Source organism: Papio anubis, chromosome 5, assembly GCF_008728515.1.
Source record: "Papio anubis isolate 15944 chromosome 5, Panubis1.0, whole genome shotgun sequence".
Taxonomy (NCBI): Eukaryota; Metazoa; Chordata; class Mammalia; order Primates; family Cercopithecidae; genus Papio; species Papio anubis.
In genome coordinates this window covers 67293159-67350993 of record NC_044980.1, presented here as the reverse complement: position 1 = coordinate 67350993, position 57835 = coordinate 67293159, and the positions used below count along the sequence as shown (strand labels likewise).

The window sequence follows — 57835 nt, the reverse complement described above, 5'->3', positions numbered from 1 at the left end:
CAGACAATGCATTCTTTCAACAGTGTGCGGTTCCATGGGAAGGGCTCTGCTGAAAGTGAAGTGGTGGGGTCCAGAGCTGCCCCTCTGGGAAGAAGGGGTGTGGGGGCAGGTGGGGACCAGATGCCTGGCCACAGCCGAGCTGGGGATGAGCACATGGAACAGCCACTTCTGGTTACACTTACTCATTTCTCTGTGCTGAAAGGTGTCATATAAATGCTAAGTAGAACAGAGAGATGAGGCCTATCTATTTGCATTTTGTCTAATGTGAGCAGATGCAGATAGAAAAGAGGCTTAGCCACGGCCGTTCACCTGCTCGCTAGGCCTTCCGTCCAGTTCATTTCAATGCCTCCCACGTCAGTTCCACTCCAGCGCTGCAGCAGACATGGCATGGGGTGCAAAAGGGGCACGTGCCCTCTGTCCTCAGTGGGTTCGCAAAACTTGTGAAAGAGACAGGTTTAACCACAGGAACCATCTGAGGACCATACAACCCAGCATATGGCTCCATGGTAAGTCATGGGGAACAGATGAAATGCTGGAGGAGGTCGTGGAAGAGAGGACCATGCGTGGATGGACAGGAAGACTTCTTAGGGGAAACAGACTGGACTTGTCCTGTGAAGCTGGCCAGCAGGTAGGGGGGCAAAGATGGTGAGCGTCGAGGGTCTACGCCCTATTCCAGACCCTCACATCTGCTATTCTGCTGACATACTCCCCTCCTCTCTTTCAATGGTTGGGACACCCTCATCAATTAGGACTTGGCTTAAAAGACTTCCATGAGGGCCTCCCTCAACTGTTCTAAGTAGGAGCACTCTGTACTGCATTATTCACTATCACAGTATTCTATTTTTTTCTTCCTCTGCTTAATACGATGCGTAATTAGATATTTGCTTGTTTCAGTCTTCCCCATTGCATTTCAGCCACCACCCAGCCATGTGTCTGCTTCATTCACTATTGTATTCATAGACATGCACAATGCCTGGAGCCTAAGCGGTGCTCAGTAAATACTTGTTGAATGAATGAGTGACCTTTGAGGAAAGCCTCATTTAGCAAATGTATTTGTTGGCCAGTTGAATCCAAGCTCTTGTTTTATATTCCAGAAAGAAAACCTGCAGATTCCATTGATCTGGCATGGAGCTGGATGTTTTTCAGGAAGAAGAGTTTTCATTAAAACACAACCATAACAAAGCAAGAAAAAAGAGCAATTGATGTAAGCATGCCAGTCAGGTCCACATGTCAAGAAACAGAATAAAAAGAAATAAAAATTGACAAACAATTGTAAATTATACCAAGGCCCTGCATAAATATGACTTGTTATTATGCATAATACAATACATGGCATTTTAGTCTTGGAACCTGTCCAGTGTGGTTTATTATTGGAAGAATTGGGTGAATCTTGTTAAAAAACAGCTTCACCTAAAATTTGATCCCTAGATATGAACCCAGGGGAAAATGTTAGAGGGAGTTTCCAAATATGGTTTTAAGTAAGGAGTTGTGGAGTTCTCATTTCATCCTCTTCAAAACTTCTTGTTTCGAATGGATGAGTAGATGGCATTGTTCTCCTTTTTAAAAACAATTTTTTTGCTTGGTGAAGACCAGAAGAATCATGCCAGCTCTAATGCAGGAGAGAAATATATTTTTAAAAATAAATATCCTTGGCTATACAGTTTATTGCCTTTCTATTCAAATTTAGTCTGAGCAATATATAATTTTAATTATAGAAATTAGATGCTAAATATCAGAAATATCCTTACATTTCTTGAGTTAACAAAAATGATCTTCCTTTACTTGTGTAAAATTTCATTTGGAAAAAGAGAACAGAGAGTAAAGAGATGGAGTGAAAAGATGTGCATTTGTAATGCTGGCTCTGTGCAATCAGTATCTTGATAACTATATTTTATACAAACTCTCCAGCAAAACCAGAGAGTCAAGATGTTTTAGGAATTACTCCTCCCCACTCCTCCACCCTCACATTCCACCACTGGGAGTCAAATTGTCTGTGGAAAAATACATCCGAATATTGAAAACGGCCTTCTGATTGAACTGTGGTGTATTCTTGAAGCTGCCATGCAGGAGTCTCATTTAGCAAATGCAAGAGTTTAAAAACCCCACAGATCAGGTACTTTATGATTTACAGAAGAGGAAAAATAACGCTGGTGGTTTGAGCTTTAAAGCACTTTGTCAGGACTGCCTATGATCTTCTTAATACTGACAAAGAATAATGACTCATATTTCTAACCATTATGGTTGGGTTGAGGTGAGGGTCAAAAGCTGGGCTGTATGAGATACTGGTTCCTAGCTGGTCCCCATCCTCCTCATCCCCACTGTTCTCTGGGCTGAGTCTATACTCAGGCAGAGGAAAGATAACTGCTATAGTCAAACTCAGGATTGCTGTGAGGGACTTCTTTCTTCTCTTCTTTTCTTTTCTCTTTTCTTTTCTCTTTTCTTTTCTTTCTTTCTTTCTTCTTATTCTTTCTTTCTATTTATTTATTTTTTTTTGAGATAAGCCCTCACTCTTTCACTCAGGCTGGAGCGCAGTGGTGTGATCATGGCTCACTGCAGCATTGACCTCCTGAGCTTCAGTGGTCCTCCCATTTCAGCCTCCCTAGTAGCTAGGACTACAGGTGCACATCACCACAACCAGCTAATTTTTTCTCTGTGTATTTTTTGTAGAGACAGGGTTTCTCCATGTTGCCCAGGCTGGTCTGGAACTCCTGGGCTCAGGTGATCCACCTGCCTTGATCTCCCAAAGTGCTGGGGTTATAGTGTGAGCCACCATGCCAGGCCAGGATCTATTTCTTTTGTACCCTGGTTTACTTCCGGGTGTTGCATGCAGGACACTGATCAACCCTCACATTCTCTGCCTACAGTGTATATAACTGTGTTCAAAGGGCCTTTTCCCAGAGCCAGACTCTAAACCTTGGATATATACAGATGCCCAAATGCTGTAAAGTACTATAGAGTACAGATCATTATATAGTATGAATATGATCATTTCCAAAAAGCAATGTGATTTTAAAACTTGCTTTATTGCCTAAGCTCTGGAATTGATTATTTTTCAATCTTTTTTGGATACCTGTGTTATCTTGGTCTATTTAAATTAATAAGAATGATGGTTATGAATAATGTGCTGTCATTAACATTTACTTGGATGTCAGAGAATGGATGTTGGCAGTGGGGATATTTGTGTGGATGCAGAGCCTGGGACTCATTCCTTCTTACTCACTACCTTTAGAACTTACTCGTCCTACTGCAGAGGATTGCACTCTAAAAGGGTAGATCTCTCAGTCTGGCAAGTGGAATCTCTGATGTGGAAATCAAAGAGACCGTATGCCTTCTAGCTTACCTTCCTGAAGAACTGTCAGACACTTAACAAATTTTTAGGCTTGTGTGCAGCATCAGGACAGCAGGAATTATATGAGTAGATAGAAGGCATTAGGCTCTAGCATGCATTATTTTTAAGCCAGAGAATTAAACTGAAAGAAAACCGAGAAGAGAAAAACACATTGATGAAATAGCATTGAAGATTGAGAAACAGATCAGTACACATGTTACTTGGACATGTATGTTAAAAGTGGTATAAAAATCAGTGGGGAAAAGATAACTTACTAAATTAATGGCGTTGGAACAATTTCCAGGGAGAAAAAAATTACTGGATTCGTTTCTCATACCACACACAGAAATAAACATAAGAAACAAAGTTATAAAAGAATGAGAAGAAAATACTGGATTTCTTCACTACTTCTAGAGTGAGAAAACTCTTTAAAATACCAATAAGTATATCCTATAAAGAAAAATATTTATCCATTTGAGTATATAAAGTGTAAAATTAAAACAGGAAGGATGAGGCAGGGAGAGAATTTATACCAGGTATTACAGGCAAAGGATTAATGTCCGAACTATATGAAGGAAGAGGGTGGGAGGAGGGTGAGGACAGGTAAACTACTTACTGGGTACTACGACGATTACCTGGGTGACAAAATTATCTGTATACCAAACCCCTGTGACACACAATGTACCCATGTAAGAAATCTGCAGATATACCCCCTGAACCTAAAAGTTGGGAAGAAAAGAAAAGAAAATATAAACATTCAAAAAAAGAGAGATAATACATAAAAAAGAAGCCACTTTAAAAATAAGCAAAGAGCAGAGAAAGACAATTCAAACAGGAATAAATCCAAATGGCAAATAAACACATTAAAAAACTTTCTATCGTATTGGTAATCAGCAAAATGCAAATAAAGACAAGGAGATACCCTTTTATAGCCAACAAACTGGCAAAATCAAAATGGTTAATGACATAAAATATTGGTGAGAAATGGGAGTTTACATTAGCTTATTAGTATGGTTCATGAATGTAGTCAACTCTCGAGAGCAATCAGCAGTTTTTGGTAAAATCTTTGATAGGTATAATGTATGACTCAGCATTTCTACCCCTACATCTCCTTGTTTGTAGAGGTGAAGAATTGGAAACAACCCAAGTGTCTAGTCAGTACAGAATAGGAGTGGTTTTCAAGATATTTAGCAATATAATAGGTACAGGCACCAACCAATCAGAGCATATGCTGTTCATAGAGTGGGGCAAGGTCCTGCCAGATCAGGGCAGAGTGTTTGGGGCAATATTTTAATAACAGGAATGGCTGTACTGGTGAGGATGCCTGAATTTTCCTGGGTTATTTAGAGTGGAAGTCAAGGGAAGGGATTCTGGATTCAGATCTTCTGGGGTTGAATTCTAGCTCTGTGGCTTAAGAGCTGTAAAACCCTGGGCTGATTCCTATTTCTCTCTTGCTTTACTTTCTGTCTTATATACAACAGGGATTATAACAACGTCTTCCTCATGGACTTGTTATGATGATTGAGATAATACACAAAAAGCTTTTAGATTACTTCCTGGCACATCATAAGCTCTCAATATATGTAGTAGGAAAATAGAAATGGATAAATAAAATGTACTGTATATTAATGGATAGAATATCCCACAGCAATTAGAATGAATGAACTGTATGCATTAACCTGGATAAAGTTCAAAAACAATGTTGATTGAAAAAGAAAGGCTTCAAAAAGATCAATTTATATTATTTATGAATGCATATGAGAAATTAAAAGAGAAACATGGACCAGGGAGATACCCATCAAATTCATGATATTGATTATTTCTTGAGAGGAAGAGGAATGTGATTGGCGAGGAATACAAAATGGATTTCAATCTTCTCAGTAATTTTTTTAATCTAAAAATAAAAAGTTCCAAAGCAAAATGACAAAAACATCAGCATTTGTTGAGTAATGGTTTGACATTTATAATATTCTCTGAACTTTTCTGTATCTTTCATCTCTAAGAAAAAAAGAAAGAAGGAAGGAAGGAAAGAAAGGGAAAGAAAAAGAGAAAGGAAGGAAGGAAGGAAAGAAAGAAGGAAGGAAGGAAGGAAGGAAAAAGAAAGGGAGAAAGAAAGGAAGGAAGATGTTGGGCTAGATATCAGGAGATCTGAGTGCTAGCACCAGTTTTGCCTCTAATTAGCCATGTGACTTTGAGCTAACCACTTAAATCTTTCTAGATTTCAACTTCCTCTACTGGAAAATCAAGTTAAGAATAATATTTACCTCAAGGGAGTGTTTTTGAGAATTCAGTGAGATTTGGGGCATAGTTCTGTAAATGCTAAAGCTCTACTCAAAGTTAGTTAAAATAAAATTGGGTTGGTGGATTAATAATTCCCGAGACTTCTGTAGCTCTGATGGCCTGTGGCTAGTGGAGGTATTTTGAGGAAGAAGCGGGGCTATGTATATAAAGTTCTTAGCTCAGGGACTGGCACCTCGCTTGGAGCAGAGACTGCTGGATGCCTACTCAGTATCGATTCTCTCCTTCCTCACTCATAGGTTCTGATTTTATTCTGGTTGGTGATGGGCCTAGAAACAGAGGCATATTTCCTAGCCTCCTGTAAGTAGGAGTTGTTTGTTGGGTTTCCAGAAATCTTCAAGAATCCTGCCTCAACTGGGAGAGCTACATGTTTTGCCTTTCCCTTTTTCCTGGTTCTCTCCTAAAAAGCAGAAATGGTGGCTGGCATTCCAACAGCTGTCTTGGACCATGAGGTGACCTTTGAGGATGAAAGCCATATGCTAAGTATGATGGCAAAGAAAGATAAAAAAATCACCTGGTCTTCAGTAACTGTGGAACTTCCATTACAGCCTGGGGCTGCCCACCTCAAGACCTCTTTTATGTGGGGAAAAATAAATTTGTATATCATTAAGTCACTTATGTGGGCTACTGTTATATGCAGAGGAACCTAATCCTAACTGATACATTTTTGTTATCCTGAAGATGCTTATTCTCTTCCTATGTGTTTTGACTAGGTAAATGGGTAAAAATGAAAATAATAGTAAGGACACCTGTTGCTCTGCCATGTAAGGATGTAAGGAAAGAAAGCCCTCAATTGCTCTCTCCCTTCCTCACTGACCTGTTTTGTTGCTATGAAGATTGTCAAGGACATGCCTCCAGAGGAGACAAACTCAAGGAAGGCTCTGCTGTGTAGCAGTCCCATGGCCCTGGGCTGTTCTTAGCTCTCATTATGCCACTCACATTGGTGAGTGGGGAGGAGCCCTTCCCCCAGTAGTCTGAGATGGCGAGCATTAAACTTGTTGCCCCTGGTCATACTCAAAGGCAAGATCACAAAAGAACACAAAATAGCTCTGCCTAAAAGTGGAGAGAAGAAAGAACATGATTCATGTTTGTCAAATCTTGCATTTATTATGTAGTCCAAAGCTTTCTGTGGTCTGATACTGAAAATTGCAATTTGTACTCTGTAGGAAAAATATTATACCAGTCATAAATAAGTACTAATCAATACTAACCAGTAAGCAAGACCTCATTCAAACTTTGGCCATGTGGAGAGCTAGAGGATCATTTTTTAATGTAGCAGAGAAAAGAGAGAGAGACACAAGATGTTCCCCATAAGCTTTAGTAGTAAAGAGGATATAAAAGGAATCCATCAGCCCCTTGGAGCCATGTGTGATAAGCAAGGTCCCAAATGAGAAATTCTCTGAAACTTAATGTGATAGTTCCAGCAATTTCACTCGAGATACAGATGTTAAGGAAGTGGGTTAAAAGGGGAATAAAAAAGAAGGAAAAAGAGACACAAAAATTCAGAGAAAGCAAAAGAGGGGAACATAAAGAAATGAAAGAAAAAAGCAAAGAAAAATAAAGAAAGGAAAGGGGAATGGACAAGGGAAAGAAAGAAAAAGAAAAAAGAAATGGAAAGAAAAATGAAAGAAAGAATGAACAAAGAAAGAAAAGAGAGAGGAAGGAAAGAAGGAAGAAAGAAAAGGAAGGAAGGAAGAAAGAAAGAGAACAAGCTTAGAAACCCTTCGATGAAGCTTTTTCTACCTCCTGAGTCAAATAAAAGCTCTTTCTTGGCAGTGAGTTTGTGTGCGAGGTGTGGTGACTTGAATTCAGGAAAGAGCCCGAGAGAAGTGTGCTTCTTCTACCGAGAGCAGTAGTACCCTTAGCATGTCTTCCTGCATTTATAGGCAGCCAGGGAACTCCAGGCCATTTTCCATGGTGCTCACCTTCAGGGGGTAACTCAAACCTCAGTCCTGGGCAGCCTCATCTGGGTTTTAATTCCGATACTACCATTTATGAGCAGCGGGCCATTGGGGAGGTCGCTTAACTTCTTGCAGTCTGCTTTTCCTTGTTTCCAAATCCTGGGATTATCACCCCTCCCTTGAAGAATTGTTGGGAAGAATGGAAGGGCCATTGTGCATGAAAATTATTGGCAGAGGGCTTGACCCAGAGGAGCACTTCCATAAATGAGACACCTGCCTCGTGCGTTTCTTCTCCCTCACTCTGGTCAGATGTTATCGGAGGTGCCCTGGGCTGCATTGGTGAGATTCTCCCTGGCTCTGGGGTCATGGGTGAGAATAACAGGCAAAAGAGTGCCAAGGGCAGGGCATGGCATGGGGAGCTCCACCCAGTGCCAGCAATAGGGGTGCAGATCTATAAAGAATTGCAAAACAATGACAAATCAACTAAAATGAGATCTGTTTTTTGGTTTTTTGTTTTTGTTTTCCTGAGACATTGTCTCACTCCCTTCACCCAGGCTGGAGTGCAGTGGTGCAATCTCAGATCGCTGTAGGCTTCACCTCCCAGGCTCAAGTGATCCTCCTACCTAAGCCTCCTGAGTAGCTGGGACTACAGGTATGCACTACCATGCACAGTATATTTTTGTATTTTCTGTAGAGATGTGGGCTCACTATGTTGCTCAGGCTGGTTTTGAACTCCTGGGCTCAAGCAATCCACCCACCTCAGCCTCCCAATGTGTTAGGATACAGGCTTGAGCCACCACGCCTGGCCTCTTGAAACACTGCATACAGCCCCTGAGATCTGTTTTTTACTAGCACCATGTATCCCCACTTCTAAATAATGTCATAATAAAAACTCTTCCCTGACAAAATTTTTAATGATCTAAATGTTAAACGATAGCTGTGGTTACTGTTGAGTTTTAGTACTCTATAGGCTTCAAATCAGCACATTGTAATTCTTTACCTTTTTTTTTTTTTTTTTGGAGTGCAGTGGCGCAATCTCGGCTCACTGCAACCTCCACTTCCCAGGTTTAAGTGATTCTCCTGCCTCAGCCTCCCGAGTAGCTGAGATTACAGGCACACGCCACCATGTCCGGCTATTTCTGTACTTTTAGTGGAGATGGGGTTTCATCGTGTTGGTCAGGATGGTCTTAATCTCCTGACCTCGTGATCCGCCTGCCTCGGTCTCCCAAAGTGCTGGGATTACAGGCGTGAACCACCGCACCTGGCCAAATTATTTACCTTTTAATAAATATGTCTTATATGGAAGTTAATCCAGAAACTTCCTGGTTATGTGAAAATAAGCGCTTATTTGAAGAGTCAGTTCATAATGGCTTGGAATTCTTTGAGCTCGCGTTGCCTGCCATTTGTTTCTTCCATGCTTATTGTGCTGAATATTCCTATAATAGATTTGAAAAAAAAAAAAAAAACAATGATTGCAAAAGACAAACAGAAGTTGAATTACCTCATTTCTGACACTGAAACATTTTGAGTGTTTATTTGTGTTTAAAATTTGAAACTGAAACACTGAAAATTGGTGCAGTATGAAATTTTTGTTAAGTGCAAATTTTAGTTCATACATAAAATATTTTACTGAATGTAAATCATAGCTTTAAAATGGAAATGCACTCTTATTTTAAAATTATAATTATTCCTTTTAAAACTAAATAATAGATCCAGTAAATAAAATATTACCACAATTGCATGATTTCACAGCTGCCTGACTTGTATTTTTTGTAGACATTTTGGTTTTATTAAAATTTACTTAGAAGTCGCCGGACAATTCTTTATATAAAATAATATATTATAAAGAAAGGATCAAAGCTCATGCTGTAAGGTGGATATAAAACCCTTGATTAAATAGTTGTGCCTTTCCCTTTTATGTATGTATAGTAAATTTTCGCTCCCTCCCTTCCTTTCTTCCTTTCTTTCTTGCAAGGCTGGCTATATGTACAAAAATATAATAAAGAAAAATTTTCACTGCCTTTCCTGGCCACATTATTTTTAAAATTTCCAATTATTGATAGAAATAACTTTGTTGAATAGAGGAGGAGGTATTAAGGATGATCTGCTGTGGGTGTGAAATGTGGGAGATAGGCCACTGACAATAGGTTTCCCTGTCCTGAGCACAGAACACCCAAAAAGGCATGTAGGTGCCAAAGCACGGGGCCTCCCAGTTGTTTAAAGAAAATACTTTTTCTCGGCTAAGGGCATTGATTTTCCACAGTCCTGTGAGCTCCAACCTTAAGGAAAATAGCAGCAGCAGTAGTCAAAACAAATAGCTTCTCCAGGCATCAGGCAGCTATTTCCATCCTTTCCTTTCCCAAATGGCCCAGACTTAGACTTCCTTCAGTCTGCTTCAGACGATCCAATAGTTGCACCTTAAAGTCAGCCCACTCTGCAAACTGTGGAGGAAGGAGCAGCCACGTTGTAATCTTTTCTCCGTAAAGTTCATTGATTTCTTCCTGTTGCAGTGCTTTTTTCCTAATGCCCTTTTGAGACTGAATTAAACTTTAATTCTAGCTGAAGAGGAAGTGCCGGGAGGGTTGGACAGCACTGCTGCACCATCAGTGCGACCATTGGGGAGTTAATTATGCTCTAACTCTTTTGTGGCTTGGAGCTCATTACTTCCCCTTCCCCTTAGCCCCCCTTCCCTTTAGAGCTGTTTAGTTATTTCCAGCTGAAGTTGCTCATCGCCTGGAAGAGTCTCCTAGGACTCAACTGCTTACCAAACAATAACTGGAGCTCTTTCTGTCCTGCTATAAATGCTCTACTTCACTGGAGATGTTTCTTTTCATGATAAAAGCCTGGCTTTGTATACAGTCAGGGCAGTGCCCTCCGTCTTGCTGGACTGGGCCAGGCCAGGTCAGTAGTAAAATGCATGATGCAGTGTCATGGGCAGACAGCAGCTAATCTATTTCCCCAGCATGTCATTAACACAGGTGAACACAATCCACATCAAACATGGTTTCTTTTTTAAAGGCCCTATTTATAGCCCATTAGTAGTTAGGGCGAGTGAGAACAAGGTTTTTGGTGGTAAGAATGCAATCCATCACAGTAATTAAATGGGTTTAAGTATGGTACTAACCTGGAGAGTGCAAAGAGTTCTAACTTGACATATTTACCCCCCAGAATGAACAAAGGCAAGGAAAGTTCCTGTCCACTGTCAGAACAGGAACCTCTGTCTTTCAGTGTGTTTCTGCTTTTAGGAACTCTCTCCATCTCTGTTTTCCTTCATGTTCTGTCTCTCTTTAAATCTCTTTCCCTGTATATCCCTGTCTGTCTTTGTTTTCCTAGCAGATTTCTTTTTTTTTTTTTTTTTTAACAAAACACTTCTTCACTTTAACGCTACAATATCGAATAGCATAAGTAAATCTTCCAGAAATTAAACCAAAAACCAAAACAAAACAGAAAAACCTTTACCATATTGCCCCTACTTTCAGCATTTTACCCTCTAGGCATCTTGCCAACTCCAGTCAGAGTAATGCACTTGGCTATGCAATTAGATTTTTCATCAAGATTTCAGAGTGGTCCTGGTACTGCCTCACATCTCCCTTGCTACCTGCTTTGGTTCAAGGGCAAAAATTCAAGCCACTTGGCTGGTTAGATCCCCCCCTTAGCCTCCATCCCTGCTGAGAATGTGAGCTTTCCCATAAAATGCTGATCTTTGGTGCTTACAAAATAAGCAGCCAAAAGCAAATCTCAAGCTCTGAGCGTGTAATTTTTACCTGTACACTGAAGCGTATCATGGACCCTAGAGCCAAGGTGCTGAGGCGCCAGGGATATCGAACTAATTTCACACAACCTCCAGAAGCAGCTGCCTGCGGAGGGCCCCGGCCGCTGTTTCATACACAGAGCAGCAGCGCACACTGGTTTAGGATGGGAAATGAAGAAGTGGCACCATATCTAGTTGCAGCCACAGGGGCCACCAAAGCAGGCAGGATGTAATTATCCTTGATGCATCTCTTTGCCTCCCAACTTCAAGAAGTTTGTAATTCCTCCTTACATAAAAAATTATATATGGTCATAATGCCAGCCATTGCTGGCTTCCAGAAACAGCTTTCAAATTTGCCTCTCTGGAAAAGGTGACCCAGGAGGGAGAATGCAAACACTAGCAACCACGTTTCTGAGGGCCTGGCTCCAGGCAGACAAGACAATGTGAGAATTTAGGGTCATCAAAAAAAAAAAAAAACACCAGGTCAATCTATTTTTCATAAACATATATTTTATGCTACAGTAGTCATGGTATACCAGAAGAAGATTATATATTTTTTTTACCCTTCTACTATAGCAGCAGGCTTTACGTTGATAAAGGGAAGTTATGTACCTAATAAATCACATTTAATGACTATAAACTACATTTTTTCTTTTGCCCCTTTAAAAATCATTAACTATAGCATACATACAGAAAAGTCTAGTATAACAAATAATGAACACCATTATTTCAAAGGATGCAACATCATCAGTACCCCAGGAACCCTCATCTTACTTTCCCCCAACAACCCCTCATCTCCCAGGGGAAAGCACTTTATTCTGACTTTTAAGGTGATCACAAATTTCTTTACATTTTGACCACCTCTATATCCCTAAGCATTATAGTTTAGTGTTGCCTGCTTTGGAACCTTAGATAAGGAAAATCATATACAAGATATTATTTTATATCTTTGCCTCTTTCACTCTATATTGTTTATGAGCTTCATTAATGTTAAGTGCATCTCTAGTTGGTTTGTTTTTATTGCCATTTAGCATCCCAGGGTATGAATATGCTACAGTTTACCCACTCCCACTGGGTATTTATTTACCCACTGGTATTAACATTTGGGTATGTTCCCTGGTGCCTGAATTTATCTAGGGTTTTTATGTAGGAATAGAATTGCTGGATCATAGAGATGTATATCTTCAACTTGACTAGTGTTCTGTGTGTGTCTGTTTGGCATCCACTCATCACAGGGCCAAGTATATTAACTGTTTTTTTTTTTTTCTTATTTTCTGTGTTCTTGATTCTGTGGCACTTGGAGGCATTGCAGATCCAGGCAGATGCTACCCCTCCCAGAGTTAGCCAATTCCTAGAGATTGCAAAGGGCTTGGCAGAAAGCATACTTTTCATATACAAGCCAAACCAATCCAGGATCTATAGTCCCAACCGCCCTCCTTATCTAACTCTCACACACCAAGCCAATACTTCTTCTGCCCTAAGTTATCCCAGGGCCAAGTTCCAGGCAACTTGAGACCACCCCTGTAACCCAAGGGCTGATAGAGGCTATTCAAACTAGCTCATCCTAAACTGTTTACTCCACCCCGCCTTCCCTTTTCAAGGAAACCCTGATAAAGGCCGTGCCCCCAGCTTTCCCCTACCTCCTGTCTTCTGCCTCCTGACCATACCCATGCTTCCCACGTGGCCCTGCATGGTGAGCGTGCCCCCTTCTCTTGGGAAATGAAGTAATAAATTCTACAGTGGCATCAGCTTCTCTGTGTTGTCACTCAGTCATACCTCTATAAATTAAGCCCTGGGTATAATTTCAGAACAACTAGAAAATGTCAAACTGCTTTTCAAAATGCTGGTGTCACTTTATACTCCCACCAACAGTGTATCAGCACCTTTCCAGAGATGCTCCTTGAATAAACAGGATATTTGATTGTTGTAATATCATAAAATCAGAATTTGAGTACATCTGGGTGAGCTTCCTGTTTCAGAGATCTGTGCTGAATGCATAGTGAGGTCATTGCTGCAAAGCCATGGTCTTAGCCTTAGTCCTGGCGGTGGGGCAGTCAGGAGGGCACCTGACGGCATGCTCATTGGGTCTTTAAGGAGAAACCTTAAGATTCACGGTGAGTGGTGAATGTTGATTCTTTTGCATTCTGATGTAATGCTTTATTTTTAAAGCACTGAGCTATTTTCTGAATCCGCATATGCTTTAGTTGTCTGCTCAATATCTAGTTCTCCTGTCTTTCTTACCAAGAGAACTCTGATTTGGTTTGGGAGACAATGTGCCCAGCCCTAGTGATGGATCACGCCTGGCCCAAGTCAGTCGAATAATTTCCTTTCAGCTTACCAGCCTGCCTCACCTTTGGGGGTGAGACTATCCCTTGATCATGTGACTTGGTTTTGGCTGATGAGATATGAGCAGAAGCCTGGGGAGGAGGCAGATGTAGCTGGAACCCCCTTATCATTTCTTCCTGTGCTGACTGTTGGAGTTATCTCCAGAGCTTTAGGAAACATCTTGAGGTGATAATTGAATAGAATTTTCGAGTCCTGATAATGGCAAACCACTGAATCAATATCAGCAGCCACTTTGGTCCAGACTTCTTATGTGAGAAAATAAACCCTTGCTTGTTTAAACTGGTTGTTCAGGTTTTTTTGTTGTGCAGCTACATGCACTCTTAACTAATACACTGAAGGAAGCCTAAGTGTCTTCGTGCAGAAATTTGTAATTTAAAGGGGAGTAGAGTGGGAAATGTTGCGTCTGAATGATGCAAACATGAACACATGGAGGATTGCCTTTGCCTTTTATTACGTACCCACTTCTTTAATTTTTCACATATTAATCTATGTATTTTTCTATCACACATCTGAGCATTTACTATGTGCTAGGCATTGACTTTGGTGCTGGGGATAAATAAGACAGTGTTGTTGTCCTCAAGGGCCTTGTACTTTATTAGGCAGACAGATACAGAAGTAGTAATATGAATACTGATAATGTCAGTGTGATAAGTGAATGACAGAGGAATGTCCAAAGTACATGGTTAGCACAGAAGAGGAGTGCATCACTTAGCCCAGAGTTGGCAGGGGTTGGGGAAGGGTGGCAGATAACCCAGGGAGGAAGTGAGTTATGGATAGTTGCTATTGTTTAATCTTGAAGTCTTGAAATGTCAAAGAGGATTTAAAAGTCACCTAGAAGGGAAAGGACATTCCAGGCAGAAGGAACAGGGTATGTAAGGGCACAGAGGTTTGGATCCATGTGATATGTTGGGGAACCACTGTCCAGTATTATTGGAGTGTGGCCCTTGAATCAGTGTAAATGTAGTTCCCAATATGAATGGGGCAGTAAGTGTCAAGTGCACATTTGTGATATAAGGTGACACACTTGAGTTGTCACTTTTACAGCAGGGGCCATGGAGTTCATCTGTAGTGGGACCAGGTCATGGGGTCCATTAGTCATGGGACCAAGATCAATCCTTGGCAGTCTTGTTTGCTAGGGATAATCTAATTTTTAAATGGCAAGTAAGTTTTGTCTTGTAGTCAGATCTGATTGGTAAGTAAGCACCCAGAATTCTATATTTTAAAGAATCAGAAGCTATATCTATTATGAGCTAGAAAGCCTTGATTGATGGTGTGGAGCCCATGGCCATGAATTTGCCACCCTTTTTCTAAATGCCTTGCTCTGCAGTAGTTCAGACCCTGTGGAGGAGCCCTCCAGAATCCAGCTCATGCTGTTTGCATATTGCTTGCTTTATTATGTGTGCAATGCTGCTCTAATCACCAGAGTTACCATTATAAACTGCATCAGCCATCTGCGTGCCTGGGAAGAACAGACACTAGGGTGAACACAATTTAAACTCTCTTGGCTTTCAAATGACAGGAAGATGAGGTACTGAATGTCAAGGTCTTATTTAAGGAATGATAAAACAACCCGCTTCATGTGCTATCATTAGAGCAACCACATTTGTTATAGATAAAAATGAAGAACAATTTATATTTTGAGTCTTTCTCTCTCTCTCTCAAGCTAAAATGATCTCAACATTCCGTCCTACAAGCTGTAATGGTACAATGTGTATTATATAGCAGGCTGGTTTGATTCGCAACTCTGAAAGAATCAGTTTCCTGGTGCTGAAAAATAAAAGCCCTCTGTATTCAAGCGAAACCCAGCCTCAGGTAGCTGGGTTCTGGAACACATCTATATTAAATCAAGGGACTGGAGAGAAACAGTTCTAGGTGCTAAATTAATATGATCAATTTATTTTTAGTGCACCTATGGAAGACAAAGGTGATTTTCTTGTTAAATGGCTACTCCCAGATCATGTGGGCAGACCCCAGTCACATAAATGTGCATGCTAAACCTAAAAGACCCTTGACCTAATGAAGACAAGAAAAGAGACACCCTCCAATGCCACAGGAACACAGGTAAGAGCAGCTCCTGGGTGTCTGTGGCAGAAAGAAAAACTATAGAGCATTTTAGCACTGAAGTGACAGCCAGGAGAAATCATTCTTTGTTGTGTGGACTTGCATGGGTTCGTTGTCATCCCTGAACCCAGTTTCCTCATCTGTAAAATGAGAAAAATACTCCACACCTTCATTAAATCGATCTGGTCAAATGAGATTGTGTGTGTGAAATGGTCATTAAATTATATAACACCATGTAAATATTAGGTAGCATAATTACTATTGTTACCTCATAAGGCTATTACAAGATTCAGAAGAGATAATGTAGGTGAAATCACTTGGAAAAGTACTATGGAAAAATCTGGAAAAGTACCAATGTAAAATGGTAGTTGAAGTAATAGTATCAGTAGTTTCAGTTATGAGAGGCTAGAGACAGTATGAGAAATACACGAGAGAGTACAAAGGCATTATGGAAATAAAAGGTTTAGAGCATTTGAAAAACAGGCAAGTGGTCATTTCAATAAAAACAGAAGACAAACCCTGGAATTTTCCAGAACAGAAGCATCCATGTTAGTGGAGTTGTGAACAGGTTAGGAGTCATTATTCAGACAGTAAGTCCATACGGCATTTTATACTTAATAGGCCTTTTCGATGATCAGAACGAGAGACTGACTCAGGTTACAGTGAAGAAATCGAGATTCATTGGTGGATACATGTAGGCAGAAATCTGTACCAGACCTCATGGTGGAATTGCAAAGAGCCAAGACTTATGGAGAATGGTATGTCCATCAGGAACTAGGAGGTTATACAGGATCAGAAGCAACTCTGGAGGCTGGCTTGTCTTGTGGTCCTACAGCAGCAGGAGTTTTCTAATTTTCTACTATTTATGCCACTGCACAACGAGTATCTCATTGCTCTTCTGCATGTCACTCAGTTTTAGCTGTCTAGGACTGCAGGCTTTCCCCTCGCTTTTGCCTTCCCAGGCTTCCTCTTGCCTGTGGCTTCTGCTGCTCTAGGTTTCTGCTGAAGGCCTCTGGGCTTCTGTTTCCTTCCTACTTTTCAATTCATGAATATCTGTATGATTCTCATTTAGACTCTTCTAGAGAGGGACTCTGAGTGCTTCCATTGATCCCCATTGTCTGTGCTGGGCTCGGCTTTTGTGTCAGGCCGACTCAGAGAGGAGCTGCTCTGAGGTCAGACTTCCACACCTAGATTGTGATGGTTAATACTGAGTGTCAACTTGATTGGACTGAAGGATACAAAGTATTGATCCTGGGTGTGTCTGTGGGAGTGTTGCCAAAGGAGATTAACATTGGAGTCAGTGGGCTGGGAAAGGCAGACCCATCCTTAATCTGGTATCTAATTGGCTGCCAGCAGGGCTAGAATACAAGCAGGCAGGAAAATATGAAAAGAGAGACTGGCCTAGCCTCCCAGCCTACATCTTTCTCCCATGCTGGATGCTTTCTGCCCTCAAACATCATGCTCCGGGTTCTTCAGTTTTGGAACTCAGACTGGCTCTCCTTGCTTCTCAGCCTGCAGATGGCCTGTTGTGGGACCTTGTGATCATGTGGGTTAATACTTAATAAATTCATATATATATATATTCCATTAATTCTGTCCTTCTAGAGAACCCTGACTAATACAGGGTTCAGACCAATCACCTGTGAATGAGGAAGGAGAGTCACCTGATCTGAACCTAGCAAGAACCCCTTCCCTTGGGTCTATTGGCAGGCAGGCACGCCACAGTTTTCCTGTTCAGTACACGTGTGAGGATGCTTGGAGTTCTGTGACCCTCAGTTTACTTTCCACTACTAGGTCAGTAGGAGCAGTGGCTTGCAAAAGGCACTTTCTGTAAAAACATAACACATTAAACAAATACCCTAAGTACGATTGTGATGATAATGATGGCAAACAAGATGAAGGAGGAGGAGGAGAGGGAGAAGAAAAAGAAGAAAAATGTAGGGATTTTGAAATGTCTTCCTTTTAAGACACTATGAAAGAAAATATACACTGCAGAGCAGGTGTGTCCAATATTTTGACTTCCCTGGGCCACACTGGAAGAAGAATTGTCTTGGGCCACACATAAAATACACTAACACTAACGATAGTTGATGAGCTAAAAAAAAAAAAAAAAAAAAAAAAAAAATCTCATAATGTTTTAAGGAAGTTTATGGGCCAAATTTAAAGCTGTCCTGGGCTGCATGTGGCCCGCAGGCCACGGGTTGGACAAGCTTGGTGTAAAGTGTCAGGAATATTATGCTTGGCTGGAGTCGAACTTTGTTTTGGATTCTGATTATTTTATCTAAAGTAGCTTCGAAGTGGCTTCCTCGACATAATTAAGAATCTCAGAATTTTGGAACAGAAAGAAAACTCAAAGAAATCTATTCTTTGGTTAGACCGTTTTGCATGGTGTAATCCCTACATCTTAGAGAAGTAGAAATGAGGCTCTCTGAGGCTGAGTGGCCCGGCAAGCTTAGGAGACCTCTGTTCTGTGATTTCAGAACACAGCGGTGATTTCAGAGATTCTCTGCCACAGAGCTGCTAACTCTGGTTGGCTGGTTTCCACTTGGGCGCTTGTGTAGATGGAAACCTTATTGGCTTAAATAGTTACCTCTTTCTTGGGGGCAGCTGGCCTGGAATTCCTGCCAATCTTTCCCTTATAAAACAGAAATCTGTTTTTTCTATAAAGGCGTGGTATATTTTCTAAGCTTTATTTTAGACCCTGGGTGTTCCCAAGCCATCTTTCACTGTCACATTCTTACTTCCAATTTATTCAACCTCAGAGCTGTTACCAAATAGCTAGAACCAGAAGCCACACTAGTTTCCAGGTGTTTGTAAAGGATCTGGCCACTAACAACACAAAACAAAAATAATATCACAATGTCACTGCCATTGTAATCAATCTCCCAACTTTATCACACAACAATGGCTATCTTGGGTGAAGCTTTTTATAAGTTTTGTGTTCTGCCAACAAACAACCAAAAAATAAAATTGGCACTGGATTAAAAAAAATCATATGTTACAGTGGTAGCTGAGGTGTTCTTGTGGTTCTAAAATGATAAACAAAATAACCAAAATATGTATAAGATATCTGCCATGTTTTAACTGTGTGGCTCTGGGCAAGTTACTCAGTCTCTACCCTTTACAATTCCTATTTGAACACTAGGATATTTGTGTTCTTAGCACTGTCGTTGGCTTACAGGAAATGCTTAACAAACTACCTATTAATATTGAATATCTTTTTATTTAGTCATCATAAGAACTGTATAAAGAATGAAGCTCAGAAAAAAATCAAGTAATTTGCTCAAGTTCTAAAAAGCAGTAAGTGGTAGAGTTAGCAGAATTGGAATCAATTTTCTGAATTCAATCTGGTGGCCTTTTTGCTTCACCAGAGCTAACCACAACTGCCATGTTTTAGGGCTAGGCAATGGGAACCCCAGTGTGTATCCTGGATCTGACTCTCAGCTCCCAGAATTTAGAAACCCCAGTGCAACCCCTGTCCAGTGCCTCTCTCCTTGGAGGCATCTTGTGGGCCATGCCAGCGCCCACTGTCCCTCTGCTCTGACAGGCGGCAGGATCCTGGGATCTGGAGGTGTTGAAGGAGAGCTGTAATTTTCTTCCTCCCCTGCCCATGGTTTGGACTGTTTGACACTCCCTGAAGGGCCTCAAGAACTTCTTGCCATAAACTCTAGGCTCCTTATCTTGGTAAATCAACATAATGCTCACCGAGTGGGCTTTCCTCAAGTTGGGGTGGCTGATGTGTATGGAATTACTCAGTAAGATTTATTGAGAGCCTCACAGAAAACTTGGCAGGTTTTATTTCTTAAGTGATGACAAAGGTGGCCCTTGCCAGTGAAAGGCCACACTGTTGGCCAGCCCTTCTGAAATAGTCTTGTTGACTAAAGTTCTGTGCAGGATTTTATTGGCATCTTTAAATAGACGAATTGGCGGCTCCTCATTTTCTTTTTTATTGACAGAGGTGGTGGTGAGGCTTGCTCTCAGATGCTGTCAGGGAGCATCATCTGACTGCCTTTGGTACCCTGGGGGAGACAAACAAAAACTTGAGTGAAAGGAAAATGAGAACTCACCTGAAACCAAGAAGAGTCTTTGGAGAAGGATTTTTGTGTAGGTCATCTGGAAAGTGTTTACTCTCAGCGGTTATGCATAACTATAGTCTTAAGAAGAGAGTGAGGTGGGGGTGCGAGTAAGGGTGGGAGTGGGGTATGGGTAAACGAGTGGGTAGAGATGTGTCTGTGTGCCCAAAAAACTGCCCCAAAGCAAACATGGTCACATGCACACATCTAAACAAATGTCTCTTAAGACTTTCGCCTCCAGCATACTCTGCAGTCACTGCATTTGTTGACTTGCTTGTCTTATCCAGCAAAAGATGTAGACGATTTCCACTATCTCTCCATAGACCCTCACTAAGTCGATTGCCTGACCAAGTTGCCAGTCAGCCCATGAGCAGTCCAGACAGTGCAGAATTTATAGCAAAGGAATTTTTATGATTTCTCCCTGCCCAACCCCCACGAAGAAGCAAAGGCCCTACTCTTGACCTCGGCATCCCCTTGTTGCTTTCTTCTCGTCCATGACACCTAGGCTTGATATTTTTTACCTTGGGTATTCTTGTGAATATATGCTGAATTTTCATTTATACTGAATACAATTCAGAAGACAGAGGCTTTCCAAGTTTCAGATCTCCTGAGAAAGGTATGAGTGTGTGAGTATGTTAAAGAAAAGCTCTCAGCTTGTCTCATGGTTTAAAGTCCTCCTGAGATATCTGAGCTCAATCTAAGGAATAAAGTAGATTGGTTCCTCCCTGTCTGATGAGTTTTATCAAAATGTGATAAAATGTGGTGAAGAAAAATGGTGGGCCAACTTCGTCATAGTTCTACTAAGGGACACTGTACAGGTAAACCAGGCCATAACTCATTTGTCCTGTGACAGTTTTTATTATTCTGTTTTTATGCAGCTTTGAAGAGTGAGGGGAATTGCCCTAGACAACAGATGTGAGAGACTTTTTTCTTTCTTTCTGTCCTGTGGACAGGCCTCAGGCTCCAGCCCAGTGACTCATTGTTGTAGTATTATATACCTCAAGATGAAGTGTGTGCGGTGGAAAGTGTGGGCAGGATTTATCAGTACGACTTCTTCCTTTGAAGTATCAGGGCAGGCTACTTTGCTGATGGTTTCTGGAACCTAGCCAAGCCCCAATACGCTGTGAAAATAGCCGTCTTAGGTTTTCTTGGCACATGAGCACATTTGCACTTGATTCTCAGACCTCCATTGCTTTCTGATGTTTTTGAGGCCAGCGTTCTTGGGATTTAGGGCCCAGGGCCAGATTGTAACCCTGCCTGTTTGTACTCCTTCAAATGCCCCATCCCAGCATGGTTTTGATGGCTCCAGATACAGACTGTAACACCAACTTGAGTTCCAAAGTGCAGGCTGGCTTTAGGTTGCTTTTAAGCATTCATGCATAAATTTCTCTATAGCCCACATTTCCTACTGCCCTGCCCCCACTAACAAAATGCTGACTCTCAAGGCATTTTACCGTGACAATGCTTGCTACAGCAATGCATCTTTGCATTTTCAGCTTGAAACCAAGGCAATGTGTATGCGGAGAAAAACATAGGAATGCCATGATAACTCTATCAGTAAATTGAAAAAATAGGGCTGGGCATGATGGTTTACACCTATAATCCCAGCACTTCAGAGGCCAAGACCAGTGGATTACTTGAGGCCAGGAGTTTGAGACCAGCCTGGCCAACATGGTGAAACCTTATCTCTACTAAAAATACAAAAATTAGCTGAGTGTGGTGGCACACGCCTCTAATCGCAGCTACTCGGGAGGCTGAGGCAGGAGAATCGCTTGAACCTGGGAGGCGAAGATTGCAGTGAGCCAAGATCATGCCACTGCACTCCAGCCTGGGCGATAGAGCGAGACTCTATCTCAAAATAAATAAAAAAGAAGAAGAAGAAAAAAAGAAAATTGTTCCTTTTCTAGTAAAAAAACAAAACAAAACAAAACAAAACTATCATCTATTTGCCTGTACCTTCCTCCTCCCACCTTTATTCATTGTCATACTGTTATTAATTTTGGGAACAAAGGACATAAGAGCCTAATTATGTTAGACTGCCAGACACCCTTCCAGAGGTGAATGTTTCAGCCACATTTCTCATCACCCAGCTGTGTGTAATAAATAGCTTCCCCGTAAATGCATATTTCCCAATAGATGCCCCATTTCAGGTTTCCCTCTAGCCTGGGAACCAGACTGTCGTTCCTGATTAAAATATTGCCAGCCTGTGTTGGGGAACCCATAACTAACCTTGCTGAGCATCTTTTGCACTTTCTCCTTTTAAGTAGGCAGACCCTTTAATACGGCAACTTGATGTGACTGGGCTTAAATCTGGGGAAAGGCTTAGAAAGCTGGCAGACCCATGTCAATGGCCTCCTAGTTGAAAATTGATATGTTTGCAGGTTGGGTCCTGTTATGGGTTGAATTTTTTCCCCCCAACCCTCCCAAATTATGTGGTGAAGTCCTAACCCCCAGTACCTCAGCATGCCCTTGTTTGGAGATAAGGTATTATAGAGGCAATCAAGTTAAAATGAGGTCATTAGGGTGGACCCTAATCCAATATGACTGACGTCCTTACAAAAAGGGGAAATTTGGGCTGGGCACAGTGACTCATGCCTGTAATCCCAGCACTTTGGGAGGCCAAGGTGGGTGGATCACAAGGTCAAGAGATCAAGACCATCCTGGCCAACATGGTGAAAAACCCATCTTTACTAAAAATACAAAAATCAGCTGGGTGTGGTGGTGCGTGCCTGTAGTCCCAGCTACTTGGGAGGATGAGGCAGGAGAACAGCTTGAACCCGAAAGGTGGAGATTGCAGTGAGCCGAGATTGCACCACTGCACTCCAGCCTGGGTGACAGAGCAAGACTCTGTCTCAAAAATAAAATAAAATAAAATAAAATAATAAAGATTGGTGAGGGGGAAATTTGGAGACAGATCTATATACATTGAGACTGCCATATGAACATAAAGACAGTTCTCTATCAGCCAAGGGGAGAGGCCTGGAGCAAGTCCTTCCTTCACAGCCTTCGGAAGGAACCAATGCTGTGGACACTTTGATCTTGGATTTCCAGCCTGCAGAACTGTAAGCCAATAACTCTGTGCTGTTTAGGCCACCTCATCAGTGGCACTTTGTTGTGGCAGCTCCAGCACACATATATGTCTCTTTGGCAGCAGGCTCTGAGGCAGAGATGAGTATGTACGGCTTATTACGGAGTGCTCTTGGGATAAACTCCCATGGAAGAGAAGGGAAGTGGGCAGATTGGGATGAGGGAGAAGTTGAGCTGTGATGTAGTCCCAGCAAAGGTCTCAGCTAACTCCATGGGAAGGTCTGGAGCTGGTATGGTGCTTCATTGTTGGAATATGAGGTTGGGCCTTTATAACTCCCTTCTGATCAGTCATTGGGTGGGGGCTGCCTCTGCCTAGTTTTCATGAGCCTAGACAAATCCTGAGGAGGACCTACAGCTGGGGATGGTCTTTTGGGAGCAAATTCCAGCTTCTGTGGGATAAATCCTTCAGTCCTCATGGGGGATCTCACAGCACCACCGTGAATACATGTCCCCAGTAGCTGGCTGACTTAAGGGTGGCTTATCACATTTCCTAATTTTCAAAATGGGGTTGAACTTTGTAAGGTGTGGTACTGTTCAGTTGTCTTTCTATCTTACTTTGTAGGTGAAGCAGGCTGTGGCTCCCCCAACACTTTGATCCTGTCCTGGGTGAGAGGTGGGGCATGGGAAGTGTATCAATCATTATCTAGACAGAAAAACAGAAACTATTCTGGATGTTTCAAACAGAAGGAATTAATGGAGAAAGAAGGTTACAAAGGTGTTAGATGGACTGGGGAAGCACACAGAGAGGGAAATGTGCCCCAGAGATCAGGAAGCTGGGTTTTTTCAACCTGGGTTGAAACCTGCAAGCCCATACTGTCTGCTGAGTTTCTAAAGATGCTACTGCTGCTACCATTGCTACAGTGGGATCTACGCTGTTCCCTCTGACCAGGAACCTGGGACACCACATTTTGATGCTGGCGAAACCAGGACTGACACCGCTAAAGCTCAGTGTCACCCATGGAGCTGCCAGAGCCCATAGTTGCTGATCTCGGTACTACTGTTATTGGTGGCTCTACCAGTAGCAGACAAAAAAGGCTTCTTCCTCCTATCTTTTAGCCTTCCTCTAGCAAGTGGACTGCAGTACAGAGGAAGGAATGGAAGAATGGCATGGATCTGGGACCAGCAGACAATAGTCCACTCTCTTTCAGACTAGCTCTTTGCCCTGTCTCTTCTCAGTATACTGTCCTGAGAGGGAGGTCGCATAGCAATGGCCAGGAAGCCCCTCCCCAAGAATGAGGAGAAACCAGGTCTACTAGCTCTCATCCAATATTCTCTGAACCACATCATGGCATAGCTAAAGCCTCACCTCCCTTTTCCTTTCCTTCTGGTTTCCGAGAAGAATACTGGGTCACCACTAAAATGTGGACCTCAAAAGGGCCAATGAGATCAACTATACTACCCAGCCACTTCAGTCAATACCTGTCAAACTGATGTTTCAACTGAATTTCTGGTTAGTTGATTGAATTGGTCAAATAAATGTTCTTTGGACACATTTATTTCTTTGGGACATGGATAAAATAGTAGCATCTACTTATCATGAATACAACTTCTTGTATTTATTATCTATTGACTTTTTACAAATAAAATTCTTGTATTTATTATCTATTAACTTTTCAAGGTGATACATTTTTTCCCCATTCTTCTAGCAACCAGGGACATATCATAAATCATCCCTCTTTCATCCATTTGTTCTTTCAGAAAATATTTACCAGAGTCCAACTATGAACAAGGGTTTGTATTTTGTAGTGGAAGGAATACAAAGAAGTAAAAGAAATAACTGTACCAAGAAGGAGTTGATAGCTACTAAGAAGGAGTACACTTTTACAAGTAAAGTAACTGACCTGAAGAAAGAGAACAAGGAAGTCCTAGAATCAGCCAAGACTTGTGATTGGCAAGCCCAAGCCCTCCCAATAAACAACCCCCTACTTGATGAATACTGAGGTGACACACTCAGTTGCATGAGCTCTAAGATTCAAGTCAATGTCTCTTATTATTTTGAATGGCATCTGATTATAGATTAATATGTGTTTGGTCTAAGGTTACCTTGAAGTGTCTTCATTTGTCCTCATGGAAGTGACTGAGCAGGCTTTTTTTTTTTTCCATGTTGCTTAGCTTTGTAGATACAAATTAAGCAATATATTGTATTCCTTCTGTCTAACCATGTGGTTGGTATAATTTTTCCACAGACAGCTGAATTCAACAGCCTGTGCGTAGTGATTCAACATGAGTAAGGACAAAATGGTAGGCGGTAAAGGTTGTCAGAAGGACACCTGGGCCTTTACTAGATGCTGCCTCTAAAGCCAGACCATCAGATATGGCAAACCTCAGGGTGCTGCCAAATCTTACAGACCAAATTCTTTCACCTGGGAATTTTACCCATCCATCAGACCTAATATTTCTCCTAAATTAGGAGACACGATGAGAATTTTATCAAATCAATTCTGCAGTTAGTAATTTGAATACCATCTAGCATATTATTCTAGCAATCTATCCATTTCTTCAAATCATGAACTATTTCAGGATATTTCCCCAATCATACTCGGATCTCAGATGATAGGCTGAACTCACTCTCCCTCTTTTGAGTGGTCACCGTGCTCAACAGAGGCACTGATGTTACCATGGTTTCCTTAGTGACACAGATACTACAAAGGGGAGAGGGTGGTTGAGGAGGCAAAGCAAGAAAGGGAAAAGGAGCCTTGATATTCCTATGTGCAGGGTGCTAGCCAGACTTCACTGCCTCACACTGGGGACAATTGTCCAGCTCATGAAACATTGCTATCAGGGGATAAAAGCCTTGTTTGGTTCACTTAAGATTTATGAAGTATGTTCTGTGCATCAGGCATTTTACCATTTTAATTTCCAGAAAAGACCGCTAATTTTTCCTGTGCATCTGGGATGTTCCTCCAAGATAGCAGGGACGAGAAGGCAGTTTTGTGGTGCCACAGTTGTATATGGGCTTAATTTGAAATGATTAGTTTCATTAGCCTTGATATTCTAATTATATCTCTACATTTCACCATCTTGCATAGAGAATATGCAAAACAAAGGGCTACTGAGCCAGGGTTGGAAGGAGCCCTGATTTTGATTGTTTCTCATTTTCATTTTTGTTTTCAACAGAAATCAATCCCTAGTGTTCAGTAAGGCCTCCAAGCCATTGGAACCATTTAGCAGAGCCGTGCCAGGGTGTGGGCTTACCTGGACAGGTTCCTGACTAGTCATCCACTGCTGTCAGGACTGACGGATGATGCTTGTCAAGGTTCTTCTTATGCTGCTAGAGAACCTGCCACCTATTTCTCAGAGATTCTTTCCTGGGTAGAGGTACCTAAGTGTTGCCCCGAGTTCCATGGAGGGTGATAGCCACCAGATTTGACTTCAATAATATTCTTCATCTCAGAAGCCGGGGTAACTGCGCAACTATGTAACATTTTGTGTTTGTAAGGTGGTGGGATTTTATAGAATAATGAATCTTCATAGGGCCCTGGGTTGCTAGGGAACCTCGATTTAGTTTCACTTTGGAATGAGGAAAATATGAAAAGAAAAAGAGAAGTAAATTTCTTAGAATTTCCCCACTCATGATTCAATGCTGATACAGAATTCCAGAATGATTGAGTATCCTAAGCCCGTGTCAGTCAACTCTCAAAGTTGAAAGGAGAAACCTGGTGAAAGGATAGGGCAGTAAAAGAGAACTGAGGTGGCTGTTTGAAAGGGGCCATGTCTCCTTGAAGACACGTGTCTCTCTAGGAGGATCAATATACAGCATTGTTTCTCCATGGCTGTCATGTACTGTTTTGAGACCTTAGTGTACTATTTCTAGATCAACAATTTATGGTATTTATTGAGCACCTGCAATGTGTCCAGCTTTGTGCTTGGTGATGTGAAGGCAAGAGATGTAGAGGACCTGGTTTCTAATCTTCAAAAATGTCTACACTGTGGTTGAAGTGATAAGGTTTATTCAAATAAATTAATTTAGAAACTATATCAGATAGACATTATATAGAAGCTTATGCTACCTGTTTGCAGGTCAGAGGTTCCTTTCTTGCCATTGGAAAAGAGAAAGGAGAGAGAACTAGTGTCAGAGTCCCTGGGAAAAGCTTCCAGGAGGAAGAAAGGCTTAAATTGTGGAAAAGAAAAAGAAAGTCTGACAGGTCCCTGACATTTGTGAGCTTCTGATTACACCAATATCGTGATAATTTCTTCCACAAAACACAGTCAAACACAAAGAGAGTTTTTGCCTCTGAAATGACAAGCAGAGAACCACAAGACAATGTTGAGATGCAGAGGATGGCAGGTTCCCTCCTAGCTGAGTGACTCATGCCTCCACTCCAGGGTGCAGGGCTTAGGTTCGTGACAGATAAGGACAGACCATAGGCCTTACAGGTGGCTTTCAAATACAGGAAATCAGGGATCTACTGTATTTCAAGATGGCAAGATTTAGCATGAGGCACAGAGGTGAGACTGATGAAGAATCTGTTCCAGTTAGGATGAAAGTCCATGGAAGAAAGCAACAGAAAACAGGGTCTGCTCGTAAAGGGTATTGAGGTTAGACCCGATGCAGTAATTAAAGAGGAATTTGTGCTCATGGAATATCTTATTGGGCAAGCTAAAGACATGGGATAAGGGCTCTTTTAGAAACACTTGAATGGGAGTGGCATAGGAAAGAATTGGAGGGGAAGAGAAAACTAGATTCAAGGAGATGATTTAGAATGTAGATTGTATGAGAAGATGGAGATTGCATTGGCAGAAAAGAAAGGGTAAGTCAGCAAGATTCTGCAAATAACGGGCTTTGGTGATAAATTTACGTAGACTATGAGGAAGGAGGTGAAGAAAAAGGAAGGTAAGAAAAGATGGTCTTAGCAATACTCTGCAACTTTCCAATACTCCATTGTCTAAAGTAGTTTTTCCCCCGTGCATGTGTGCTGGGTGATGCTTCACAGGCAAAACACTCCATGGGCCCATGGTTGTAGTTCTCTTTTTTGAAAAATTACAAACATCTAAAATTGTGGTAAAATGGACATAGCATTAAGTTGATCATATTAGCCATTTTTGACAGTGCAGTAGTGTCAAATACATTCATATTGTTGTGTAGCCAGTTTCCAGAACTGTTTTCATCTCGCAAAACAGAAACTCTGTACCCATTAAACAACAACTTCACATTATCAACCACCCCTCTGCTTTCTGTCTGTAACTCTCATACAGTATTTTTCCTTTTATGACTGGCTTATCTTACTTAACATCACGTCCTCAAGGTTCATCCATATTGTTGTGTGTGTCAGAATTTCCTCCTTTTTTAAGGCTGAATAATATTCTGTTGTACATATGTACCACATTTTGTTTATTCATTCATCCACTGGCGGACATTTGGGTTACTTCCACCATTCGGCTACGCGGAATAATACTGCTATAAATGTGGGTGTTCAAATATTTCTTCAAGACCTTGCTTTCAATTCTTTTGGGTATATACCCAGAAATGGAATTGCTACATCATATGGTGATTCTATTTTCAATTTTCTGAGGAGCCACCATATTGCTTTTCAGAGTGGCTATAGCATTTTACATTCCCACCAGCAGTGCACAGGCATTTCTAATTTCTCCATATTCTCACTTTATTTTCTGCTTTGTTGTTTTTTGTATTTTTTGCTTGTTATTGTAATCATCCTGATGGTTGTGAGGTGGCCCATGGCTGTATTTTGAGGGTATATCATTCCACTCACTGGCTGTAATTCTGTCTCTTTTTCTGTCATTTAAGAAAACATACTGGAATACATGAGTTTATGAATGACTTTGAAATGGTGAAAATATTGAGTTAGCTGTAGTTTGTCTTTTGTAATGGAACTCATTCTGACAACTTGGTATTCTATGATGAGTAACGACTTATTTGTGATACTCCCTATGACATATTGAGTCTCATCAGTGAGTCCTGATGTCACAGTTGAGAACCACTCCTCACTGAATTGATTTTACAACACAAAATATTTCTTCATAAACACCCAGTGAAAACAGCATGTTCCCCCCAGAATCAGTGCTACCAAGAGGAGGGGAAAAAGCAAAACTAAAAAGGAAAGCCAGTCATGTAACAAGATTTTATTTCCTCCCAAGTGGGTTTATCAGAGACACTCATCAGAAACAATGCCTCTCTCCATTTACAGAAACTCTGAAATCCAAGGTTTGAAACCTGAGGCTGAAGTATACCTATCACTCCTCTCTTAGATAGATGGTTAGTGATTCCCACCTGTCCGACTTGGTCACATGGCAGCATCTAGAAAGGCAAAGCTATAACAATGAACAAGAGTGTTTTCTTTGTTTTTTTTTTTTCCTGAGGTTTCATTTACACCAACAGGCTTGGTTCAGTATAAGGAAAAAAATTTTTTTCCAGCAAGGAACTTACATCTGTAGAACTGCTGTAGACACTTAATAAGCAATCTAAGTACACAGTAGCTTCTAAGGCCCCTCAAAGATGATGAAAAGCTGAGGATGCCAAATGCTATACCCCTAGACTGCTGTGGAATAGAAAAAAGATAGGTCTTTGGCCAGAGATTCTGGTGGCAACTTTCTCCCAGCAATTTCTCCTCAAGGCCAGGGGGAAGAAGAAAAGATACATAAAGGGTGTGATGTCAGCAAGCCCAAGAAGAATACCCCAGTGTATTTTGTGTATTTTGTGTCTGGATGATTCCTGATATTGTTCTACTTGAGTGCTTTATCCTTAGTCAAAAACTCTTTAAGTTGTTACAATAGAGTGGGGTTTTTTTTTTTTTTCCGTCTCCAGCTCCAGTTTGAGGGTTTTGTTTTACTAAGAGACCAGGGTCTCGCTATGTTGCCCAGGCTTGAGTGCAGTGGTTATTCACAGACACAATGCTGTTACTGATCAGCACAGAAGTTTTGACCTGCTCCATTTTCGACCTGGATCATTTCAGCCATCTTTAGGCAATCTGGTGGTCCCTTGCTCCCAGGAGGTCACCATACTGATGCCAAACTGAGTGTGGACAGTCAATCCACATAGTGCACTACAGCCCAGAACTCCAGGGCTCAAGCGATCCTCCTGCCTCAGCCTCCTGAGTAGCTGGGATTACAGGCACATGCTATCACATCTGGCTCCAGTTTAAGTCTTTAAAGAAGACTGAAGGACACTTAGAAACTCAAGGCTGAGGCTTTTTAAGCAGCAGTGGGGCTGTGAGACAATGATACCCTTAGGAGACCTTTCCTCTACCTACTCAATTATCAGAACCAACTGAAGAACAAAGGAAAGTCAGAGGTTCTAAGCCAGGGATTTCTCTGAGACTCCTGCTCATTCTCCTGTGTGGTGGAGCATCATTAATTATCCAGCCCTCCCACATTTACAGGTTGCTTTTCTAAAGCCTGCTTGAAATTTGTCTGCACCCATTTCTTTCTTTTATTAAACTTGTAACTTTGCTTTTGGGAAACGATTACTGAGAATAACTATGAACGCATGCTACTGGGTAGTGGTAAAGAGGGCTGGGCTCAGGGTCAGACTACCTGTGTTCAAATCCTCGGTGCCCCACTTACTAGCTGTGTGACCTTGGGCAAGCTGTTTGCCCTCTCTGGGGCCAGGTTTCACAACTATAGTCGGGGAGAGTCATATTGCCTTCTCAGAGAGTTGCTGTGAGCATTAAGGGAATTAAAACATGGGATCCACGGAGAAGAGTGTCTACATATAGTATGCACCATATAAATATTAGTCATCATCGCCATCCTGGGCTCCGAGCTCCAGTTCCTCTGCCCAGCTCCCAGAGGAGAACATTCAAAACCCAGTTGTTTATTCTGTACTCAAGTCGCACTTTCAGTCTCTTTAGATTCTGTTGTGGGCAAAGTCTGAAGGTTTTTTTGTTCCAAAAATCACTCAAAATATTGCCTCTCTGCCTATAAAGTGACCTTGCTTTCCCCTGCTCTTGAGTTAGCTCCCTTTTTCCTTTTTTCTCTGTTCCTTTTTCTGTTGCCTCTCTTTCCTTTTTTTGGATTTTTTCCCTCATACCAGAAGATATTGCAACCTTCCCTACCCTTGGTCCCCAGTATTCTGGAGGGAACAGAGGTTCCATTCCCATGCAGATTCTTTCCTCCTTTACTTGAAAACTGTAGACATTGTTTTTCCCTTAATTCTTGTTAGATTCAGTGTTTTACTCTGTTTTGATTTTTTATTTCCAGGTCTGGCTTGCTGCTTGCAACTAGAACACCTTACACACATATACATATATCTATTTTATCCTTGTATAGACATGAGAGCCAAGATGAGTGCATTAAGGAATCTTTCAGGATCTCCAGAGAATATTCCTAGAGCAGGTTTTGAAAGCAGAAAGGAGAGGATATGGTGGGTGGTATACTGGTGAGGCTGGAGGGGAAGACAGGCTTGGAGGCCATGGCAAATGGAAGGGTACAAGACAAGGGCAAACATGTGGCCTCAGCTGAGAGCCCAAGGCAGCCATGATGGCCCAAGGAGGTCTGGTGAGGGAAGGAGACTGGTGGCTCTTTCTGAGAGAGCTTTAGGGAGCAGCACTACCTGTGACATGATCTCATAGAACTTCTAGCACCTTCCTTACCCCTCCCTGTTCTGCCTCCTCGCTTTCTGTTACTCACCCCAGAGTTATTTAGGCTCTGAATTCCCTTCCAGCACCTCTCTCACTGCCCACAGCCTGGTGCCATGGCAACTGTCCTCACAGATATGCACAGATGGCCAGATAAGGCCTGGTGGCAACAGCCCGAAGCGTGTGTAATAGGACCTCACCATGGCAGCCACTTCTACTACACTTTGGGGCCCGTTCCCTATGAAGACTCCAATTGAGGGGGAAAACTAGCCTGTCAAGCTAAGGGCAGCTGAGACATGGTGCCTGAGAACCCCACGGGGAGGCTCACCTCCTCACCTCACTGCTGAGGAGGGAACGAGAGACTGGGAAGGTTCTCTGGGGAATTCCAGGCTGGGTCAGTGCACAAACATTCCCATGAGTTAGCTTCCTGGTTGCAGACCAGCAGCCCTGCCTGGGAAATGAGCCATTCAGTAGTCCTGTGACAAGTGCTCCTTGCTGTGAAATGGTGCTTATACTGCCCGTGTAACTGGGAGACAATGCACAGATATTTGCATAGTCTTCTTTAAAATAGAGCAGGCTGGGGTTTGTTCTTATTATCAATTTACAATAAATTTAGCTCTGCCATTCAGTTGACCAGATGGCTTCTTTTCATCCATTTCCTCTCTCTCCTACTCTTTGCTCTGATTTTTAAGAACTGAGGACATTAGATTCCATATTTCTACCCTCAAAATGTAAGGCAGCACTTGAAATACTAGATTCATAGGATACATTCTTAAAGCTTCAGCTCGAAGTACATAATATAAAAGATTATTTTTATATTGAAATATGTGGACTTATGGGCAAAAATGAAAGATTATCACAAGTTTTAAGCATGAAACTTTGAAGAAGCCATTCACTTGTTGAAGGCCTTTAGACTCACCCTCCAAGTGATGTATTGGCTCCCTCTGCCCTCGAGAGATTCTGGTGGAAAAGTATGAGAACTGCAGTATGACTTGGTGACCCTTGGTGACCTTTGACTATCTCTGTACCAGTTCTTGGAAGAACAGTGATTTCTTGTGGACCACATGGATAGCAAAATTGGGAGACATGGATTTGGGAAAAGGCTGAGCAGATTCTAACCTGATAAAATTTCAGATACATAGTTATGTAATCATAATTATTCCCACTATGGTGGGCCATACTGATTAGCTGCAATAAGAGAAATGTAGGTGGCCAGAGGTGGTGATGAGATCAGCTTGTCTTCACATTGAGGACTAATATTCTTCAATATGGTTATTTTCATATTCTAATTCTCTGCATTAACCGGACCATATATGTCCATAAATAATCAAAAAAATGTATTAATTTATGGCTGTATTCTCCCTGAATTTAACTATCCCATACCTAGAACTTTCTAACGTGTGGTAAAATTGTTTACTTTGATCATTATCTCTTTCCCAAGAGGCCAAGTAGGAAAGTCAGCACTGGGTTGACCGGAGAGCTGGTAACACTGGATGGTTCACATACCATTTGCATGTTTCTTATTTTGGTAGGCTCTAGGTACTTCTTTTGTCCACCTTACTAGCCATGGGTTATGTACTGAGGTTGAGTTGTAGGTTTTCACATGCAGAGGAAGAAATAAATGCTCCTGCTGTTCTTGGACTCCCAGTGACTGGGAAGAATGGCAGGCACCTTATTAAGAAGCTGGGCAAATGCTGACACATTCACATTTTGTGTAGGTAGGAATATTGCAGACATGTTTGTGTGGCTACAGTTCACAGACCCAGTGGCAGCTTCTTCCTGGTTCTGATGGTTGGGCAAAGCTACAGTCCTGGGGAGGGGGTTCTGAGATAGTCAATAGATGCATATTTAGCTTCCAATTTAAAAATCATTACTATTTCTTTTAGCTAGGACAAGAAGCTTAACTTCTTGACATATCAGTTTGCATAATGGAGAGATATGATATCCATCTCAAGAGACAATTGTTGGGATAATTCATGTGCATGAACTAAGCACAGGGTCTGGTATGAAGTAGGTGCTCAATAAATGATACATGAGCCAGAAGTTCTAAAACCTCCAAGGTATGTAATGTCAAGGTAATAATAATATTCCCTCACTCCCTAAGCAAATATCAAAAGACCCCAAAACTAAAAATTCCAGCTAAGCAGAAGACTGAATGCCAGCATATTCTGGAGACAGGAGAGAGCATCCTCTGTGTAGATACCATGTCACTAGTCATCCCTGTGTGCTAAGCTAGTGAAACACAAGGATGAGTTATTAGCATAATCTCATTTTGAAACTTCTGCTCACAGAGAATAGCACCATCTTCAAGATGGTAAATAAGCTCAAAGGGATTAAATTTACCGAATAAAATGTGGATAATACTGCTTTATCTTTCAGAGAAGACATGTTGCTGCCTTTATAACCTCAGTAACGAGGCTATTACCATCTGAGAGCGACTGTCTCCTGAGTTCTGATTGAGTTCTGAGGGAGCAGTAGGCCACAGAGCTGTGATTAATCTGCAGAAGTCATGCCCTCCGTTTAGTCATCTCAGGCGACTCCCTCGGTTGTACATTGCTGTCTCAGGCGGAAGGAAAAGGCAGAGAGGAAGGGGACTGAGGGGAGGGTAATGGGATGCTGGGCTCACTGCTGTATTTTGTAAAACCATTATTCTTCTTCATTGCTATGAGAGTGTCCTCATTTCCACACAATATTTTATACTCAATTTCTGAATGTATCATCAGAGACTAATGTGTTTTGTGTGTATACTGAATAACCTGGGATATGTTTTATGCTGTTATTTATTTAGATCATATTTTTTCAGACAGCAGTAATATATTAATTGCTCATTTAGAGAATAGAATGGCTATCCTGGAACCATCTTTCTTTGCTTGATTTAGTTCATCTGTTCTTATTGAAAATGCCATTGGCAATGGGGATCATGAGCCAAGGATCCTACTGTGATATATTTGTGTATGTTAGATATTGAGTTATTTATTCATCTTCAAGTTCCTAACTCTGTTGATAAAATAGGTGTCAAAAAAAAAACCTGTCAAACTCTATAAAATATTTGAGGAGATTTATTCTGAGCCAAATGTAAGTGACCAATGGCCCGCGTGACACAGCCCCAGGAGATCCTGAGAATATGTGTCCAAAGGTGGTTGGGCTGCAGCTTGGTTTTACACATTTTAGGGAGATATAAGACATCAAATGAATACATGTAAGATGTACATTGCTTTGATCTGGAAAGGTGGGAGAACTGGAAGTGGAGGGCAGCGGGATTGGGAGTTGAGGTTGGGGGGTATTTCCAAGTCATAGATGGATTCAAAGATTTTTTTTTTTTTCTGAGAAAGTCTTGCTCTGTCACCCAGGCTGGAGTGCAGTGGCACAATCTCAGCTCACTGCAACCTCCACCTCCTGGGTTCAGGTAATTCTCCTGTTCCAGCCTCCTGGGTAACTGGGACTACAGGTGCACTCCACCATACCTGGCTAATTTTTTTTGTATTTTTAACAGAGATGGGGTTTCATAGTGTTGCCCAGGCTCGCCTTGAACTCCTGAGCTCAGGCAACCTGCCTGCCTTGGCTTCCCAAAGTGCTAGGATTACAGGTGTGAGCCACCACGCCTGGCTAGATTCAAAGATTTTTTGATTGGCAATTGGTTGAAAGAGTTATTATCTAAGGACCTGGAATGTCTGGGTTATAGAAAGAATGTCTCGGTTATAAAGGGGTCATGAAGACCAAGGTTTTATCATGCAGAAGAAGCCTCCAGCAGCAGGCTTCAGAGAGAATAGATGGTAAATGTTTCTTATTAGGCTTAAAAGTCTATTCTGTCAATCTTAAGGTCTCCGTGTTGATGTTAAAAGCTGGTCAGCTGTGCTTGAATTCCAACAAGAAGGAGGGTATAATGAGGCATGTCCAGCTCCCCCTCCCCATCATGGCCTGAGCTAGTTTTTTAGGTTAATTTTGGAATGCCTGAGCTAGTTTTTTAGGTTAATTTTGGAATGCCTCTGGCTGAGAAGATGGGTCCATTCAGATGGTTGAGGAACTTAGAATTTTAGTTTTGGTTTACATTCACAGGATTGAGAAATGGTTATCAGGAGCCCAGAATCTGTGAGCTCCTCTGATGTAGAAACGCACTGTGGCTATGTAAAACATCACGATGAGGACCCATGTCCCCAAGTCCTGACTGATTCAGATGGCATTTGGTTTTTTTAGTCCTTACTTGGTTTTACTGCCTAGTAATGTAAGATTTCATAGGTTTGATAAATTCCTATCAGACGGCCATTGTTTGCATGAGCCAAATAACTGGGTCAGAGATCTGTTGTGGGTTTTGAGCTCTCCCTGGAGGCTTAATGGGCCTGACTGTGAGGACAGGACATTCTTCCACATCCCTTGGCCACAGTCCCCTCACCGTCTTCCTGGCCGACCTCTGCATGAGCTGTTGGAAGGATTGAACTGACAGACATCAGAGGTTTGCACAGAGGCCAACGAGCCTTATTTCCAACAGTGCTTTGGTAATAGGCTTCTGCTCTTTTGTTTCTTGCTCAGTTGCTAAAGTTTTGGGTACAGTTCTTGAAGGATTCATAGGTGCCTGAAAAGCCAATACATTCATCCACATTGCCCTGTCCTTAGTGGTTATGTTTTTCCTCTTTAACAGCAGGAGTTAGAAAACAAGCAGATTTTCCCTCTGAGATTCTCTCAGTATTGTTCTGGGTTCTATTAAAATGCTGGGTTAGTTTTCAGAGAGATTGCTTCATCCTTTGAGCAATTAGTACCTTTTAAAAATTCTGACATCTTTCAGACCCTGTCCTGCAGACCCCACTAAAGTGCTTTTGTCAGAACAGTTTTAGCAGTCCGACATCATGTTTTGCCAGCTGCTCCAGCCAGCGGTACAGAGAAAACACTTAAGCATATGGTTCAGATGCTTGCATTTTTATCTGGGTAAAATCTGTGTGAAAAGGCCTCAGAATTTAAAAAGCCAATCAGTGTATATGATGTCAGAATGCTCACTGTTTGTCTCATGGGGACATTTTCTTAGCATCCTGGTGTGATCATCTAGGTGTGTCTATTGTTCTAAAGGCACAGCTGTGTGGATTTGATTTGCCTACAAAAAAAAAAAAAAAAAAAAAAAAAAAAAAAAAAGCCATATCCTCCAATTTCGGGGAACAATCTATGACTTCCCTCCTGGTTCTCACCTTGGAATTTCTATGAAGCCCCCAGACTTTAAACTTTTTGGCGGCAAAGTAGAAAGCATTTTTCCTTCAGCCTTAAAGGCTGACTTTTGATACCTTTGAACTTATCCTGAAGAAAAAGGACCATTCAGAATTGATCTCATCACTTGGACTTTTAAGCATGTTCATAGCTCAGAGCTAAAGGGAAAAAAAAGGGAGAGAGAAGAAAGGAAATCTTTGCTGATCTTTCCTTTGTAGATACTTGTGTGACCCTTTCCTGCAGGCTTTTGTGGGGGCGTTGCAGCAAAAGATAGTTTTGCCTCAGAGAACAATTCTTTTGAGACACAACAGACTTATTTTCCTGGAGCTGAAATGAGTATTTCAGCATTGACGTTTAAGGCACCCTCTGAGTCTGATCTGGGGAAGCGGGAAGCTACTATTTGTAGTTGGAAAAAATATCAACCTAAGATGAAGAGAATCATTATGGCCAAGACTCTACTGTTTCCTGAAGTTACTCAAGGTTAATAATGTCAAAGATACTCACTAAGCAGTGGGCATATTCCTCTAGGTAATGTTCTGACATGATCCAGTATTCAAGTCATGCAACAAAGCTGCCAAAATTGAGAGGACACACACATTTGTGATGAACTTTCATCCTGAGAACTACCTTCTTGAATGAGTAGGCTATCGCCTCTCCCCATTACCTCTTTGTCCTCTATGGAAAGGATCAAGGTGTCTGAGACTGGAGTGCCTGTTCTGTGCCTAGATTGGAAACCTAGGCTGGTTTAATTTGCCTACAGAAAAAGCCTGTGGCTAGAAACCAACTTTTTCCACAGCTGCCTGGTCCAGGTCCACCTCTTCTTGGGAAGGCATATCTCCTTGATTTGGAGATTTCCTGCAACACGCTATCCTGACAGGTGACTCAGCTGCCAAACTTCCCGTCCTGGCCCAGTTGCACTGCTGTTGAAGCACTTATAAAGTATATAACCTAGTCTCAATTATTGGTACTCATAGAAGAGAGCAATGATATAAAACAAAAAACAGACCCAGCTAGCAGTCACTTCCCAGAACATGTGCTTTTGAATTGCTATGTTTTCTACTGCTGGGGTATGAGCTTTCCTAACATCAGCATAAATACCTCCCACACAGCCGTTTCTCATGTTTTTTATTAGATATTGTTTTTGTAGTTGATAGGAGTCAAAGAAGGTCCTTATAAAGCTTTGTCTCAGGGAGTCTGTGTCAATAATAAGTGACAGAAAACTCAAAAAGGCTTAAGCAGAAAAGGGAATTTATTAACAAAAGGTATGCAGGGCTTCAGGAATGATAGATTTGGGGGCTTAGGTTAATCACAACTATTGCTATCATATTTTGACTTAATCATTTTTTTTTTTTTTGGTAAGCTTAAAAGTCTCCACTCCATGTGACAGCAAAATAGTTCTTAGTTTCAAATCCGGCAAGCAAGAAGAGTGATTGTTTCCCTCACAAACACCTCTGAAGAAAACTCTAAGGTATCTCATTGTGCCTATAGGGTTCAATGTCCTTTCTAAGCCAGTTATTGAAAAATGTAATAATCATGTTGGGTGGTCTGAATCACATGTCACAATGAGCTTGTGTTATGGTCATCTCCCTGGGACCACATAGAGTGAAAAGAGGAGATGAATGGATTTCTAAATGAAGATGGGGACTGTTTCCATAAGAAGTGGAAGTAGATACTGGGTGTGACTAAGAGTACACACGTTCACTATAGGCACAGATATAGCTAAGCAACCATACTTTCTCTAATGGTGCCAACTTCATGGCAGGCTGTATCTGCCATGACTCAGTACAAGGGGAAGAGAGGAAGATGTGTAGAGATGAATAAAACAGAATCTTTGCTTTTGGGAATGTTGGGGCCCAGAAAATGATGTCCCAAAGGCTGATGCTGTGATGTGCTGAGGAGCATAGGTGCCTGAAAAGCCAATACTTTGCAAAAAAGCTAGAAGCTACCTCTACCTTTGTCTTGTCTCTTAAGCACAAGAAGGGACTCTTCCTAGAATTTCTTTATGTGATCAAAAAAGCTTCTTTCCAAAAGAAATGCAATTATCTTAAATGCTTTCCTTAGGGACATCATCAAATAACCAGGAAAGATTAATCACCTGAGAAGAGAAGAGAAGAGACTGGGGATCTTCACCCTGCCAAGACAGTCTTTTCATCTATTCTTCTGAGAGCAACTCCAAGAGATTACCTGTGGGACTCAATTTGCATAACAAGATGACCTTTGTTCCTGTGCAGTTCCACCCCTCACCTTCCCATAATGTCTGCCTCCCACCTCCCAGGTCCATTATTTTTCCCTAATGACTTACTGCTCCTTAAAAGAAATGTCTACACTTCCCATCTCCTTCCTCCCCTATGGAAAAGGGTATATCACTTCTATCATTCTCTGGTGATCCCCCATGCTATGCACATTACAATAAAATTTTGTATGCCTTTTCTCCTATTAATCTTCTTTTTGTCAGCTGAGTTTTCAGTGAAACTTCAGAGGGCAAAGGGGTAGTTTTACTTTGGTCCCTGCAAGAAACTCCACATTGTAAGTTTTGCTTTGGCTGGAGATTGCAAATTCATGGTTCAAGTGCCAACACATCTTGTCTTGTGCTCATAGCAGACTCACAAACAGGCCCTTCCTGATGAATCTGGATATAGCTTTAGAATTCTTTGCATCACTGCAATCCAGGCAGCTGGTGCAAATCAATGGAGATTGGCACATAAGGTATTTATTTTTCAGCCTGTGTTAGATTAATATTAGTAGATTGGACCAAGTGAACATTTATTTTCAGTGTGGTTGGGTAAAGTAGGTTGGGTGTGAGCTGGAGGAAGAAGACAACTGGTTGGCAACAGACCACAGATCACTAGTTATCAGGAAAAGCCTGGATCTGTATGAGGATAATTGCTAGTTGTCTGTATTTCACAATTTGCAGATATCTAGCTTCTTACAAATAGCTCAATGAACATATCACATTCATTTCTTTTCAAAACACTTGAATATTTAAAATAATACTAGATGAAAATAACAGTGAGTAATCAAGCCCACATTTTAAAAAACAATTTTATTGAGTAAGATCTGTGTAGGGTAGGGAGAAGAAAATTCTTAGTTCACATTACTACAGCATAACTAATCTAGTTGTCTACTCTCTATGTTTAGAAATCACATTCAGTTGGTTTAATGGTAGAGTTAAAGGCCAAATCTGCCATATAGTAAGTAGTACATGAAGCCAGGAGGAAGGATCCAGGACAAACCATGACAGAATACCACACATTTTAGAGATGCATGCTTTCTCAAAGCTCTGAGAACCATCATGAAGACATATTGACTGAAAGAATATGCAGTGATGACTCTGAATAGGTCCTAACTATTGGAGGTAAGCATTTCTAAAATTATTTGGACAAAAAGTTAATACATGGTACAAGTTACTCTTAAATGCTTTGTGAGATACAAAGAGGATAGGCTTGCCCCTTTTAAAAGAAGAGGTAAACAATCAAGTTGGAGATACAAGATTTACAAATATGAAAACAAATAACAATAAAGCACTTAATAGTGGCAAGCAATCATGGAAAAGATGTCAGTAGGCAGTAAGTGGTTAATTACCAAATGTATTATCTGAATAATAATTGTGGAAAATTTTTTGAAAGGAGTGATTAGTTCAACTTAGGGAATGAGGAACATCATTACTAAAGAAGTGAGATCTGACCTTGGTCCCATTTGGGAGTTAGGATTAGGTTAGGAAGGCAGTTTTGGTGGGGAAAGTAGTCTAAGAAAAAGAAAGATGAATGGAAGGATCAAAGTATATTTGGAAGAGAATGAGTAAATAAGTTTATCTGGAGTTGTTATTTTATGTAGACAAGTTGAGGGAAGGGGAGGTAGTAAAAGTATATTGAGGCCCATTGTGGAGGCTCTTGAACTCTGAGCTGAAGGTTTTAGATACAATCCAGTAAGCAATGAAGAGTCCTGGAAGGCTTCTGAGTAGCAGAGTGGCATGGTCTGACAGTGTTTTGGGGAGGGGTAGTTTGACATAGATGTGAGGTATAGAATGGAGGTAACTGATGTTGAAATTGAGGAAACCATTAAGGGGCCTTTGCAGCAATCCTAGGAAAGGTAAAAGAGTCTGATTTAGCTTGTTGTCAATAGGAATACACCAAGCACTGTGAAATAAGAATCAACAAGACTTGGTCACACTCTCAGTCTATTTTGTGTTGCTATAGAGAAATACCTGAGGCTGGGTAATTTATAAAGGGAAAGAGTTTATTTAGCTCACTGTTTTGCAGGCTATACAAGAAGCATGACACCAAACTCTGGTTGTCTTCTGGTGAAGTTCTCAGAAGTTTCCACTCATGGCAAAAGGTGAAGGGGAGCCAGCTCCTGTAAAGATCACATGGCAAGAGGAAGTGAGAGGGAGAGAGAAGGTGCCAGTCCCTTTTTAACAACCAACTCTTGTGGAAACTAATAGAATGAAAACTCACTCAGAACCGCCAACCCCAGGGAAGGCATTAATCTATTCATGAGGGATCCACCCCTATGACTCAAACCCCTCTCATTAGGCCTCACCTCCTAACACTGCTACACTGGGAATGAAATTTAATCATGAGGGTTGGTGGGGACAAACGAACCACATCCGAACTCTAGTGGTCACTACTTAGATAATTTCCATAGAGGAAAGAGAAGACATAAAGTTGAGATTTCAGTCCTAAAAGATTGGAATAATGGAGGAATCTGTAGAGAAACACAGTTTTGAGCTCAGATGAGAAACTTAGATCTAGATGTTGAGGTTTTGGTGAAGGTTCAGTGATCAAGTAAAATGTTCATTGCTTTGTTGTTTTGATTGTCAGTGAGGTTTTGGGTGGAGTTTCAGGAGTCATCTGCATGGAGGAGATGTTGGAAGTAAGAGGAGAGGGTATATCCTAGGAAAGCCAGAGCCAAAGATTGAACTAAAGAATTTCTCATTTTTAAAAGGTAGGTAAAGAAGGAGCTAATGAAGAAAAAGAAACAGGCTGTCAAGAGGTGGGAAGAGAACCAGGACAACACCGCATCTTGTCAGAAAATAAAAGAGTATAATTTCAAGAAGGAAGAGTGGCCAATAGCCCATTGGCTGTAGAAGAATCAAAGAGCAGGAGAAACAGGAAAAGGCCTTTAACTTTGTGATTAGGATGTCAAAGATGACCTTCTAGGCATTACAACATATCAGCTGAAAGAAAGTGAATGTGATCTAGAGAGAGAATTCTACAACATGACCCAATTAGCTTAATGGCTCAAATCACTAAAATCATACAGATTCTTGGTAAATCTTAAGCTGATAAATGTTACTACTATCAGAGATCATGGAAGGGAATGCTAATACCTCAGGAAAATAACAGATTAAGCATCCATGTAATTTATACCATATGCATAGTCTTTGTTTCAATGATGTTGGTAATATTAATGCAACATTGCTAAAAAGTAAACACCCTCTATAATCTAGGCACTGTATTTAGCACTTTAACACATTTAGTTCACGGCACAATTCTGTGTTTTGGAGTTGAGGAAACTGAGTTTTGGAAAGTTAAATATTGCTTCTGAGATTATATAGCCAGTAAACAATGGAGTTAGTATTCAAACCAAGGTCAACCTGACTCCAAAGCCCACGTATTGTCTACTACACCAGGTGGAATAGCTTTACAAAATGAGCACTTGACAGGAGAAAAATCCCTCACCTCTAGGACTTCCTGTTTAATGCCAAACCCTGTTGATAATGAGAAGGACTCCTCCTCAATCAAAAGACAGTTTCTTTTATAACCTGAACATTTGTCTTCATTTGTGAATTTGATCGTATTAGATTTAATCACCCATACTGGCCATCTGGCACTCACCTTAAATGTCTTGTCGTCTTGTTAAAACTTCTAGAATCACGGAAAATTTCAAAACTATGTAAGTTAGAAAGAAGAGTATTATAAATCCCCATGTACCTATGCTCCAGCTTCAATATTGATTGATCAATATCTGATGAATCTTGTTTCATTTGCCAGAACACTTCCATCCCCTTCACCACTTACATTCTTGGAAGTAGGGAGTGTGCTGGTTGACTTTTCCTGTGTCTCACTGAGTGTCAACCTGTTTCTTTCCAGCACAAAGCATCTTGTCTGATATAAATTTGTGAGGAGTTTGGTGAACCTGAGATTTGAGGAAGAAAAAAATATTTTTTCTCTTTGGAAACAATTTTTAGGTGTTAGAAGAAAAACCTTAGACAAATTTGATATGACAGAGTTTAATTGAACAAAGAACAATTTGTGAATTGTGCAGCCCCCAAACTAGAACAGGTTCAGAGAGACTCCAGCACTGCCACATGGTCTAAGAAAATTTATGGACAGAAAAAGAAAAGTGACAGACAGAAAATGGAAACAAGGTACCGAAACAGCTGGATTGGTTATAGCCGGGTGTTTGTCTTGTTTGAATGTGGTTTGAACACTTGGCCACATGTGATTGGCTGAAACTCAATGATTTGTACGAAAGTCGTTTATAGTCTGTTTATACATCCAGTTAGGTTTCAGTTCACTATCTGGAAATCTTTAGGCCAAACTTAAAATATGTAAGGGGGTAGCTTTAGGCTAAACTTAATTTAACATAGGGTACTTATTTATAACTACTACAAAATAAATTCATAAATATACCCTATTCCTAGACTTTCTCTAACTAAAACTCAGGAGATCCTGAGCTTAAGAAGACTTGTGCATGTGGTATGAGCTGCCTCTTGGGAATCCCTCTGCTGAGGGCAGACAACCATCTAGTCTTTTCTGTTAGGCCAGGCAGGCATCTGTGATAGGTATGTTAGTGCTGACAGTCACTAAAATCAGATATGAAGTGTGGCAAATGAGCAGGAACCAACAGTCTGGTCTCTGTGGGAGGTCGGAGTCAGAGTGAATTGACCTCTGCTCTGCCTCCTTTCCTCTTTCTCCACTGGAGGTGTCCAAAGCCTTAAAGAGAGATCTGCTCACAGGGGGTCACCAAAAGGAACCCATGACAGTGACCATTGCTGAGGTCTTTAGCAGAGCCATAGATACCTGGGTCTGCATCACAGGTAAGTTTTAACTTACGCTTCTTGCCAAGTTTTGTGCTCCAGATTTAAAGAGGGTGAAGTTCTTAATTGGTCATCTTCGTCTGCAATGTTTCTTCTTTTACTTTTTATGGAGGCGTAATATACATACAGACAAATGTATATATCATAGGTATACAGCTCCATGAAGTTTCAAACTGAACATACCTGTGTGTGTAACTAGCACCCAGGTTAGGAGACAGAATATTAGTGCACCTAGGTGTGCAACTGTGCTTCGGTCCAGTTGGGACCCCTCCCAGCAGTAACTACTCTCCTGATTTCCTTACAGCATGGATTACTAACAATGCTTCCTACAATAAAATAAAGTTGGAGATAGTTCTTAGAGAAATCCTTTCCTTTTAGGTCCTTCTCCTCCTTGTTATATTTTTAATATCTTTTAAAAAATAAGCCAACAATCCCAGTGGTATGGGAAGTACCTAGGTAAAAGGCAACAGCCATCTGTCAAGAGCAGTACCACCATTTCTTCCTGAGTCCACTGTTGGTTTTGACCTTAGTCATTGCCTTTCTATCTTGACTAGCTCCATGAAAACTCCTTGGAATTGACTGTCTTAACTAAAAGCTAAGAACTTGTTGCCAATGCATTGCAACACTCCCGTAGCACATGTTGCAATTATTGAATCCTCTATGAACACCCATAAATAATGCAAGAGGGGGCAACCTGGTGCGTTGGGCTGCTGTGTGATGACCACTCCCGGAAGAAAGCTGTGCTTGCAAACATCCTTGAGTCCTCCATTGGTAAGATACATAGCCAGCTTCTGTGAGGCTCAGGTTTCTACTCACAAAGACACACAGGCAGGCCAGAAACTTGGGTCTTTTAACCATCTAACTCGCCTCAGTCTGGTTCCAAAGGAAAAGTCAGGAAGGAGAAGAGGTGAAGAGCAAGGGCTTTGGAGTCAGAGAGTTGCTGGCTTCAGCCATGCCTTTACCATGGGTCCCTTGAAATTTTTTTTTACTCTCGGTTTCGGTGCCTGCAAATTTAGGATAATAGTATCATGAAACTCATATGTGACAATGCATATGAAGTGCTAGGCAAATTATGTGCTACATGGTAAATGCTCAATAAACGTGAGATCTTACAATTTTTAAAGAGTTGTTTTCCCAGAAAAAGAACAAAGCCATTTTAGATTGACAGAATGACACAAAACTTGACTAATTTTTAAATACTTAAATCAATGAATCAGGACTTAATTAGAAAATGTTGATCCATTCAAACTTCTTGGTTTTGTCTATAGGACCAAAATGGCATCTTCTGGTCTTGGCACCTCAGAGACACTGCTCCCCGCACAGAGTGGCAGGACAAGAGGACTTCATCCTGCCATGGGTCCAGATTTTGTGGGAGAGAGACCCTCTAGGACAAAATTAAGTTTTGACAGAAGTTATGAGGAAGAAAATAATCATCTTAAAGCTTATAATGAGATAAGGGAAAACTGGAATACTTTTCCTGTTAGTCTATTTTAGACGAAAATAAAGTGCTTTCTAACATCCCTTAACAGAATAGTGGAAACTGAAGTACTTTTGGCCACAAAAGTTGGATCTACTATGGTTCTCTAATGATTTCTGTGGCTATCATGTTGCTCCCTTCACCCTACCTCAACACTGTTGCCTCCCCTCAGCTGTGGGCCTCGTGTGTCTGCCCCAACTCTCCAATCTGCTGCTTTCAACAAACTTAGTTCATGTTCTGTTCCCCTTGCACTCTGTGTTTCTCTCTGAATCGTTTTCTAGGATTAGATCCTTTTGTCCAACATTTACTACTTGTGCAAAATTGGGGAGGATTCCTGAACTCATTACATTTCAGTTTTCTCCACAGTCAAGCAGGGCTATCAACAGTACTTCATTCACGTGGCTATTGTGAAGAATAAATAAGATAATGTATGTAAATGGCTCAATACAGAGCCTGATACTTAGTAAGCACTCAAGAAATAATTGCTGCTGCAATTGTTATCAATCACCCTCATCATCACCATCATCACCATCATCATCAAATTCTGAGGCATGAAAGTCTTATTGACAATCTCCCTCACGTCTCCGTGGTGTAGTTTTACCTCCTGACTTGCTTTGAATGTGAAATTTTGGATTTACATCTTTAGGTCATACAGTTGTCCCATTTACTTCCAGCTGCCTTGGAAATCTGCCCATCCACTTCATTGTTCTTATGTTCATTTTGCATCTGAACACCTGGATGAAAAATGAAAAACTCAATCAAATGTTCAGCTATTCACTCCATGTTTTACCAAACATTTAAGTTGTTCTAAATATTTGGAGCATTGACAAATTTTTAGTCTGCTTTTAGATATTTGGCAGATTAAGAATCAAAGACAAAACTTTATCCTGGGCAAGGCTGGGAAGAAACAAATCTCTTTCCTGTGATCAATTTGAAACAGCCTGTTGATGTGGACAACATTTTTGTTTGATGGATCAGAACAATTTTAAAAATTGTTTTTACCAAAAAAATGGGGTTCTCCTTGCAAGATGATGGATGGGATGAAGTTTAGGACTGGGGTAAGGCTATCTCTTGCAAACATTATAGTTTATAATTCCATGATTTATTTAAATTAAGGCATAATTTACATTCAATACAATTCACCAGTTTTAAGTATACAATTTGATGAGTTTTGAAACATATACACTATCGCCACATCAAACTATAGACTATTTCCATCACTCTAGGAAAGTCCCTCATCCCTTTACAGCCAGTTCTCATCCCTTTGAAGCACTGATCTGCTTACTCTCACTATAATTCTGCCTTTTGTAGAACTTCATATAAATGAAATCATAGGATATGTGTTCTTACATCTGGCTTTTTTCACTGAGCATAATTCCTTTGAGATTCTGCATGTCGTTGCATGTATCAGTAGTTCATTCCTTTTTATTATTGAGTAGTAGTTCATCATATTACAATTTGTTTATCTATTCACCAGTTGATGGATATTTGGCTATTATGAATAATGCTGCTATGAACATTCAAGTACAAGTTGTTGCACAGACGTAAATTTTCATTTCACTTGGATAAATACCTGGGAATGGGAATGCTAAGTTGTAAGTATATGTTTGACTTTCGACAGGACTGTCAAACTCTTTGCCAAAGTGGCTGAACATTTCACATGTCCACCAGAAAAGTGTGGGAGTTCCCACACCCCAGTTTCAGTGACACTTTGTATGGTAATTGATATGGTTTGGCTCTGTGTCCCCACCCAAATCTCATCTCATGTGTTGAGGGAGGGACCTGGTAGGAGTGATTGGATCGTGGGGGGCCATTTCCCCCATGCCGTTCTTGTGTTAGTGAGAGATGATTTAAAAGTGGTAAAGTCCCCTGTACACGCTCCCTCTCCTGCCACCATGTAAGATGTACCTTGCTTCTCCTTCACTTTCTACTGTGACTGTAAGCTTCCTGAGGCCTCCCCTGCCACGTAGAACTGTGAGTCAATTAAACCTCTTTCCTTTATAAACTACCCAGTCTCAGGTAGTATCTTTATAGCAGTGTGAGAATGGACTAATACGGTAATATTTCTTCTTTTAGCTATCCTAGTGGATTTGTAGTGGTATTTCATTATGATTTCACTTCTCATTTCCCTAATGACTATGATGTTGAGCATCTTTAATGGGCTTATAAGTCATTTACACATCTTTGGTGACCTTTTACCAAAGGTCTCCACATCTTTGGAGACCTTCTCTTCAAATTATTTGACCATTTATTTTTAACAGATTATCTTCTTATTGTGTTATAAGAATTCTTTACATATTCTTGATCTCCTTTATTGAACTTATCTTCTGCTAGTATTTTTCCTGGTCTGTGGTTTGCCTTTTATTTTTTTAGTGGTGTCTTTTGAAGGGGAGACATTTTTAATTTTGATAAAATTCAATTTATCAATTTTTAAAATGGTTTGCATGTTTTGCATTCTACCAAAGAAATCTGCTTATTCCAAAGTCATAAAGATTTTGTCATGTTGTCTTGTAGAATTTTATAGTATTCTAGAATTTAGATCTAGAACTCATTTTGAGATAATTATTTTATAGGGTAAAGTGAAGATTGAGGTTCATTTATTTGTACATAGACATCCATTTTCTCCCCAGCACTATTTGCTGAAGACTATCCTTGAATTACTTTGACATACTTAGTAACTTTTAAATAATTGAAAGTTGTCTTTTTTTTCTTTTTTCAGTTATGCCAAAATGTTTCCTTCAAAAAGATGTATCAAATTATTGGGTACCATTTTTAAAAATTAAAGTTATTAAGAAGGTACTCAAAAATCGGTATGCAAGGATGCTTATTATAACATTGTTTGTAATGATAAAAGCTGGAAACAGTTGTAGGGGATGAAAGATTTCTTTTCCTCACTTATCACTAGGTTCAAGGCTGAGGCACTATAATATAGATTAACAAGAGAAAACCATACAGTTTTATTTAATATGTTTTATACAATACAGGAGGCTTCAGACAAAGAAGTCTGTATATTTTTATGGTAAGTTTGATGAAGGAGTCGATTGTTGTGGAGAAATGTGATTGGACAAAGGAGGTATGATCTAATGGTAATAAACTGGGGGGAACGTAGAAAGGCCTGTTTGTTTAGATTCTCCCTTGTGTTTCTGTGTCTTCAGAAATGAGAATGTTCCTTTTCTGTGGGTATAGAGTGGGCACCTTTCACATGAGCTTGTTATGACCTACTTCAGGAGAAGGTCAGAAAATTTTTTGTAGGTTTTATGGCCTACTCCAGGACAGAAGGGCAGGAGAAAGAGAGACCCTCCTTTCTCTGCAGTTTTCTCAAATGCCAAGGTGTCATATCTTGAGGTAGTGTGTCCTGAATCCCATCACAATCTAAATATATACCACCAGGAGGCAAGTTGAATAAATCATGGCATATTCGTATAGTGTAATATTGCAGCCAATAAGAATCTTGATGTTAATCCACATATGTGACCAGGAAAAGATATTCACAACATGCTTTAGGGGAACATGCAGAGATCACAAATAGGAAATCTGGTATTTCATTTTTGTAAGTATAAAAACAATAAAAATTATAATTGCTTATGTGTGTATAGAAACAGATGTAGAAAAATATACAGTGCTTATCTTTGGATGTTAAGATTCCAGACAATCTATTGTTTTATATTTCTTTTTCAAAGAGTGTAAACTACCTTTAAAATTAGAGAAAACATTTCTCTTTTTTCTTTTTTTGTTTGAAGACAGTGTCTTACTCTATTGTCCAGGCTGGAGTGCAGTGCTGCAAACATGGCTCAGGCTTAAGGGATCCTGTCTCAGGATCCTGTCTCAGCCTCCTGTGTATCTGGGATCATAGATCCCATGCAATCAACATGCTTAGCTAATTTTTAAAGTTTTTTAGAGATGCATCTCACTTTGTTGACCAGGCTGGTCTCGAACTCCTGGCTTCAAGCGATCCTCCTGCCTTGGCCTCCCAAAGTGCTGGCATTAGAGGCATGAGCCACTGCTCCTGGCCCAAAAACTTTTTTTTTACAAAAAAAGTATGTACTCTTGGCAGCAGGGTTTAAAGGATTCCCAGAGACGTGGCTTAACAAATCAATATGTAACATTTTCACCTTAAATGCTTTTAGGTGGTATGAACTCTCTGGCAAGCCAGTTAGCTGAAATCTGGTTTGCTTAAGCTAGAGAGACCCACAAAAGGCTTACGGTCTCAGAGACTCTGAAGAGAATGAGGCATTTAAAGCTTCATTTCCATTAAAATGCAAATTAGAATTAAGGTTAGCCATATGGTGATGTTCTAATTTTCCCCCAATACTCCTTCTAACTCAAATAAGAGACAATTTCTATTTCTAAATTCTTTAATGATGTAATTCCTTACAATTAAAAGTATATGTAATATACTCTATTTTTCTATCAACAGCACATAGAAGTGCATCTGATCACTTGTAGGACCATATGGTATGATGAGAAACTAATCTACTTTAAAAAGTTTTATTTTCCCAGAATATGTTCTCCCGTTAGTTATATGTGTACCATCATTCAGCTTTTTAGACGGTGGCTCTCAGAACTTTGACAAAGCCTTAAATAAGTCTAAAGAACTCAGAACACCTGGAAGATAAGGAATATTAGAAGATTAAGTATGTACCACCAACTAAAGCCAGAACAGGGCCAGACTGAAAGCCTCTGTGAGGATAAAGTATTGGCAACACTGTGTCTGACTCCCAGAAGCCCTTAGAGAATGAATTGGAGAAGAACATGGCTGCTCATTTAAGAACCACAGTCATGTTTATATTAATACTTCCATGATCAAATAAAACAATGTTTTAACTTCAGGGGTTCTTGCATCTTTTATGATATGAAAATAATTAGAATCCGTAGCATTATCTTATTCATCACATAACCTTTTTATTACTCCTTTTTTTTAATGTGGGAAAATTGAAGCTTCGGTAGAAAGTGTCAGAGTCTCGATTCGATCCCAGGTCTTCTGATCAAAGTCCTGTGTGTACACTTTTCCCCTACCAGCTTCCACACCCCTTCTAGTCTCAGCCCCAGGAGCTCGAGCTCCTCATCTCCCACTTGAGCCTTTCTCCAAGAAAACAGTGGAGGAGCCTCAGAAGCCTCTCAGGGAATAGAGGAGAAATGAAGTGAACCAAGCAGAATGTGAATAAAACACTTTACTCCATAGCATCAGACCCTCTGCTGGTTGGCCCATTGTTTTTTGTAAACTATGTAGAAAGAACCATAGAACTAAGGAGTATGAATCTGGCCACTGTGTAACCACAGGCACATCAGAAAAAGCTTGTGGGACTAAGCAATTAACTAATTCCTTGAGTATCTACTGCATCCTACCATGTATCCCTCACATGGCAAAATATAGCACATTCTCATTCATACTTACACTGAAATTTGGTGGTGGTGGGCAGCAGGGGACTATGTAATTGGCACAAATACCTAATATTTAATGGCAGGAAACTTTCAGATGTAGATAAGAAAGCTAAGCATTGTTACTTATAAAATATATGCAAAATAAGTAATATAGTTTTGTGGTGTATTATAATTTTCAAATCACATATTCATTCACCTGATTGGATTCAAACAATAATGAGGGTGAGAGAAATAGGTGTTAGACCATTTTGCAGACAGGAAAACTGAGGCTCAGAGGGCGGAGACTGTGTCTCACTAATGAGTATGTGAGCTTACACATTCTGAGTCTCAGGTATTCCTGCAGTTTATTTTGAGGCTTTGTTTGGACAAGCTCATTCTTTTTTTTTTTTTTAAGAGAGACAAGACTATACCTCTGTTTGCCAAAATAGATGAGCAAATTAGGAACTAGCTTGGCAGAATCTCCCTTTCTTAGAATGGATGTAGCAAGTTATAACACATGAGGGCCATGGCAAAGCAGCCACCTCATAATTACCCCTGATCAGCCCTATTGTGATTGCCTCTGACAGTCAGTCACTGGCACAGAACATGGAGATGCATTCATTCTCAATTTAGAAACCATATAAAATGACCCAAACAGTTGTGTCTAATCTGATGCTTAAAAATGTATGTTCTGTTGATCAGTAGAAAGAGAACCCAGATGCATCAGCGCCCTTTGAGAATACCTTTGGGAAAGTACCAGAGTGCTATAATGCTTTGAGCCTGAGCAGCGGCTGCCAGCAGCGAGCAGTCAGAACAGCTTCCACAGTGCACACCATTGACCTGGCTCCATGCCACTTATGTTCTATAGTGGATGTTTGATCATCATGGGAAGGGGAGGAAAGGGGAGGAAGCAGGGCTTGGGGGATCATTTGGGAAGCTAGAAAGGTCAGATATGATGGCATCTGGTGGAAAATGCTTCTTACAGATTGAACAGTTTGGGGTGGGTATGAGGATAGCTCTCAAAGGGTCATTAATAAAGATGAAAATTGTTCCTGGAGAATTGTTAAGGTCCAGTTATGATGGCTGAGTATTAATGACATCACAACTGGGTCCTCTGCCTCTCACCATTTTCTTTTTGAAACTCTTTGATTATTTGCCTCATCTTTAGTGCTTAAATTCTAGAAAATACTATAGATTAGTGATTCGCTTTGGTTATCTGACCAAACAACCTAACTTCCTAGAGGGAAATCAGACATAGCAGCTCTTTTTTGAGATGGCTTATTTAGGGTGTCAAGGCTGTTTGTCATCACGACCTTGCAATCAGCACTGTTCATTTGCCCATTCCATCAAGACTGTGGAAGAGACATGTGCCAGGGACTATGCTGGGCATCATGAGGGATAAAGGGTGAATGAGAGTTAGCCTGAGTGGGTTTACAGTTGAGAACGAGAAGTGAGAGGATACACACGTGTCACAGGCTGTCCTTATGAACTATCATGGGGGCTGAGACCAGTGCAAAGATCCCTTCCTCTAGGAAATAAGGGAAGAAAGCCTTGGTGGTGTGGAATGGAAACAAGGAATGGTGAGGTATTTTAGTTCAGGGAGTGGTTAAAAATGTAGAGTCCTTTTTCAGGAATAGTATGTTTTCCTGTTTGGTTAGAATAAAGGTCTGAGGAAGGATATAGCAAGGCCCAAGGCTGATGGGTAAGCTAGAGCCAAACTGTGGATGGTTTCAGTGTCAGGCTGAGGAACTGCTAGGCTGTGGGAGTAATGAAGGACTTTTTTGTTGACAGCAGATGCAAACAAGCCTGTGCTTTAGAATGATTAATGTAACTGGTATCCTGGAAGGATTGAAATGGAGAAATGTTATGGTGAGAGAGATAAATTGAGTGGGAGAGCTATTGCAATAGACCAGATGAAAGATCATGCAGGCCAGAGTTCAGAAAGGTGGTGCATAGACTGTGAACTATTCGGAAATTAAAACTATGAAGTCTTGGAGACGGATTAGATGTGGGTCATTAGGGAGAAGAAAGAGATACAGGTAAGTTCAAAGAGGGTCTACAGTAGGAGGAGGAGCATGTTTTAAGGAAGACCTAGCAATTTCAGCCTAAGCCATATATTCATTTGCTAGGGCTGCCATAACAAAATACCACAGACTGGGTGGCTTAAGCAACAGAAATTAATTTTCTCACTTTCGGGAGCTGAGAAATCCAAGATCAAGATACTGAGTAAGTTTGGTGTCTCCTGAGGCCTCTCTCCTTGGCTTATGGATGGCCGCCTTCTTGCTGTGTCCTCCCATGGTCTCTGTTCTGTATGCACATATCCTTGGTGTCTCTCTGCGTGTCTAGTTTTCCTCTTCTTAAAAGAACACCAGTCCGATTGAATCAGGACCTACCATAATGCCCTCACTTAACTACATAAAGGCCCTATCTTCAAATGTAGCTGCATTCTGAGGTGAGACTTCGACAGATGAATTTTGTGGGGACACAATTCAGTCTCTAACAGGACATGCAGAGTTTGAGGTACTGGTGGACATTCCAGAGAACCTGCCTAGTAGATGGGTGGTTTGAAGCACACACTCGAGCTCAGGGGACATGAGAGGGTTGGGGATGGAGAGGTGAATGTCATAAACTGTGCATGAACTGAGGTCGGGGGAGAAGATGAGAAGAGATCACTCTGGGGGTCATGGTGATGAAGATAATAATAAAATAGTAATAGCTGCCGTGCATCAAGTTTTCCGTATAGTAGCACTGGGCTAAGCCCTGTGCATGCTTGGAATGACAGAGCAGTGAAAGAACAATTATTATTACTGTTATTTTGATCATTTGCCTTGATTTTGTAGAAGAGAAAGCTGAAGCTTGGAGAGACAAAGTGATTTTCTAAGGCCTAATAGTTTTTAAGCAGCAGAACCAGAATGTGAAGTTCAAGTAAGTCTGACTTCAAAGATCCATGACCAAGCACAGGGCCACACTGCCTCCAAGGAAAGCAAGTAGAAGAGAAAGAGAAGAAAGTCAGAGGCAGCAACAGTATTTCATAGGGGAAGCAAAGGAGGAAGAATAGGGAAGAGGAACAGAGAGAGGATAGTCAGAAAAGAGAAACATCAGAAAGAAAGGATGGGCCAGGAGCCAGAGGTGGTTTTGGGACACAGCCAACAAGGCCAAATATGGCACAAGATGAGTAGGAAAGATTTACCAGTGGGCTGGGTGGCAGGGAGGCCGCTGGTAACCTTCGTGAGAGCTGGATTTCTGGAACATTGGAGGTAGATGACAGATGGCCATGTGTTGAGGAGAGATTGGGAAGTGAGAAGAGGAGGTGCCAGGCTTCGTCATCACGGGAAGAAGGCGAGAAAGCTATGGTGGGAGGGGAACAGAGTCAAGGGGAATTTATTTTTAAAACGGGACAGAAAGATTTTAGAAGATGGGTAGGTCGAAGGGGTGGGGGAGGATGTAACTTCTGAAGATAGCAGAGAGGAAATGATTTAATGAGTAAGACCTTGGCAGAGGTGGGTGGCAGGTGAGCCTTCAGGTTGAAACTAACTTTAAAAAGAAGCAGGGACCCTTTCTCTGAGACTAGAGGGGATTAATGAAAGATGGGTGGTGAGATGAATGAGCTAGGAGGTTGACTGGGTTGGAACAAGAGACAAATGGAATGATACTAAATAGAATAGATGTGTCTGAAGAAAGGTAGCAGCAAGAATGACGAGTTCCTGAACCACAAGTCACATTAAGCCAGATATGATTCTGTTTTCTCAATCTAAGGCTTGAGCTGGTCTTAAAACTCAGCTGGGCCTGAGAGTGGACCCAAATAGCTTCAGTTGGCAGGATTACTGGGCTGCCCAGGACCAATAAATATTAGAATGTACACTTTGAGAAACATTCTCAATCCCGTTGATATTTATGGAATGACCTCTATGTTTAAAGCATTATAAATTCTTGGGAAACCGATTTTCCCAACTTGCCTTCATGTGTAAATTTAATCCCACCCTTAGCCTGTGGCATAAACTGGTGCAAGTATAGAAATGTGGATTAGAAATGGTTACATGCTGGTCCCTGGCCTTCTCAAAATTGTGTTTATAGTTGTTTATACTTTGTTAGAATTGGCTTTGGTAATAAGCACATCATATAACAAAAGGACTCAGCCTCTAGCGATCTGGCTTGGCAACACTGAGAGCCAATTAATTAGAAGGTAATTTAATAACACTGCTTTTAAATCATCCACGTGATATAACAGGATTCCGGACTTTTTGAAGCAATAAGGCATTGTCTAGCGAAAATGCAGGTATGTGTGTATTTAACAGTGTGGGTGTGAGAAGGGCATGGGTATTGAAGTGTTCTCGCAGTGGTTGGAGCACTGCTGTGTGTTTGTGAACTGAGAATGGCTGATTTCTTCCCAGGGAGTCTTGTTGGTGTGAGAACCACTTGGCTTACGTGTCCGGATCTCATATGAAGTGGATGTTGAGGTGGCAGGAAACAGAGGAAGAAGGTTTGTATGAATGTTGCAAAGCCATGTGTCCCACATCAAATCTAAAAGGCACTGGGAACAAAGGCTGCCATCATTTGCCCCAGGAGCTAGCAATAGCTCACTGCTATTTGCCTCCTTGGAGGCATCTGAGAGTTGGCTTCTTAAATATTTAGAAGCAAATACTTGGAACTTGGCTAAAGTATTTCTGGGTCTTGTGTTCCAGCCTGCACCATGGTTTATACAGGAGGGTCTTTGCAGCCAAAATCTGAGCTTGCAGAGGCAGTGTCAAAACATACTTTCACATCTTCAGACTCCATACACCTTTGGCATCTTAAAGTAGGCATTTGTTTTAAAATGGCAAATGATATATCATGAACTTCAACAAAATTCATCATGTAACTAATAAAAATTTGGCATAGTTCCTCTGGGAAGCCCAGTAGGGAATGCAGGTGTCTGGGGACACATACTCCACAATAAGATCCTCTAAGTCTATAAGCTCCTTTTTTTTTTTAAGGAAAGAAAATAGACACATTGAGCTAGAGGTATCGTTAGAGGCCATTTAGTTTACCCTAGTGAAAAGTAAGAAGAAGCACTTTGCACATTACAAGTGCCCCTCATTCCAGACTAGCCCGGGACCTGGATGGAGGAGGAGCTCTGTCAGTGTTTTCTGAATGATGTATCAGAAATGTAGACTGATGAATGCTACTAATACTGGATGAAAATATCTCCAAGTTTCCTATCAATTAAAGCAAAAAAAAAAAAAAGCTATATTCATGAGTTCTTGTTTTTAAAAAGCATGCTGTTTCACAGAGAGAAACGTCCTGAGGGCTGAGAGCAATTTATTGCATAGGTTATTCCATGATGGGCGTGGTAACAACTCGCTATAAATATGGCTGTTTCTCACAGTGGCTCTTAATAAAAACACTCAACATGATCTGAAGTCACAATGATGTGAAGGGATTCTAAAGAGAATTTACTAGTACAGTTTGGCTGTGTAGGTCTTTGGTGGTTTGATTTGAAGGATTAACTGGCTGACTGCTGGCATTTCTTCCTGAGTACCTAGCCTGGATGCCAGGGAGCACCCAAAGCTACGTGATCAACATAGGGCACAATCAAGGATGCACATCTCACTCAAATATAAGAGTAGAAGGAGGAGAAAAGGTTGAGCATTTTAACTGGCATTTTAGAATTCTACATGTTAAAATAAACAGGGACAGATTATGATGTATGGTATATAACAAAAAAATCACAAGGATATATATACACACACACACAAATATATATATATATTTATTTATTTATTATTATTATTTTGAGATGGAGTCTCCCTCTGTCACCCAGGCTGAAGTACAGTGGCACGATCTCGGCTCACTGCAACCTTCGCCTCCTAGGTTCAAGCAATCCTCCTGCCTCAGACTCCTGGATAGCTGGGACTACCGGTGCATGCTGCCACACTCAGCTAATTTTTGTATTTTTAGTAGAGCTGGGGTTTTGCTATGTTGGCCATGTTGGTCTGGAACTCCTGACCTCAGGTGATCTGCCTGCCTTGGCCTCCCAAAGTGTTGGGATTACAGGCATAAGCCACCGCGCCCAGCCAAGAATATTTTTATGATGAAATCTCTTTGAAAAAATTTCTTCTTCATCATGTCACTTCAGGCTATACCTATAGATGTTGTGATAAATATATTCTCTGCTGACCCTTGGAACGATTTGATGGAAAACTCTGAAAACCCTCTTAAATATATTCTTTTATGTGAGCTTTTAATAGGAGTTATGTGGCTGACAATTTAAAATTGGGGTCCCCAATCAGAACTTGAAGAGCAGACTTTGTAGATTAAGAAAGGAACCCCAGACCTTTGTCCTAAGCAGGCAGGCAGAAAAAAAATGAGATTTTATTGTTAAATGAAAACATCCCCCATCATTATTTCTGAGCAAAAAAGCTTTATTCCCGCCAACACACAAATGCTAGCATACCTAGTCGTGCCTGGATGGAGAAATAGGTGAGCTGTGAGTGATAGATGCTATTCTAGCTTAAAAATCTATGTGATTTAGTGAAGGGTTTTGCATTTGCCTGCAATAGTCTTTGCTGTCATTTTAACCTTTACACTAAAAATGGGTCTTTACATCGAATTGCTTTGAGTTATTGCCAAGGTTAAAGAACTGCACTACAGTTTCAAGCATGGTAGAGGCTTCTGTTTAAAATAGGGAACAAGTTTCGTTCTGATACAGGGACACAAAGGCAGCAGAATTTGCTGCTTTTTATTACTGTAGCAGCTCCTTTGTAAAACTTCCCTTCCCTTCTCCAGTGGTTTCCTGTCACATACTTGGAATAACACCCACAGTCCTGCCCATAGTCCACAAGGACCTATGGGATATGTGCCCTTAGTCCCTCACTCACTGTCTGGCTTGCTTGTCTCTAGCCACAGTGGCTAATGGCTCCTCATGTCCACCTCTGGCTCAATGCTCCACCTGGTGCCTCTCCTCCAGACACCAACAACCTTGATCTCTCACCCTCAAGTACCTGCTCAGTTTTAACCTTCCCTCTGCAGCCTTTCCTGATGCATCATCCCCGTCCCCTTAGCCACCCTGTTTATTCCTTCAGAGCACTTATCACTACCTTTACATATTTCTGTGATGATTTGGTTTACTGTCTATCTTTTCCGAGCAGAATATAAACTCCACAAGGGCGGAGAATTTGTCTGTTTTGTTCACTGCTATATTCCATTATCTAGAACAAGACCTTGCCCAGAGTATAGGCTCCACAATTATTTTGGAAAGAATAAGTTAATACTTAATATTCTGTTCATCTTAGAAGATCAATGGCCAGAAAGAGGCCACTGTATGAAGATTGGTGGCCTGTGGCCAGTGTCACATGACTAGAAACAGCATTTGTGTGGTGAGAAGAGGCAGGGGAATAATGAGTTGGA

General features: G+C 41.0%; 2 long non-coding RNA genes across 2 annotated transcripts; one reads left to right on the top strand and one right to left on the bottom strand.

Annotated features, from left to right (window-relative positions):
* Positions 1–8726: 8726 nt before the first annotated feature.
* Positions 8727–46992, top strand: LOC116274909. The gene is made up of 3 exons (XR_004183739.1): positions 8727–15685; positions 37930–38037; positions 38631–46992. It is a non-coding gene; the product is annotated as an uncharacterized LOC116274909 (long non-coding RNA).
* Positions 19570–25176, bottom strand: LOC103885177. The gene is made up of 2 exons (XR_648107.4): positions 24889–25176; positions 19570–19704 (listed from the first exon to the last, which is right to left on the bottom strand). It is a non-coding gene; the product is annotated as an uncharacterized LOC103885177 (long non-coding RNA).
* Positions 46993–57835: the final 10843 nt, after the last annotated feature.